This window comes from Carassius carassius, chromosome 9, assembly GCF_963082965.1.
Source record: "Carassius carassius chromosome 9, fCarCar2.1, whole genome shotgun sequence".
In the NCBI taxonomy this organism is placed as follows: domain Eukaryota; kingdom Metazoa; phylum Chordata; class Actinopteri; order Cypriniformes; family Cyprinidae; genus Carassius; species Carassius carassius.
This window is the reverse complement of record NC_081763.1, coordinates 13222730-13294818: the sequence shown is the minus strand read 5'-3', so window position 1 is coordinate 13294818 and position 72089 is coordinate 13222730. Positions and strand designations below refer to the sequence as shown.

The 72089-nt window shown below is 39.9% G+C and overlaps 1 protein-coding gene across 1 annotated transcript; it reads left to right on the top strand.

Moving 5' to 3' along the window:
* The first annotated feature begins 31619 nt into the window (after positions 1-31619).
* Positions 31620-69940, top strand: LOC132148565 (neurexophilin-1-like). The gene is made up of 3 exons (XM_059557256.1): positions 31620-32175; positions 65262-66291; positions 69721-69940. Exons 1-2 carry the CDS (start codon positions 32122-32124, stop codon positions 66057-66059), a joined length of 852 nt encoding a protein of 283 aa, XP_059413239.1. The 5' UTR covers positions 31620-32121; the 3' UTR covers positions 66060-66291; positions 69721-69940.
* The last annotated feature ends 2149 nt before the right edge of the window (positions 69941-72089 follow it).

The window sequence follows — 72089 nt, the reverse complement described above, 5'->3', positions numbered from 1 at the left end:
TTTATTGTGTTGCCAATTCCAACTCTCATGTAAATACTGTTTTCTTTCACTTTTTGGTTGCTATAATGAGCTGATCTTTGATAGTTATCAGTGTTTTGTTGAACATGTAAACACACTCAATGGAAAGTGCCCACCGTGATAGAAAAACAAACGTGTGTCTGGTAACCCACGCTCTGTGAAAAGTCCCCTGATTTTAGTTTGGCAAAAGAAAGGCTGGATCTGATGGTAGCTTTGCACAGATAGAGAAGTCACAATGTCAAATTTTGGGGTGGTCTCGTAGGAGACATCTGTGAATGCATGCACTACATGGTCAGTACTGCTGTAATCTGGACTAATCTAATTTGACCTAATCTACAATATAGTCCTCAGAAAATACAAACATAACAGGGCCACCACATCACTAAAACCACTGCCTATCATGCTACAAAATACATCTTACTGTCACACACAACAAATTACCAACATATGCTCTTACAAATTTCATGTGTGATATGAAAGAACAGAGCTAGAGGAAACAAGATGCATGTTGTTTTTCATATCAATGTAGTGTAATGTTAAGATCTGATACACCTCAGTTCTTAAATGATGGTTTTTGAAAGATGATAACTCTGTTCTTATAACTATGAGCTGTATCCCATTATTTATATATAGCTAGAGTATGCTTTTAATACTGGATAAAGTGGTTTGTAATCTTTTCTGAACCACAATTACACTAAAATGGTCAAATAAAAATAGAATAAATAAATAAATAAAAATAAATAAATAATGATAAAAATAAATAAATAAATAAAAGACATCTTCTAAAACTGTGAACAAGATGCAACCTTCTTATTCCAACTTAACACAATATTAATTGACATGCAAATCGTACTTGATTATGCCTGCAATACTAACCCAACACAGTACATGATCATGAAAAAGTCCTGAAATACATTTTAGGTAAAGTTCATAAGCAGTTTTAGCAAAACCTTATCAACAGTCTTGAATTTTTGCCCCTTAACCCTCGACTTCATTCTGAATGTAAAAATTGCCATTCTGCTTATTTATTCAATGTGCATATCAGTTTATGTTTGATGTTATGAATGAAGAAAAAATCCAGAGAATTTACAATTACATTTATGCAAGTTTTTCTTGCATTACCTGGTTTTTGTAATAAGCAGAATTTTTAGTGGCATATAGACACACTAGTTATCATCAAGCTGACGCCATAAACAGGACAAAATCAGCACAGCCACAAAATAAGCTTCAGTATAGAGGGTGACTAAGTTAAAGCTCATGTTCTTCATTATCCGGGGCCTGCCCAGACACCAATGGCAGGTTCTGATTGGCTTTGCCAGGTCTTGGAGCGGCAACACAGATCTGACTTTAAACTGAAGCAGAGACTGATAATAAAATTTCCCCCACACATGGACGAGATTAACTCATACAAGTCTGTCTGCATGGAGAAATGTTCTCTTCTTCTGTCCTCCTACACCTGGTCATTTAACATGAGCTGTTGACAGGAGGATTTTCACACTATTTTGAATGGTTTGAGTGCTCTACTCATATTTGTGTGTATGAGTTAATGTTTCACAAATGTGAAAAACAAGCATAGATGTTAATGTAGATGCATGCTGTTCCTTGTTGGTAAAATAAGTCTACACTTTGTCTGCATAACTAATGTTATGTTCAGTATGTGTGCACATGAAAGTTCAAACTATTACTAAACTACTATCTACAGTATCTAACTGACTACTATCTTAATGCCTAAAACTAAATACTATCTATGTCTTAAAAAAACAGTATGGCTTGTATTAAATGTCTGCTTTACACTGGCATTTCAGTCTCAAACCACCACAGTTTAATGCTGGGTACACACCACAAGATAATCGGGCTGATTCTGGGTCGATTTCTTCCCTTGGACAATCTTAGGTAATGTCTTGTTCTTAAGATTATCTTATCAGATTTTCCTGTGTTGTGAGGTGTTTTAAGAGTGACTGAATCTGTTCGAAAGAATTTTGGAGGTCCCCCGATCGGGAATCGTAAATATACAACATGAGAACAAATGTGCATATGATCTAACCAATATCCAATCAGAAAGTGAGCTGACAGAAGATGGAAGCATAAAAAACGCAGTCATGGTGCAGCACACATATTCCCCCCGTCTCCACAACTTCACCCTAACCCTTTTCTTTTTTCCCCCGTGAATTTTCTGTCAAAATCATTCCTAACACTATCATTGCAGTTCCTCTTAAGGAACTCGAGATGCGTCAAACAACGCTTTGGGGAACGCGTTTAGCGTGATCGACTCTGAATATCATATCTAATCTGTCTTATAGAAGAGCGTGACATCACGGGCGGGGTGACGTAAGTGACCAGGAAGCTATAAAGGCACGAGCCGCGCAGCTGGCTTCAGCTTCGCGTATTTCAGCAAGCGCTCTGTGTGTGCATGTCATTCTGTCTTGTCAGTCTTATTTATTGTTGTTTGTCACTATTAGGTCCTCAAAGAGTAAGCAATAGTCAAAGAGCAAAGCTAAGACGAGACATGTGAAAGGCGAATCCAGATCGCGTTTCAGATTGTGTGTTCATCACGAGTGGGAATACACGGTCTGTGCGCGGTCTACCTGGGATCGAGGCACACTGTTTCGGCTCTTGAGGGAGTCGACTGCCTGCACTGGTACAAGCCAGTGTGGACGATTCGATCCCGGAGGACTCTCTCGAGGGGGAGTCTTCGCCAGCGTTCCTCCCGGTGTCGGTACCGCTTTCGCCGAGGCGGAGCGGCGCCTGCACTCGCTGGGTTCGCAGATAAGATCAGCTGGATGGTATGGAGACGGGCGCGTCCCTATCTCCTACCTCACCCGCCAGATCTGCCCGATCTCCGGGTTCCGAAGCCCAAGTGTTGCGGTCCTTCCCCCCGAGTGACGGCCGTGACGCACCGCCTTTTTTTCTCAGAGGAGATTGAAACGGAGGGCGTCGATGAGCTTGCAGTTGCACAAACATAAGCTACATAAACATCAGTTGCACAAACAACAGTTACACAAGCATCAGTTTCACAAGCATATTATGCCTAATTGTATAACGAGCAGCATTAATGAGGAGCGCAGCTCACGCAGTCAGCTCTTGGGAAAAAATAAGGGGGCTGACTGTGCTTCTCACATATCTAAGGACTGGGCGAAGACGGCTCTGCCTATCTCCACCCGTATTCCCTAGATTTAGAGTTCATTCTCGAGATTTGGAAGCACGCGACAACTTAGCAACAACTTATCTCCGAGGAGATTAATATTGTTTGTGTGACTAAGCGGCTTACGTGTTGCCGAGGCAACGCGTGTATTACATCATTTTCAGTTTTGATGTGAATCTTACCAAAACCAGACCGTCTTTACTCGTCTCATTGGTCAACTGCATTAATTCTGAGGAATTAAATTCAGTATCTATCTGACTATGAGAAGTTAGATATGAATTATACCAACAAGGCAGACCGTGTTTACTCGTCTGATTGTTTGTTTGCATTAAATTCTGAGGAATATAATGACATTTATCTCACTCTGAGAAATTATATATACTGGAGGGGGCTTTGTACTCTCACCCCGCACGTTCACAAAATGTGTAGATGCGGCTCTGGTTCCCCTGCGCATGCAGGGCATCCGCATTCTCAACTATATCGACGATTGGTTGATCTTAGCTCAGTCGGAGCAGGTTGCGGCTCAGCAATCAAGTCGTTCCCGCACATATGGGGGAGCTGGGTTTGAGACTGAACGCCAAGAAGAGTGTACTTTCTCCGGGTTAAGAGAACCACCTATCTAGGCGTAGTATGGGATTCGCCCGCGATGCAGGCACAATTGTCCCCTGCTCGTATCGAGTCGCTCCTCATCTCAGTCGAGAGAGTCAGAGAAGGCCAGTCACTCACTGTCAAACAATTTCAAAGATTGTTGGGTCTAATGGCAGCTGCGTCCAACGTGATACCTCTTTGCCTGCTGTAAATGAGACCCCTACAGTGGTGGCTCAAGACCAAGGGATTTTCCCAGAGGGGCAATCCACTTCGCACTATCAAGGTCACGCGGTGCTGCCTCCGTGCCTTAGACATGTGGAAGAAACCTTGGTTCTTGAATCAGGGCCCGGTGCTGGGAGCTCCTTGTCGCTGTGTAATACTAGCGATGGATGCATCCCTCACTGGCTGGGGTGCAGTCATGAGTGGCCACCCTGCCCGTGGTCTGTGGAGCGGTCGCCATCTGACATGGCATATCAATTGTCTAGAAATGCTAGCAGTTTATCGTGCACTGAAGCACTTCCTCCCAGACCTAAGGGGTTACCATGTGTTGGTGCGCACCGACAACACATCGGTGGTCTCTTACATCAACCACCAGGGAGGTCTGCGTTCGCACCCCTTGTACAAGCTGGTGCACCAGATCCTTGTGTGGTCCCAGAGCAAACTCCTCTCATTAAGAGCAGTATATATTCCTGGGAAACTAAATATGGGAGCGGACATACTGTTGAGGCAGGGGCTGAGGCCCGGGGAATGGAGGCTTCACCCCGAGGTGGTGAAGCAGATGTGGAGAGTTTTTGGCAGGGCTCAATAAGACCTTTTTGCGACTCAAGAGACATCACAATTTCCCCTTTGGTTCTCTCTAGTTCATCCAGCTCCTCTGGGACTGGACGCTATGGTACAGACCTGGCCGAGGCTTCGTCTGTACGCCTTTCCCCCTATTTCTCTGCTCCCGGGAGTTCTGGCTAGAGTACGCCGGGACGGGGTCCATCTGTTATTAGTAGCCCCGTTCTGGTCGGGCAGAGTATGGTTCACAGACCTGGTCTCGCTCCTCGACAGCTCTCCATGGGAGATACCGATCAGGACAGACCTACTCTCACAGGTGCAGGGCACGATAAATCACCCTCGCCCGGAGTTGTGGAAGCTGTGGGTGTGGCCCCTGAGGGGGTACAACTATTAGCAGCTGGTCTGTCAACTGAGGTTGTTGAGACCCTCCTCCAATCCAGAGCTCCCTCAATGAGGAAACTGTATGCCCTGAGGTGGAAACTCTTCACCTCATGGTGCAGAGACCGCCAGCTAGACCCAGCAAACTGCCCAGTTGGTACAGTTCTGGAGTTTCTATAGGCCAGGCTCTCTGGAGGGTTGACCCACTCCACGCTGAAGGTTTACGTGGCGGCCATTGTGGCCTACCATGCCCTTCTCGATGGCCAGTCTTTGGGAAGACACCCCTTAGTTACACATTTCCTCCACGGTGTGCTGAGGCTGAGACCTCCAGTATGGTCCCGTATTCCCCTGTGGGACTTGGTTGTGGTGTTAGAGGCTCTTTGCTTCTAAGCAGACTATTAGTCGTTGGATAGTCGAGGCTATTAACGCCACCTATGAGTCCTCTGGTCGTCCCCCGCTGTCAGGAGCCAAGGCTCACTCTACTCGGGGTATGGCGGCCTCCAAGGCCTTCCTAGCAGGTGTATCCATGCTGGACATCTGCAATGCTGCGGGGTGGTCCACGCCTTCTACTTTTGTTAAATTCTATGGCCTAGACATGCCAGTCACTCCAGGCGCTTCTGTCCTCTCGTCCTAAGCTGTGCTCTTCGGATACACACTAGGCAGGGGTTAGTGGTAGTCTGGCGGGGTTTGTACTCATTCCCCAAAGCGTTATTGGACGCAGCTCGAGTTCCTGAAGAGGAACGTCTCTAGGTTACGTATGTAACCCTAGTTCTTCGAGGGAACGAGACGCTGCGTCTTGAGGCCATACCCCCGGCACCCCTGCCGGTGCTTGCTGGTACTTGAAGCTGAAGCCAGCTGCGCGGCTCGTGCCTTTATAGCTTCCTGGTCCTGGCGAGCTTCTAAAAGTGTCCACATACTCTGCACTGAACAAATTCTGTGAAATAGTCACTTAAACTTTAATAAAACCAAATTACAGTCTCAGACAAAAAGTTAATAAATGCACTTTTTGTGGTACAGTATACAGTGACCCTGAAATATAGTTTAACACTTGAAATGAATGTCTTTGCATTAGAAAACAAAATATGAAACCATGTGCAATTTATTTTAAAGAAATACACCAATAATTTGTGGTTTTCAATGGTATATTATTATAGATAGATAGATAGATAGATAGATAGATAGATAGATAGATAGATAGATAGATAGATAGATAGATAGATAGATAGATGTTTTATTTTAAGACAAAAAAGTGTATAGTTGTTGAACTACATTTTTTGACAAGAAAACCTTTGTGATCTTGACAAGGCAATGCTTTCTGTATCCACTTAAAATAGCCTTGAGACCTAATGGTTAAAATAATTTCAATAAATGAATAATACAAAGGCTCAAAAAATTATTATTTGTCTGCAAATGGTTTGAAATTTATACATTTTTAAGTGTGGCTTAAGTGTCCAAATATTTTTTGCCCACTAGATATATACTGTCCTTCCAAGCAAAGAAGTGAAACTGCTTATGAACTCAAGCTTGTGTGTGTGTCTCTGTGTGTGTGTGTGTGTGTGTGTGTGTGTGTGTGTGTGTGTGTGTGTGTGTGTGTGTGTGTGTGTGTGTGTGTGTGTGTGTGTGTGACCATCAAAATCGTCTCAGGTTACGAATGTAAACATGGATCCCTGAGTAGGGAACGAGACACTGCGTCCTCTAGGGATCGCTATGGGGAACACCTTGCATGACCCGTGTCTAAAGCATACATTAAAAAAACACCAAGGAGTTGGCCGGCGACAGCCCCTGACGTCACTACTGGCGCGACTATGGATAAATAGGCGCTGGGAGAATACGTCATTCACTTCTTCGTCTGAAGCTTTCATCCGAAGCATGGCAGGGAGCTAGAGTATGCAGAGTGTCTTGTTCCCTACTCAGGGAACCATGGTTACATTCATAACCTGAGACGTTGCCTTTCAAGGGAACTTCAAATTGCCTTCTATAGGGGTCGCTATGGGGAACAGTATACCCATGCCGCCATGCTGAGGGGAGTGCAGGCCAGAACCATGGTGAACACTAAGTACCAACTCTACCATTTCCATGGGAGTTGCCCCGGGGACGTTAGACGGCTGTCCGTGACATTACCCCTTACAGCCAAAGGCCTAGGCTACATACTCAACTTACTTGTTAGGGCCTCGAAAGATTTCTTTAAAGGGATATGGCAAAGAGCCTAGCATTTGATACTAAGTCTTGCCTGTCACACAGGGGCTACCTGCATAAACTTGCTTAAGGAGCTGTCTCAACAGATCCCTAGTAGCAACACCCTGTTTAGATAGGTATCCGAGGATACACAGGTGGAGTGGCGCCCAAGATGAATGGGGCTTTTACCAACTCAAGAAAGTTTACGAAGCAACCATGCAAAGCCCCACCATATAGGATTTTAGAAAGAATACAGAGCACTAGCATGCAAACTTACCACAGTGTGGATTTCAGAAAGTGTGCAAAGACTTCACGTGAACACTTACCATAACATGGATTTTAATTACTGTTCTAAGGAAGGGGCTCTTGTGATACTCTAATAGAGCAGCTCATAGATAGAATGGTGCATCCCAAAACAATATGTTTAAGAGTCATCAACTCGATCTGTGGTAATAATGCTGGAGCACTCTGGGGAAAAAACAGAGAACTCAATCTCATGTGAGAGGAGAACTCCGAATTCAGAAAGAGAGTAGTGCACTCATAGGTGACCCTTTTTGGTAAAGGGGAGTGCTGCTAAACTACCACAAGAACCACCCAAATAGCCCCTCATGTTGAGGGAAGCAATGCCTGAAGTGTATAAATAAAGATACACTGGATGAGTGGAGCCCAGGAACCAAGGTCTAACCATCTCAAAGAAAGGGAACGAAGCTGAGCGCGTAACCCTTACCGTACAGGATTTCAGAAAGTGCGCAGAGTCTTATGTGAACACTTACCGCTTATGTAGATTTTAGATCACCACCAACACTACTTAAAGCTTCCTAAGCATCGCAGAGGTGCCGAACCGCATGGGAGAGGCAAGCTCAAATTTATAAACCTCTGGCGTGGGGAGCAACACATAAGGCAGCAAATACAAGAAGATTTATGTAACTGCTACCTCCACTTCCCGCTTGATGTGTCAATAACAAGGGATATCAAAGCGACCAGGAAGCCCCTCAGGGTGACCTGGCTGGACATCCATGAAATTCCTTGCAGAGCCGTGCCAGGCCTGATGATCAAGAAGGCTCCCACAGAAACCTGTGATCTTGGCCGTCATATACCCGAAACATGACGTATTCTCCTGGCGCCTATTTATCCATAGTAGTGCTGGTAGTGACATCAGGGGCTGTCACCGGCCAACTAGTTGGTTTTTTTTTCAATGTATGCTTCAGACATGGGTCACGATGAGGTGTTCCCCATAGCGACCCCTATAAGACGCAGTTCGAAGTTCCCTTGAAAGGGAACTATGCTAATGTTTGTCCACTGCTACGGTCCATTATACTGTCAGGTACCTCAGACTGTTTTCTTCTCTATTCTAACCGAACCCTGAAAAACATGTTAGTGCAGATGTGATTTTTCCCTAAGAGCATGTGTCTGGAGATCATCAGGGGACAGCGCAACACCCACACCAACACCAGAAGCAAAGTCAGCACTGTAACTATACAAAATTAGTTCTTAGCACTTCAACAATGGCAGGAAAATACACCTCCTTACTTTCTCTACACATAAGTCACTTGAGGTCCCATTGCTCTGAAGCCTCCCAGGCCACCCAGCCTCAGCAGCACCATATTAATCTTCCACGTCCTGTTTCTCTATTGGATTGGATTTTTTACTCTTCCGTCTGAGCAGGCACCAACTTTGGAGTCAAGGTCTTTTTTTCCATTCATTTCATGTGCCATAAAAACAAACAGAACTCAAGATTGCGATAAAGTAGGAAAATAAACAAACGTGAGAGCATTACCTGCTGGCTCAAAGAATCTGCAAGTGGTTTAGATGTTTAATGTTCTGTGCAAGTTGCTTTATTTTACTTTAAAATGACGTGACCATGTATTTGAAGCCAGTAAAGGAAATAATGCAATCAGCTGTAGCCAGCAGCATGTGGCTGAGTGCTTGTGTTTATATCCAATTATGTGATGACTTTACAATGACTCCAATACAATCTAAAGTAACAAATTTCTTCATATTTAGTATTACGGTGCTTGAAAACAGCTGCTATAACAGATGCTGAGGACTAAAGTGCTTAATATAAAAAGCAACAAATTACAGGGAATACTTGACATATTTATAAATATTTAAATTTATGACCAGTTTTCATACACTGAGGTTCAGAGGATGCACTCTTAAACCTATGACATAATACTATTGTCACTTCTTCTTATATAACTAGATATACAGTTTGAGTATAAGCAATAATTATACTTTCAGCTTATTTGATTATGGATCATTTAATAGTGAGTACATTAACTGATGACCAATGTTAAGGGTCTTTAAATAAAGCAAACAAAACTGTTATTCACAGAAAAATTATTTAATTCATTGTTTGAATAATTTCTCACCTTTTTAAATAACAGCTATTCATTAAGTGAGAAATTTGTAACTGAAAAATGAGTAAGCCCAATCCAAAAAGAAAAATAAGATTTGACAGCTATTGAGACTGCATTAAAACTGTAAGTAATTTTCATTATAATTGCTTAAATAATAACAACAAACACAAATGTAACTGTTACATTAATGATTAAAATGATTTTGGTTATTGGACACATAACAAGGTACAGGTATCTTTCACAGACAAAATACTATTAGTCAATCTATACTTTCATTGATCTAGACCTTTAATCAAACTGTGAATACTGAAAAACACAGTGGGGATTTGTTATAAGTAATCAATCAGAGGTGGAAGGATGAAAAAAAAAAACTACATCCATTCTCACTGAAAGGCAAAGGCTGAGAAAGCCTGAACCTTCATTGCCACAGGGGTGGTGGATAAGTTCATATCCCAAGCGGATCAAGTAAAAGTGCAGGTGAGGGCACCCTCTTAGGTCAGTCCATCAGTCTCTCAGATAGATCACCAGAAGCTCTCAGGGGGAAACACTAGGAGAAGGTTGTGTAAATAACATTTTGTTATTCTCACATGTATACTGATTGGAACATATTGCTGTCATCACTCTTCAGATCTCACTCACTTGTTGTGCAGTGTGGAGGAATGGAAAGACTGGAGACTTTTTTTTTTTTAAATAACATTTGTTTATTTCAAAGTCTTTAGGGAAGAATATCTTATTATATCTAATATATCTAATCTATATCTAATCTTCTAATTACAATAAATGCTCCCAAACTGAAAAGTTGTCTCGCATTACTAGCCACAGGGAATGCAGGGTTTGATGGGATGCTTTTGTTTATGTACTCAAGGTGAACTTCAAATCCCATAATTCAACTAAGCCGGACATGCCTCGACTTCCTCACTGTCTGTCACCAATCTGTCACCCTGGTAATAAGTGTCAATCAGTATAATTCTGGTCAGCTAAAGTGTGACTGTGAGGGTGGCACAAGCCTGTTTTCAATCATGGGTAACACAACTGTGGCCTGCTTTCAATCAAAAAAAAAAAAAAAAAAGAAGAGAAAAAAAGTTGCTTCATTCTGTTTTTCTTCTCTTTTTTTCTGCCTCTCTCTATATTGGATATTTGATACAAAGAAAAAGAAAGGAAGGCAGCTAAATGAAGAAGAGCTGGATGAATTAAGAAAAATGTCAAGAATTAAAAAGTAAACTTTGACACTCTGAAAAGTCTGAACTGTCAAGGAAAATAGGGAAGGGCTACATAATAGACCAAAATGACAAAGCTGATCATTTTTCATTACAACAAAAATCACATTACATCCTCTAATGGTGGAATAAATTAGAGTAATCATGCTTGAATGGGCTGTTCATCATCTGCCTCCTGGGGGATACTCTGATTAATTGAGGACTGCCAGTCATCACTGACATTTTACATGCTTGTCACACCTTTTAAAGCTGATTCCTTAAGCTTCATTTACCAAGCCCACAACCAGCAGATGAAGACAAAACTGTCTGGACCAAAAAGTGCTCATCAGTCTTTGTCAGAACACAATGCGTGGAGAGTAGTGCAGATGTGAAAATGATGAAGACTGTATGTAAAATCGGTTAGACAATTTCAGTGATGCCAAAAGAATTGTCTAGGGGAACTATCATCCCAAAAAATCTGAAATACATTATGATATTGTAAAGGAATGAAATATGTCATAATTGCTTGGACAATTCCAATGACTTGCTTGCTTGGACAATTCCAAAGACTTCAGAGGCAATATATATATATATATATATATATATATATATATATATATATATATATATATATATATATATATATATATATATATATATATATATATATATATATATATATATATATATATATATACCGGTATATATTATAATAAAATAACTGCACAAAAACAATAATCTGTTGAAAAGACTGACATATACTGTATATCCAAAAAGTAACGTGTAGTCAGAAGAAGCATGTGTAACTCATGGCAAGAGATCTAAGAGAAAGTCAACAGAACAATTAATCTGTCTCGTATCCTGCATAGGATCAACTGTAGACATCTATCAATATTGCAGCTCTGGAAGCAATGGAGTCATTCTTTCTGAAACGTCTGCTAGAAGACCTTGCTTACAGTGGGCAAGGTCCACACTCCTTTAATACCTTGTACTTCTACCCACATTAATCACATGCTTCCTGACATGTAGAGTGCATGAGAGTTCAACTCCAAACATGCACAATGGTTGTGAATAACTGTTACATCTGAATTAATCTTTCAGTTTGAAAAAAAAAGAAAACCTCAAGTGTGTTTATGCTGACCTAAAGTGTGAGTAAAAATACACTGTATCTGACTGCATGGAAGACAGAGGCGTTCTAAACTCAACAAGCTCACTTAAATAGGTCTCAGTGGCACATGAAAAGATCACAATGTATTATTAGAGCTGTTATTAAGTGCAGCTGAAGGGTGTTTAGAGTAAGAAAAAGCATGAGATGAACGTGTCACATTGTCACAGATCATGTCTGCTCATAGATGACTGTAAAAGAGAAAACCAAAGACATGCTCAATTGCAAAGGTATATGCAGACTTTCAGTGCACATCCCATGCCCAACTCAGATCTCCAAATGCTCACTTTGTACAGATCAGCATGGCCACCCACGTTTCAGTGCTGAAAAACTGAAACCTTCAATATAGTAACAACGATAGAAGACTAATCAGTTACAGATCATAGAGACATTTGAATATACGTATCCACTTAATCACTTCTCCTAACTTTCTCTGTGTCACGATCATTAGATGGAGTGCCCATGAGCTTCAGTAGAGGGCACTCCAGTCAGGACCATTCCACCCATTCACCACCAGTTGTCACTTGGACACTAGCACCTCTCAAACTGTTGCACCACACCCGAACTATATTACCCATGAGTCACTGCATCACAATCACCCTGCCACACCTGCACCTCATTCATCAGCCAATTACCTTGCCACACCTGCACCTCATTTACACACACACATAAAAGCAGCACACTCACTCTCACTCACTGCGAAGTCTTGTTTAGCCAGTCTGACATTTCCGAGCGTTTTCCCTGTGGTTGTTATTCCTGTGTTTTGACCTTTGGACTGTTTATTCCGACTCTGATTCTCCGCTGCCTGTCCCGATCTCTGCTTGTTTCTGGTTACGATTCTGGTTATCCCTGACACACCTGACGCCATTCCTGATCTCTGCCTGTATGACCATTCTGTTTAATAAATGCTGCATATGGATCCGAACGCCTCCGACTCCTTGTTCCTTGTTGCACTCTGTCTATTGCTCTGTTCCAAAAACTAGTGAGATGCATATGAAGGCAGTATTTTAAGGCTTGCACGTGAAGGCTGTTCCTGGCTGATCTCATGCAATTTTTACATATTTTTAGAGGTGGCTAATTCGTATGAATTTGCGCAACTTCATTCATGCAAATTCATACGATTTGTGCTAAACTGTACATATTTTACGAGTTGCACAATTTGTATCAATTTGTACGAATGACCTACACCTAACCCGCCCCTAAACCTAGCCATCACTGGGGTCTATTCAAATGTACAAGCGAGGTCTACGAATTCGTATGAATCAGCCACTTCGTAAAATACGTATGAATTGGTCGTGAGATCGCGTTGGCTGTTCCAAAAGTGGGCAACTTAAAACACCTCCTAAGAATATTAATTTTATCCAAATTATAAGACAGCATCATATTGATCCCTCACAGAGAAGGCAATTCTAGAGTGAAAAAGAATCTGACGCTCGCTTTTCGCAGGTAACCACACTCTCTACTGTAATCCATTTTTTCCAGTCACACCTTAAATCTCTTGCTTTTCCCTCAGTCTCTCTTTAACTACCGTTTTAGTTGTCCTCAGTGACAATTTCCACAGAGTTCATACAGCTTGAACTGTCAAAATAATATCAGAATCTCATAAATAAACAGCTCTACTGGAAACAAAAGAAAGTAATTACACAGATCTTGAGAGCATGAACCCCTCTTCCTGAACATGAGGACCCCCTAAGGACCCCCTGTCATGGGACTTAGATATTCCACTCAGTGCCTGGAGAGAAAGACCAAAGTGCAAAGCTGGTTTAATTTTTGGTTTTACTTCTTCCTTTTCTCTTCACATCTACGTGAGGAAGGTTAACTGTTTCGAAACATAGAGTGCAGCCAGCCATCAGTCAAATCAGTTTTCATAAAAATTTGATCTGGCAGTGGATCACTCGACCCCTGAGTAGTTAGCAGACTGTCCTGAATGGGGTTTTTGTCCATGATTTAAGCTCTAACTGCCAAGGGGAGTCTTATGTTTCCCATGTCCCCCTAAACTCTACATCAGGGATAGCCAACTCTGGTCCTGGAGGGCCACTATCCTGCAGAGTTTAGCTCCAACCCTAATTAAACACACCTGAAAAAGGCAATCAGTGTTTTCGGGATTACTAGATACAGTAGACTCTGCAGGATAGTGGCCCTCCAGGACCGGAGTTGCCTATCCCTGCTCTACATCAACCCTTCTACTTTACAGCATGTGGTGCTGGTGCTGTTCCTTGCATGTTATGAACATGTACTGTGCCCCTTGGGAGAATGTTTGGGGTGCTGTTAGTGTTAGTAAAATACTGCAAAATATGGCCTAAAATGGCAGATTATTCCCCCATGTGTTATCTCTGACCTGGGTCATTGAATTAATCCTTGTTTTCATTTTTCAGTAGATGCATGCAACTATGTGCATGTGTTTGTTCATGTGTCACACTCATCTGGAAGAAATGAAAAGTCATTTTAAATATTTTGACAGCTTGAGTGAGTTAGAGTGTATGTTAATCCTTAACCCACAGGTAATATAGACTTGACAACATTTGAATAAACAAACATATGCATACATATACACATATGCACAACAGGCCATATAAAATCTCAAATTATGCATGATACTTTTAGCTACAGTAAGATAAGATTACAAATAATTATAAACTAGAACTGCATAGATATAAATTTTTATTTACACTACCACGTTTTAAGTTTTAAACATTTTCTATTTTAACATATTAAAAAATATATTCTATTTCTGTAATGTCAAAGCTGAATTTTCAGCATCATTACTCCAGTCTTCAGTGTCACGTGATCCTTCAGAAATCATTCTGATATGATGATTTGCTGATCAAGATAAATTCTTATTATTAATGAAAACAGTTTTGCAGGTTAAAGGGTTAGTTCATCTAAAAATAAAAATTATGTCATTAATAACTCACCCTCATGTCGTTCCAAACCTGTGAGACCTCTTAAGAAAAACACAGTTTAAGATATTTTAGATTTAGTCCGACAGCTCTCAGTCCCTCCATTGAAACTGTGTGTACAGTCTACTGTCCATGTCCAGAAAGGTAATAAAAACATCTTCAAAGTAGTCCATGAGACATCAAAGGGTCAGTTAGAATTTTTTGAAGCAGTGAAAATACATTTTGGTCCAAAAATAGCAAAAACTACGACTTTATTCAGCATTGTCTTCTCTTCCGTGTCTGTTGTGAGAGAGTTCAAAACACAGCAGTTTGTGATATCCGGTTTGCGAACGAATCATTCGATGTAATCGGATCTTTTTGAACCAGTTCACCAAATCGAACTGAATCATTTTAAACGGTTCGCGTCTCCAAAACGCATTAATCCACAAATGACTTAAGCTTTTAACTTTTTTAATGTGGCTGACACTCTCTCTGAGTTCAAACAAACCAATGTCCCAGAGTAATTCATTTACTCAAACAGTACACTGACTGAACTGCTTTGAAGAGAGAACTGAAGATGAACACCGAGCCGAGCCAGATAATGAACGAAAGATTGACTCATCGGTTTTCGGATCACCAGTAGTTCTTTCGGACTGTAAGATTCAATAAACAGGTTGAAGAAAACGGTTCACCGGTTCTTTTGCGCTCGACGTAATGGCGTCATTGGCGATGATTAATTCAAATTAATTCAAGGCCCTTAATTCAAGTCTTCGGTTTACCCACGCTCATAACATTAGCACAGAATCAGTTCAGAATCAATCACCAAAAGAACCAGTTCGGTTCAGACGCTCTGTGTGTCGGACTGCTTCACACTGAAGCACACATGCACAGTATCATCAGCTCCTCGGTTCTCGAATCGGACGCGTCTGACAGAAACGGTTCTTGACTCAGGAATGAGTAAATATTTAGTTCGTTATCTGGCTCGGCTTGGTGTTCATCTTCAGTTCTCTCTTCACAGCAGTTCAGTCAGTTTACTGTTTGAGTAAATGAATTACTCCGGGATATTGGTTTGTTTGAACTCAGAGGGAATGTCAGCCACATTAAAAAAGTTAACAGCTTAAGTCATTTGTGGATTAATGCGTATTGGAGACGTGAACCGTTTAAAATGATTCAGTTCGATTTGGTGAACTGATTCAAGAAGATCCGGTTACATCAAATGATTCGTTCGCGAATCGGATATCACAAACTGCTGTGTTTTGAACTCTCTCACAACAGACACAGAAGAGAAGACAATGATGAATAAAGTCGTAGATTTTGCTATTTTTGGACCAAAATGTATTTTCGATGCTTCAAAAAAGTCTAACTGACCCTCTGATGTCACATGGACTACTTTGAAGATGTTTTTATTACCTTTCTGGACATGGACAGTATACCGTACACACAGTTTCAATGGAGGGACTGAGAGCTCTCTGACTAAATCTAAAATGTCTTAAACTGTGTTCCGAAGATGAACGGAGGTCTTACGGGTTTGGAACAACATGAGGGTGAGTCATTAATGACATAATTTTCATTTTTGGGTGAACTATCCCTTTAATGTGTTTGTGAAAACCACGATGCGCTTATCATGATTCTTTGATGGACACAAAGTTCAAAAGACCATACTTAATATGAAATTGAATTCAGGGTGCACCAACATGTTCTTCCTGTGGCCATTGCTGCTTTATAGATTTATTCAATTTAAAGTGGTCACATTTTGCTGATTCAGCACATTTGTCTTTCATACTCTTGTGTTCCACTTTCTATTCATATTTCTAGAAGCTCAAAAAACGGTTGCTTGCAAAAACATAATTAATCCAAATTGAGCGCAATGCAGAATAAGTGCAAACAAATGTTGGAGGAAAGGATAGTGTAAAGCAGATATTCCAGCACAGAATGCTATGAAACTCCCACAACAGTCTACAGGTGAGAGCAGCCATTAAAGAGGCTTTTACTGAAATCTCTCTCTTTAGCAGAGGTCTGTCACACTTACTGTACCAATCAAGAAAAGAGGAGGGATGACAGATTGAAGGAATCTTTTTGACATTTCTCTCCGACATTCTCTTTGTCATGTAGCACCCTGTTTTGGCATGCAAATTCATGGAATAATGTTACGCTGTTTGTGTGTTTGTCCCTTCAGTGATTGTCATAGAAACCATGTTCAGGCACAGCTTCAGTGTAAAAAAATGTACATTGGATGAACACAAGCTCTTATATCTTTGCTTTCATGTTTTATTAGTCATTAAAAGACAGAAGAGCCCCCAGTAAAACACTAGGATACACAATCCCAGTGGTCAGCAACAGCAAAAGTCCCTTTAAGACAAGTCAGTTCACTCAGGAATTTATTGGAAACCATCCAGACATACTATATTTTATGTACAGTATAGGTAAGAGGCATACATGCATGTACAACCTTTGGTACAAAAAAGGAGTGCACATGCATCACATAAAAATATTAATCAAAATCACAGTTTTGAACTATAAACTGTGGATTACTATTCATTCATTTATTCATGCATTCATTGCAAACTCCAAGACACAAGCCTAGTCATTTGCAAAATATTGTTGACGTAATGTTTCAAGGATTTTTTTGTTTTGTTTTTTTTTTTAATTAAAGATTAACAATGTTTGCCTACCCTTTAACAAATCAATAATTGTGCCTTTGAGTACAACCTCCTCCTACATGAATGGGAAAAGACCAAAATCTCCAAAACGAATAGTCACAATTCTGTTTCAAAAGCATATTTCAAATCAGCAATAAAATCTGACAACAATGGCATCATACATTTTTGCTAATTATTAACAGCCCCCCAATGCTGCTGTATACCGACATCCTCCTGATTTTCATCTGATTTTGCAAATGAAGCTTATGGATGAAAAATGTCTGATAATCAAGCAGACGGACTTAGCTAAATCTCTGAACACACAGTTGCTGAAAACATGCACCCCCCACCCCCCATTAAAATTTCCTATTTGTTAGTGGCATAAAAAATTTGTAACAATTTCTTAGATGAACAGCTGTTATGTATATGTATAAAGCACGAAAAGCCACACCTTTATGTGGTACCTTTCACTGGAAAAGGCTAACGTGGCAATTTTACAGCAGTCCACCAGGCATCTAGTTACAAAATAACAACAGGCACAAGCACACACAACAGCATGCTAAATATTTACATTATCCAGAGCCTGTGTTTGCAGTGACAGAGTGGACATAACAAAAAGCTAGAGCAACTCTCTCTAAGAACTGCATTGTGCAAATGGAAATGATGTTCTTTACTCATTACAAACAGTTCATGGCCAACATTGAATGCTGAAATTACAGACTACAGTAATACACAAAATCGTCATTTTAGTTTTGTATGAACACATCGACAGGCAGCTCCTATGTGGAAGGTCAAATGAATGACTATATATACCACACCCCAAAATGCTCTGAACAACAGCCAAACATAAAAAATACACAAAATGAAAAAATGAGAGACAGGATTTTTTTTTAATGTATTTATATTGACAAGTGTAAAGTCCAGGACTACTAGGATGAATAAAAGTCAGTGCAATGTAAACAAAACCTTATGAAGTGTACCTTTAAGACAACTGTAATGTATCTTTTAGGGTTTTGTTTCATGTTCTTGTTTTCATGTCTTTTATTCTGTTATTGTTTGATGTCTTTATGCTATTGGTTCCTCTTGTTCATTGTGTCATGTTCTGATTGGTTTGTTCATGTCATGTGACCCCTCATTGTCTGTTATAAGTAGCCATGTCATTGCCTTGTTCCCTGTCATGTATTAATGTTGTAACCTGCTGTTGGTGAGTCAAGTCTGTTCTAGTCAAGTCTGTTCTAGTCAAGTCTGTTCTAGTCAAGTGTGTGTATCTTGTTTGGATTTCACTTCTGTAAATAAACTGCACTTGGGTTCTTGCTACGCTTGCCTTCAGTGGACTTTTGTTACAACAACATCATTTTGTAGCTAGCAAAACCAAAATTGCCTCTAATTTGGTTGCTCTATTTAAGTCCATAACAGACACGGACAAATCTGCAAACTTTTTTGCACACACACACACACACAATTGCATAATAAATGAAAAAAAAAATAGAATACAAAAATATTAGAAAGGTATAGATTTTTTTTTTAAAGAATAGAATTAGAATAGTGAGTGTTAAAGTTAGAGGGTCCAATAAAGATGGAAGAGATTGGTTTTAAGCTGATTCTTGAAGATGGCTAAGGACTCAGCTGCTCGGATTGAGTTGGGGAGGTCATTCCACCAGGAGGGAACATTTAATTTAAAAGTCTGTAAGTGACATTGTGCTTCTTTGGGATGGCACAATCAAGCGACGTTCACTTGCAGATCGCAAGCTTCTAGCATGCACATAAGTCTGAAGTAACAAATTGAGGTAAATGGGGGCAGAGCCAGTGGTAGTTTTGAAGGCAAACCTCAATGTTTTGAATTTTATGCAAGCAGCTATTGGTAGCCAGTGCAAATTGATAAACAGAGGTGTGACGTGTATTCTTTTTGGCTCATTAAAAGTTAATCTTGCTGCTGCGTTCTGGATTAATTGTAAAGGTTTGATAGAACTGGCTGCAAGACCTGCCAAGAGGGCATTGCAATAGTCCAGCCTGGACAGAACAAGAGCTTGAACAAGGAGTTGTGCAGCATGTTCCGAAAGAAAGGGTCTGATCTTCTTGATGTTGAATAAAGCAAATCAGCAGGATCGGACCGTTTTAGCAATGTGGTCTGAGAAAGTCAGCTGATCATCAATCATAACTCCAAGGCTTCTAGCTGTTTTTGAAGTAGTTATGGTTGATGTGCCTAACTTGATGGTGAAATTGTGATGAAACGATGGGTTTGCTGGAATCACAAGCAGTTCTGTCTTGGTAAGGTTGAACTGAAGGTGATGGTCCATCATCCAGCAAGAAATGTCTGTTAGACAAGCTGAGATGCGAATAACTACCGTCGGATCATCAGGATGGAATAAGAGGTAGAGTTGAGTGTCATCAGCATAGCAGTGGTATGAAAAGCCATGTTTCTGAATGACAGAACCTAATGATGCCATGTAGACAGAGAAGAGAAGTGGTCCAAGAACTGAGCCCTGAGGCACCCCAGTAGTTAGATGTTGTGACTTGGACACCTCACCTCTCCAAGATACTTTGAAGGACCTATCTTATAGGTAAGACTCAAACCATTGAAGTGTGGTTCCTGAGGTGCCCTTTGCCAGTAGGGTTGATAGGAGGATCTGGTGGTTAACCATGTCAAAAGCAGCAGACAGATCAAGCAGGATAAGTACTGAAGATTTGGATTCCGCTCTTGCCAGTCTTAGAGCTTCAACAACTGAGAGCAAGGCAGTCTCAGTTGAATGTCCACTTCTGAAGCCAGATTGGTTGCGGTCAAGGAGGTTGTTGTGTGTGAGAAATGTAGAGACTTGGTTGAACACAGCTCGTTCAAGTGTTTTTGCAATGAAAGGAAGAAGGGAAACTGGTCTGTAGTTCTCTAAAAGAGATGGGTTGAGGGTTGGTTTCTTAAGTAGTGGAGTTATACATATTGAGTTGTTTCATATCAGAAATAACAAATCACAAAGATTATTCCAATTTATTGGATGGGAGATGTTATGTTATGTTCGCTATTTGACAGACTAAATAATCGATTCTTGGGATTTATATGTTGATATAGTTCATAAGAATCAATTTAAATCAAGAAATCTTTTTTTTTTTTTTACCCAGCCCTATCAATTACTTAAAAACCTGAATACGTGAACAGACAAGAAGTTCTGCATGCAGATTCTGATTAGACCCGCATTTATTCAAGGATTGGATGCTTACATCCACTGTCTGGATGAGTGAGCAAGTGAGTGTGTGTGAAACCGCTTTGCCCTGATCATTCAACCTCGGAGGTCCTCCTTGCACTAAAAGCTTTTTTTAATTATGAATTCCATTAGTCTCTCTATCTCAGTCTTTCCCCACCCTCTACACCCATATCATATGCACCGTTAACCCAACTGTGCATACTGACCAATCCGAAACACACAACTACATACATATACTTAAAAAAGTTAAAGAAATATATTAAATACAAAAAAAAGCTTTTTAATAATAGAGCAACCATATGTGAAGTGAAGATGCTCCTGTCCAAAGCATCCATCTTTATATAAATAAACAAACTGTATCATTTAGAGATAACACCAGAGTAGTCACATCAGATGGAGATAAGTAGCTGGGATTATTGATTTTTATATGAAGTGTATTCACTCGCTTTTAACCAAAGTCTCTAAAAGCCATTTATCCTCATCGACAGACATTAAACATGAATCACTGCTGCATTAATGAGGACTACTGTGTCTGGTTCCACATCTTTGACAGCATAACTGAGTCGGAAAATGAACAACAGAGATGACCTTCATGTTTAAAGGATCTTCTTAAAATTTCCAGAGAAAATTAAATATGTAACCAAACCATCACAAGCACTGGGGTTTCTGCTTTCCCCTAGACATATGAAAACACTAATTCAATTGTTAGCATTTTAGGTTGCATCTAACCCTTTTTTAGAAGGTCATGGCTGCTTCCTGTCTCAACCTGATCATGGCAAAAGGGCAATGCGGGACCAGTACACGCATACATAGAGACCTCTCAAATTACACCTCCACTGAGGCCCACAGTCCGTGTGTGTATATCTGTGGCAGTGGTCAGAACTATTTCAACAGGCTCCGCATTCAACTTTATCAAAGGATTCTCATCTTCTTTCAACAGAATGAAGCATGTCTAATGGCTACTCATCATGTGTGCGTCTCTTGTCAGCATAGCAAAACACCTGTGGTCTGCCTCGCTCCTGTGAGATCCTATTACCTTTGTTAAGAAATGATAACAGAATAAAATGCTAGCAAAACAGTTTTAACTTGAAGGGATAGCACATATCAAAAAGATGAAAATCATTTACTGACCTTAATGTTGTTCCAAAGCGAATGGCTTACTTTCCTCCGCAGAACACAAAAGGAGAACACTAATATGAAATTACAATCAATGTGACCTTAAACATATATATATATATATATATATATATATATATATATATATATATATATATATATATGCCACAGAGACGGGCAGTTTTAACTATAAATATTTTTATGTATTGTGTGCGCATATGTAGGCTTATATTTAGCATTCTGACGCAGTCCATTAAAGGCTCTGATCAATAGAGGCCATAGAGGATAGACCTGCTTGCCCCTCTAGCCTCATCCCATCATCAAATCCACAGCTGGATTCAGACTCAACCAACAGACAGTAATTGGGATACGTGCTCGAGTCTAATGGCTCGTTGTCATATTTATTAATTTTTTTCGTGCTCTTTAAATGGCAGCCACCAGAGATACTAAAAGAAGGGAAGTTTTGAAGAAGAGACAACAAGAGAATGAGAGAAAGATAATTTGGTGGAAGTGTAAAGGTGAGGACACTGCTTAGTTGTGGGCTTGGCTTTGATGAAATCTGGAAACAATTCCTTCAAAATGAAAGCAATGGAGGAAGACAAAATACACACCCATTCTAGGCTGGTCCCCTGTGGCCTTCACTGATTAGTCTGGTCAGGCATCTGATATTTGGTATGTTAAAGAAAAACATGAATTGCTTGCAACAAAGGACGTGTTAATCATATATGTCCAAAACTAAGCAATTCTAAGCATCAAAAAGGATTTCAGACAGAATTGTGTGTTTGTAAAACTTTTGTTGTTTGGTTACACTATAGCATTGCACTAATTACACACCTCTGCTTTTATAAAAAAAAGAAAAAGACATCTAGTGGTGTTTATGTAAAACATGGGGGTTACTAATAAAAAGATATCTTTCAATACCAAACGCATCTTAATCGGGGACTAATGTATTCTACTGTGCCTTAAGGAAATGTGAACAGAAAATAGATATAAGTACTGTTCAAAAGTGTGTGTATAAGATTTTGTTTTTGAAAGAAGTATGTTATGCTGAACCACGCTGCATTTATTTGATCAAAAATACTGTGTAATGTTGTGAAATATGTTTTATATTTTTACATTATAAAATAACTGTTGTCTATTTTAATACATTTTTAAATTATAATTAATTTATAAATTATAATTAAATGATGCAAAGCTGAGTTTTCAGCAACATTACTCCAGTCTTCAGTATCACATGATCCTTCAGAAATCCTTTTAATACATTGATTTGCTGCTCAAGAAACATTTTGGTATCACTTTACAGTAAGGTTCTATTTGTTTAGTTTACAAAAATTAACAATTAAAAATATTTCTAAAACATTTATTAATCTTAGTTCAAGTTAATATCAACAAATACTACTATTATGTACTAATATGTACCAATAGATAATTAAAATCAGAAGAAATCAAAAGAATATTTTTATGGAAACTGTGATTTAATGCATTCTTGCAGAATTTTCTTTAAAATATATTAATGACCCCAAACGTTTCAACAGTAGTGTTTGTCAAAAGATCAGATTTCATTGATTAAATGTAGGTGTACTCAAACCAGGAAAAATCATTCCTTCAATCATTACCATCTGACAATCAGCTCTCACACATACACTGTAACGAGCCTGCCTATCCAAATGGATCAATCTCAAATAAACTATTTGTGAAAAAGAGAAAAACCGGATGCTTGCATTTCTTTTCATTCCGTGCCTTCGTTCAGAAAAGGGGCATCAGATGAAACTAAGAAAAGAAGCATGAATAAGGCACTGATGAATAGGCCTGATCCTCTAGAACATAAAGAGAAGTGAACTCAACCTTTGCAGGCCAGCTCTCTTCCCTGCTCTCCTCTTACTGACACTGCACTGCTTTCATCCTCTATCTTCAAATGGTATTTCTTTAATGAGGGTTTGATTTGTATGTTTTTCGTCCCATCTGTCCCCTTTCTTGATGTTATCTATTTTATCCTACATTTCTCTTAAGTCATAAGCTTAATTTTGACAATTTTTAAACAGTACTCAAGCTGAATAAATGCTGGTCATGTGGAGAATTGGAGGTTGGGGGATTGTGTTGTATATTTCTGCACAAATTGTAACAGCTCAAAACAAACACCAATCATATGCATTTTTTTTTCTTGCTGATTACGTTTACATTTGTGATCTACATTTTTCTTCTCCTCATCCTACATTGTTTACATTCATAATGAGTGTGAATCACTGTGGATTTAGGGATGATGTCCAATTGAACTTGCCTGAACATGATTATGTTTCTGGAACTGATGGCGGTTCGGCCACCCTCACTCTCCCAGACAGGTTGCCTTTCTCATTTATATCCTGTTTCTCTGTGCTTTGGCTCATCATTCTTTTGCATGGGGGATATGTAATTCACGGGGGACAAATCAGTGGGAATGAAATCATATCATTCATAATTCCTTGGTGAGGATCATTTGAGCTGGAATAACTGAGCAAATGTCACTTATAGTTTGATGTCAAACCACCTTTAAAAAAGCCCATGCTGTGTCAGCTCCTGAGAATGGAATTAAACTGAACTTTCAAGCTACTTTGTAGTGATATGGAGAATATGAATTACAAGCTGATGTATTTTCCTCAAAGCAATAGTGCCCTCTTCAGTTGCTATAGGTAAAACACCTTCTTTTAAAAAAAACGTGAGATAATGTCTCTGCTGAAATAAATCCAGGGTGCTATGAATGCACATATAAATATACTCATAACTATACTAAAATAAAAACTTCAACCAAACCAGAGAAAGAAAATGCTGGCTTCTCTGAAAGTATATGGAAGACAGACAGACAGGATGTTATGTGTACATTACATTCAGGTGTGCCTTATGTCTATTAAGATTAACATCTTCTGGATGCTGTTTGAAGGCAGCACAGACATACACTGCCTTATATTTCACAATTCTGAGTGAACTTTTTGGTGAAACTATAAAAATGGCATCCGGTAAAATGGTTTAAAGTGGTAAATTGATTAATAACTACTTTTTTCAAATGATCTTTTAATTTCTATAGCGATATAAACATAGTATTCATAAAATATTTACTAGTGTCATCTCTTAAGCTCACTGGCTCTTTAGAAGGCAGTCTCAACCATTAAAAATTCATCAAAATCAAATTCATCAAAATCAACTGCACAATTTTCTCCAGAATGGTTGTAGTAACAAAACTCAACACAAGATGGAGATAATGACCTTTCTACAGTAACCAGTTCATTACTGGCATGCAGTGTCTCCTCATTGAATTATCCGTTGTCTCCTACACAGCTCACTCAAATGACATTAGCAATGTGAAACAAGATAAAGCCACTAACGCCCTCAGTCCTGATCCCTACACTAATGCAGGCTCACAGACAAACACAAACAGAGACACTATCTCTTTCAATCACTGATACACATATACACAAACTCGGCATGACTTGTAACATCATCCTTATGCATAATTACTATCATTATATTTCTAAATACTGCAGAGGAGGTTTATTTGGTGACACAATATTTTTGTTCTTTTTATTTCTTTCTTTTAGTTATTCCCATTTTCAATAGCCTGAATGTGAAAGTGTTTTTAAATCAGCATATATTAAAGGCAAATTTGAGGGCGAAACATAACCTGGACAGGTTTTTTGACCATCACACAAAAAATCTCACTGCAAATAGCAATAAATAGTGTATGTTTTATATATTAAACATTATGTTTGTGGAAATGGCTTATTTGGGGAAAAAATGGCTTAATAAATTTGTAGCTTTAAACTTCTGTGTGTGGGCATGCTTAGAAAAAGCAGGAAAGTGACCTTTGACCCTCTAAGGTCACTTCACATCCCCTGTCAGATATTAATATTGGGCATTAAAGCAGTGTGTGCGTGAATGATTAAAAGGGATAGTTCACTCTCAAATTAAATTTTGGTATGTTTTAGCTTACCTCAAGGACATCCAAGATGTAGGTTTCTTTGTTTCTGCAGTATTTCCCATTTTGATATTTTTTAGGTCAAACCGTTCTTGTCTGTGACTCATATAATGGTGGTCTATGGTCACCACCTCAAAGAGCAGACACAGAGGAGTCCAAATTAAACAATTCCCCATCATAAGTACACACTGATGACCTAAGACACGAAACGAGCAGTTTGTGAAAGAAAACGAACAGTATTTATATCATTTTTACCTCTTGTACACAACCACATCCAACTGATCTGAGTGCGCGAGTGCTTCCTGATGCGACGTGCGCGCGCTCTGGCTTAGTCTGCGCAAGCGCGGAGAGCGCCGGAAGTGATCTCTCGCGCATGAACCTCACTCATTGTTTACTGTTTACCACACGATACGCCACCAATCTGCACTGTCTGAAATATAATGCAGTAATTGTAATTAATTAATTTGTTTATAATGCACCCTATAATCGTTGCGATTATAATAAAAATACAACACATTACTCACTCTGTTGACAGCGTGCCATTGGGTCCCTCTTGCATTGGACGTCGCTTCCAGTTTATACATGGCAAACTAAACACAACGTGCAAAACGCTGCGTCTCAACAGCGGAGAAAACTCAGGAACTTCAGTCAGGCAGGTGTGTGATGTGATACTGTCAATGTCCTCGTTGTCGTCTTGTAGTTGTTCCATTCATGACAACATATGCTCTCCACTTCTGTTGGCATCTCACAACACTTGCTACTAAAACACCACCAATTTTAAAGAGATCTCCTTCTCTCTGAGGCTTGAAGACATGTTGCTGCAGCAAATCGCTCCTGAGTACTTGATCTGTGTATTCTGGTTCAAATAAATATGGTTGTGAAAAAAAAAAAGTTATCTATGGATATATTGAAATCGTCATCCATTGCAATTTCCTGTATGTCTAAATATGTTTAGATCTTCACAGTGAAAGGTAACACTTCCGAAATCTCTGTGTAAACCATAGACAGTAAGGGTAAACAATGAGTGACGTTCATGCACGAGAGATCACTACCGGCACTTTTCGCGCTTGCGGAGACTAAGCCAGAGCGCGCGCACGTCACATCAGGAAGCACACGCGCACTCAGATCAGTTGGATGTGGTTGTGTACAAGAGGTAAAAACTATATAAATGCTCTTCGTTTTCTAACACGAACCGCTCGTTTCGTGTCTTAGGTCATCAGTGTGTACTTATGATGGGGAATTGTTTAATTTGGACTCCTCTGTGTCTGCTCTTTGAGGTGGTGACCATAGACCTCCATTATATGAGTCACAGACAAGAACGGTTTGACCTAAAAATATCAAAATGGGAAATACTGCGTAAACAAAGAAACCTACATCTTGGATGTCCTTGAGGTAAGCTAAAACATACCAAAATTTAATTTGAGAGTGAACTATCCCTTTAAGTAGAAGTATGTATTCTTGTTGATGGAGCGGCAAGTGTCAAATTCTCTGATTAAAACCCTGGAGATTGGGTAACAAAATTTGAGGATTAAAAAGCCAAAAAAAAAAAACAGATTTATAGAAATAGGAAAAAAGACAAAAGAGAGGGAGACTTGATGTTTAATAGGGAAATTACCACCCCTGAGTACACCCCCCCCCCACCCCCCGCCAAAAAAAAAAAAACACGACAAGAAATTAAATTATGGCTCCTAACAAACATGTGACAATCGAGCAAGTGCTCTCAGTTGGCTCTAGTGCAGGTGATCTGATTTCATATTACACTCAAAGAGTAAAGCAGAGGATACCAGGCTGTTTCAATTCAATAAAGCTAAACAAATCACATTGCAATACGCACAGTAGGTCTCTCCTGGGGCCAATTACCAGTTAGGTGGAGGGGAGAGTATCTTTGGTGATGAAAAAGAAAAAGGAGAGAGACAATTAACCCAAAACAGATAACAGAGGTGCATCGATGCAGACAAACCAATAAGAATAACCTGTACCTTGTGGAAAGGTGCCGCTGGCATCAGGTTTAATAACCGGTGATGTTCCTGCTGTCAGCACAGTGTGAGAAGGACATGTTCCTGGAACAGCATGCATATCAGTCACTTAATAAACCAATCAGAAATGTACAGATATAAGTTATCCAAAAACATTCAAAATAACAATTTACTCACAGTTTACTCAGTTGACTCTCAGTGCAGGGGGAAAAAAGAGGCAATGACAGCAAATGGAGGTAGAGGGTGAAGGAAAGCAGGTTTGAAATTATATGAGGACATCAAAAACAGAATTATAGCTTTTGGGTGAACCATCCTTTTAACCATAACCCTAAAATTAATGGCCACTGATTGGTCAACAGGAATGTTGTTACAAAAAATACTGATCTTGATGATCTTTATTATCAAGCAATGCATCACTGTGTATTTTTTATTTATTTTTTATTTTTTGAGAGAGAGAGATAGAGACTTTTAGAGACTCTATAACAATTTATTATAAAAAAAAAAGTCTTAAAAATTTTCACAGGATTAATAAACATTACATCTCAACTTATAAGCAAAATAAATAAATAATACAATAAAAATTAATTAATTAAAAAAGTAATAAGTCAAAGTCAAACCCCCAAAAACCCACATACAATTGCAAAGATCCATCAATATCAATTTCACACAAACACTGGTTCACTCCTCAAAAATAATAAAAAGTTTCAAGGTCTTAAACCATTTGATAGTAAGCATATTCCACCATTACTCTTGACTTGACCAACCCATTAAAATTAACATTGCATCAATTGACCCCACACCATTAAATCTACCTTTACATGATAATCATATCGCCATCTTTTCTTGGCCAAATAAAACATTTAGCAAAACATGAATATCTTTTTTGCTTTTATTATACTTGGGACCATAGATAATAAGCATGGGTGAGAATAAGACTATGCACCATTTTTTTACTTGAGCCAATACAGCCACAAGTCTTTCACAATAAAAACAATTATTGAAAAACATTTTCTGCGATACCACAAAAAGGACACCCCTCCCGACCTGTGGATCAAGGTGTGCTCTGTATCTGTTTGTAGCTATTAAACTATGCACAAAAAGACTTGTGGCTTTATTGAAGGTCTCCAGACCTTTTCTCAATTGGAGGTTTGTACAAGGTCCTCAAGCACCCCTTAGGGAAGGTTTCTTAACCGAGATTCTCCTGCCATTTGGATTAGAAGTCCTTCTAAAAAAAACTTTGACACATGTTATGTAAATTGCCCTTTTGCCCATTTCACTACAAATTTTAAATTCTGGTGTCCTGAAGGTAAGTAAGGCCCTCTTCTTCTCTTAAAAAAACCCACACCAGGTAAAATCCAGGTCCTCATGAGCTGTTTCCAAAGCATGTTTAAAATTCTTGTGTAAACATTAAAATATTGTGTAACAGTCTCTGTGTCAGGCGAACTGACCTAACGCCAAGTTCAGCGGACAGCATTTCAGCAGACATTCCTCCTTCCGTTGTTATTAAATGACCACATTTTGTAACTTCTGCATTCTTTAAAGAATTTCTCAGAGATAATGACTTTAAAATTTCTGAAACAACAGGATTATGCAGTAGGGGTTCCTCTCTAAGCCAAAGGTCTCGCCCGTCCCTAAGATTCCTTGGAATATTTAAAATTCTCCAGGCTTTAAACATCGAAAGATAAAATGAAGTAAGTCCAAACAAGTCAACGTTTTGAATGTCCACAAGTAAAAAGATATCAATCTAGCCCCATCCCTCCTGCTCTAGCCACGCCAGAGCAACATACATCATCTCCATAAAGAAGCCTTTTCACTGTCTGAAATATAAAAGTCATTAATCTGCTTTTAAAATCCACCAATAATTGACCACCTTCTTATCTGGGTAAAAATAATGCAGATGCTTTTAGCCAGTGTTGACCAGACCAAAAGGTCTACCAAACATTTTTTTATTTTTTTCCACCAGTTCATTAGGAGGTTCCAGGAAAATCATTTTGTGCCACAAAGAAGAGCCTACAAGGTTGTTGCAAACTGAAACTCTTCCCCTGTATGAAAGCTGGGGTAGCTGGCTTTGCCTTCGAGACAACCGAGCACACACTTTCTCCTTCAGGCCTTCCCATTTCTTTCTCCTATATTCCTCTCTTCATAAAAAATAAAAACAAAATACTTTAAACCAGCTCTTCCCCACAGTAAATTACCTGGAAGTACTGGACTTTTGTTATCGACACAACACCACACAGCATCACTTTTTGCCCAAATTACTTTGGCAGTTGAGGCTTTCCCATAACTCTCCAAAATATTTTCCAAGGCTTTAACATTGTTTTCATTTCATCAGCATATGCTGGAATTTTCACACATTCATCTGAAGAGATATTATTAACCTGTAGAACCATTCATTTTTCACTTAACTTACAGAAGAGAGGTTCAATGACCAAACTATAAAGCTGACCTGAAAAGGGCACCCTTGTCTTATTCCACTCTTTATCTTGACAGGGACACTAAGACCACCTGCCATCTTTATCATTCATGTGGCATTATTATATAGCAATTTTATCATTGATTAAATTGTCCCCAAAACCAAAAGTCTTTAAAACTTTAAAAAGACATTGATCAACTCGATCGAAAGCTTTTTATTGATCAAGTGATAACAATCCTAGATTGATGTTATTTTTCATAGCATAATCAATGACATATTAAATGCAGATTATCAGTAATGCATCTTTTTTATACAATAGGATTGATCATTATGTATTATTTTACACAACATTTTGTTTAAAATGATGGCTAGACAGAGTGCAAAGAATTGCCACTGGTCTCCAGTAAGTGAGGTCAAATCACTTTTCTTTGGGAGTAGTGTTAAAATTGCCCATTGGCAACTCTTAGACAGGGAACCTGTCCGAATGCATTCCTATAGCACTTCATATAGAGCAATTCCAATTATAGACCAAACATCAATGCGTTTTTTGTAAGAAAATTATCCATATTCAAAACGCAGTAAAATCTTTATATAGTTTCCCCCCAGAACTGTTTTGTTTACAACTTTAAGCGCAAGTTATATTTAAATGATTATTATGTTTTGAACATTGATATTTTTCTAACAAAAACACATCAATTCTCTACAGGAGGCCTTTTGTTCACCCCCAGAGCCTGGTGAGACACTTTTTTTTTCAATGGATGCGCTTTTTATTAAAGGTCCCATGACATGGATTTTTTCCTTTTTTTTATGCTTTTTTAATGTTTCCTTAGGTGTATTTATATTGTTAGTATGATTTTTACATTTAAAATTTAGAAAAAAAAAAATATATATATATATATATATATATATATATATATATTTTTTTTTTTTTACTATTACAGATGTCGAGATTAACGAATCGTGGAAGTGTTGATTATATAATTATTTTTTCGATCTTTTCCCATCACATGAAAGGCTGCAGTGATGAGCATTGAGTAGACAGAGTCTGTTTATCGCATGAATCACTTCTCTCAAGAACCCTTAAACAGCTTGAAAGATCAAAGACATTTTTTTTTTTTTTAATAACTCCAACTGGATTCTTCTGAAAGAAGAAAGTCATATACACCTAGGATGACTCATTTATGCCTATAATTTTTTATTTATGGGTGAACTAACCCTTTAGGTGATGTGTAAGCCAAAATTATCATTCTGAACAGACTTTTAATTTTACCATATCGAGTTAACTCTTTAACAATAGCGTCATATGAGACAAAAGTTGGCACATTTGATATATTTTAGTTGCTGGTGCCACTAACCTGCACTCATTACGCAGCGTTAGTTGCGTCAAATTAGTCGCCATACCGGCGCGCAACAAAACGACTCAAACGGCTTAAGGGAAACAAAACAAGCAACAAAGCTTCTTGATATTATAGTTAAGACAAAGCAACCAGAGGGGAAAACAAAAAAAAAGGACTGAAAGAAACTCAGTTTGCACACCTGCTCTCCAACTACCACGCTCGCGCATGCGCCTACACACACACACACACACACACACACACACAGAGAGAGAGAGAGAGAGAGAGAGAGAGAGAGAGAGAGATAGAGAGAAAGAGAGAGAAAGAGTATATGGGAAAGTGAGGGAAAGAGTGCAAAAGGAAGATTGGGGGCTCTGACGAGGGAGAGAGAAAGAGAGAGGGGGGTTTAAAACGTCAGCGCGTGTAGGAGCCCTGCTGCCAGTCTGCATGTACTGATATGTGCGACCCTCGAGGAGTTTGCGCTCCAGTCAGGCTCGCGCACTGGGATCCTAACTGTCGCCAGCACATAAAAGCGCGGATAACGGTGATGATTCCCCTCACACAGCAACACGAATCGGAGCTAAGTGTACGCAGATGGCAGCGAAGAAGTATCCTGTCAGTTTCCAGACACCTTTGGATGTGACGCTCTCCAAGTAGCAGAGTTTACCGTGACAGATATCGCAGGTGGGATTCCACTCTGAGGAGAGCTCGTGCTTGACTTTATGTTGGACATGGGACCGGGTCTCGACTGTTTTGGATACGGTACCAGAGGAACCGCGTCTTCTTGAACGGAGAGCTGTCGACAGACAGGACATCGACGAGATGCGCTCCGACCACGGCTTGATCCTGCTGCTCCTCAACGGGACAGCTTGCTTGGTGAGCGGCTAGGGGGGTGATTTGAGGTCTAAGGGGTGATAATAAGTTTAAGCATTGCATTTACTGAACCGAACGGAGTCTCTGTCAACGGTTGAGTGGTGCGCTTCAAGTGGCCTTCACTTGCGCGTCAAGGGGTGACCGTTAACGTCTTCCCGCCGTGCGCTCGCGCTTCACACTTGAGGGCGGGAGTTTAGGGCGCGAGCTCTGGTCTCTTGAACGCTACGGTTCGCTTCGCGCGCAAGGGGTCCCATGCCTATTCTATTTATTTGTGTGAGTGTGTGAAGGAAAGAGAGGGGAAAAGGATCGATACAGTGAAAAAAAAAAATCAGGAGTCACGATCCAAATTTTTCAAGGGGGCACCAGTGACAGCTCACCTGGTGCCCTAGGTAGATGGACCAGGACAAACTGACAGAGAAAGAGAGACTCTAATCCAAACACATAATGTAACAATGTTAAAACTTGTAGAAAACATTTTAACAGTATCACATGAGCTAGAGTGCTGATAGTTATTTTTACAGCACAGCTCTGAGTAGCCTATTATGTTGCTGTTATACACTAGCTTTAATACAAGTAATTCATATCATGAAACTTGAGTTTCAGACCAAAAGACCATAAGAAGTTAAGCTTCTATCACTAAGCAAATCACACATTGAAAGCTGGCGTGGAAGAGTGTGTGTGAGTGGAACAGAGCACCTGAGAGCTTGTAGACACTCCACTGGTTTTCCATTCTGTGGCTTCAAACGATGATGGAGCGAGGAGGAAAAAAAACACTCTGGAAAATTGCTCTTATGAGAACTTAAATCCGCACCACTCACATATTCTAGTCCGCAAAGACACAACCACAGACAAGTGGTGTGACAAACTGATATAAGCCTGAAGTTAAAAAGAGTAAAATAATTATATAATTGTTCACAGTGCAAGGAGACAAAATTTAATATGCTCAACCTATCACTTACATTTTTAAATAAGTCAAAGCAAAAGAGAAAACGTTTACATTTCTAGAAATAAGATTTTACAGCCGTATTATAAATTAACAGAATTTATTTTTGAGGGAGATGTGACTTGATTTAACAATAGGAAAAACGATTTAATAACAACAATAACTATTATGAATATGTCCTCTGTGTTTAGAGTCAGTTTTTATCTTGGCACACTGTACAAAGCCTTACACAGCCCTTGGTGTACTGATTTTAATGGGTAAAATATGCCAGGGTATCCTTAGTTTACCTTTACAGCAAAGGTTTGTTTATGGCTGTCTGTTTTTTATGCACCTGCTGAGGGTGTTATAGCAGTTTACATTTAATCCCCCTCTAGCAGTCTCCGTGTTACAATTATCTGCTGTGTAGCTGGAATAATTCATGACTTCTTCTTTGACAAGCTTTAATCCTCTTTTATTCTACAGGGATACAAAATGCTGTCATTAATGTGGCAAACAAAGAGAAGCATATCGGAATTTGAAACCTAAACAACAAGCATTGCTTTATTTGCTGTTTAATTATGCCACATACTGGAACTTTCAGTAGGATGTGGCATTAGTACAAACCCAGCTTCCTGCTGTAAAGCCTCCCATTTGGCTACTATCATTTGTCCATTCGAAAGGGGGCGGACATCTAATAACCATGAGAAATCTTTCCTAGATTAATTACAAAACACCTACTTGTAATTTACTGAGAAGGGGCTGCCAGTCAGAGGAAATTTAATAAGGTCACATTCCCTTCAGTCTGTAAATCTTAAGTTTGGATTTGATGGGGGGTCAGTCCTGAGAGAAATACATAGCATACATACCAAGGCATCACCAATCTTCTGGGCTTGACAAATTTTAATAAAGAATAAACACAATCTTAAAGAAATGTATCCGAATGAAAGTGATATATATATATATATATATATATATATATATATATATATATATATATATATATATATATATATATATATATATATATTTCTAAGTGATATGAAGAAAAACAGCCAAGAAAAGAAACAGGCTGAAAAAAGCAGACTCATAAAATTACAGGTGAAGGTTATAAGAAATTTTATTAAAATACCATACACAGTCTGCTTTGTGAGGCTTTTTAGAATGCTGTCTCTGCATACTTTCAGATATATAACCATTCTTTGAATCAGGAAGTCACTAATAATGTAATTATCCAATTTAGCTTATGGCATTAGGTCCTTAGGGAGAGTCAGACGCAAGAAAATGGCTTACGCATTCACACACCTTAATTGGGCATCGTGGGCAATTCATTTGCCGTGTGACAGTGATAAATTATAGAGCAATCCATGAATTATCCCTTATTAAACACTATTATGCCACTATTATTAATAGACATGTACAACCCGAATTCCGGAAAAGTTGGGACGTTTTTTAAATTTTAATAAAATGCAAACTAAAGGAATTTCAAATCACATGAGCCAATATTTTATTCACAATAGAACATAGATAACGTAGCAAATGTTTAAACTGAGAAATTTTACACTTTTATCCACTTAATTAGCTCATTTAAAATTTAATGCCTGCTACAGGTCTCAAAAAAGTTGGCACGGGGGCAACAAATGGCTAAAAAAGCAAGCAGGCTTTATTTAAGGCTCTTAGTTTCAACAAAGCTGATGAAAATTAAGGTTGATTATTAATCTGCTCTACAACCCGAATTCCGGAAAAGTTGGGACGTTTTTTAAATTTTAATAAAATGAAAACTAAAAGACTTTCAAATCACATGAGACAATATTTTATTCACAATAGAACATAGATAACATAGCAAATGTTTAAACTGAGAAAGTTTACAATTTTATGCACAAAATGAGCTCATTTCAATTTTGATTTCTGCTACAGGTCTCAAAATAGTTGGGACGGGGCATGTTGACCATGGTGTAGCATCTCCTTTTCTTTTCTAAACAGTTTGAAGACATCTGGGCATTGAGGCTATGAGTTGCTGGAGTTTTGCTGTTGGAATTTGGTCCCATTCTTGCCTTATATAGATTTCCAAATGCTGAAGAGTTCGTGGTCGTCTTTGACGTATTTTTCGTTTAATGATGCGCCAAATGTTCTCTATAGGTGAAAGATCTGGACTGCAGGCAGGCCAGGTTAGCACCCGGACTCTTCTACGACGAAGCCATGCTGTTGTTATAGCTGCAGTATGTGGTTTTGCATTGTCCTGCTGAAATAAACAAGGCCTTCCCTGAAATAGATGTTGTTTGGAGGGAAGCATATGTTGCTATAAAACCTTTATATACCTTTCAGCATTCACAGAGCCTTCCAAAACATGCAAGCTGCCCATACCGTATGCACTTATGCACCCCCATACCATCAGAGAGGCTGGCTTTTGAACTGAACGCTGATAACATGCTGGAAGGTCTCCCTCCTCTTTAGCCCGGAGGACACGGCGTCCGTGATTTCCAACAAGAAAGTCAAATTTGGACTCGTCTGACCATAAAACACTATTCCACTTTGAAATAGTCCATTTTAAATGAGCCTTGGCCCACAGGACACGACGGCGCTTCTGGACCATGTTCACATATGGCTTCCTTTTTGCATGATAGAGCTTTAGTTGGCATCTGCTGATGGCACGGCGGATTGTGTTTACCGACAGTGGTTTCTGAAAGTATTCCTGGGCCCATTTAGTAATGTCATTGACACAATCATGCCGATGAGTGATGCAGTGTCGTCTGAGAGCCCGAAGACCACGGGCATCCAATAAAGGTCTCCGGCCTTGTCCCTTACGCACAGAGATTTCTCCAGTTTCTCTGAATCTTTTGATGATGTTATGCACTGTAGATGATGAGATTTGCAAAGCCTTTGCAATTTGACGTTGAGGAACATTGTTTTTAAAGTTTTCCACATTTTTTTTACGCAGTCTTTCACAGATTGGAGAGCCTCTGCCCATCTTTACTTCTGAGAGACTCTGCTTCTCTAAGACAAAGCTTTTATAGCTTATCATGTTACAGACCTGATATCAATTAACTTAATTAATCACTAGATGTTCTCCCAGCTGAATCTTTTCAAAACTGCTTGCTTTTTTAGCCATTTGTTGCCCCCGTGTCAACTTTTTTGAGACCTGTAGCAGGCATTAAATTTTAAATGAGCTAATTAAGTGGATAAAAGTGTAAAATTTCTCAGTTTAAACATTTGCTACGTTATCTATGTTCTATTGTGAATAAAATATTGGATCATGTGATTTGAAATTCCTTTAGTTTTCATTTTATTAACATTTAAAAAACGTCCCAACTTTTTTCCGGAATTCGGGTTGTATATAAACTATACAATAATTTAATATAAAATAAAAAAGTACATATGCGATGGTCATCTTTTTCACCCTCTTTCTCTTCTGATTGTGATGATTTAAGTAATTTATCCACAGAACAATGTAATTGCAGTTAAGAGCTTATTGCAGGCATTTACCACGTTAAAAGTGTTTATGCTGGTGATATTGGCTCAGCATCATTCTCATTAAATTAATACAGTTACAAGATGTAATTTTTCAGAGCAGGCTGTCCACTCTCTACCCAATCATGACGGAAAATACACTACACGCCGATAAAATCAGACAACTCCAGTCCATCTGTCCGGGCGTGTGCAGTAAACTTTGGTTCTGGCATCAACAGAAATGATACAATAATAATAATAATAATAAAACAGACTATTTAGTGAAAAAAAACATACCTTTCTTTAACTGCATGTGATCAATATTGATGAAAATTGTTTGTGCTTTCAGACGCACTGAGTTTAGAGAGACGTTTCTGATTGGACAGTCATTCTTCTTAAACTAAATCACAAAGAAGCCAGAATAAAATAGACCCGAAGCCATTCGAGATTCGAATATGACTGTGTCACTTTAACATTGTTGCTTGATTTTAAGCTCTTAAAAAAATCTTGTTTTCGTGCCATAAATGGATAAATATTCTATGACTCACCTGTTCAACCACTCCCCTCGTCTGTCCCTCATGGTTTGCTGCCTTGTCTGGTCAGATTTAAAGTACAAGTAAACTCTGAAACTCTCCCCTAGAATGACCCACAGTTCATCTTGAGACAGTAAAAGGGCATGTTACAATAATGTTTAATTTATATAGTGCTTTTCAGGAGCTCAAAGCGCTTTACAAATCAAAACATAAACACAACAAGGAGTGCAAACTCCAGGACCCTGAGAGGCAAACGGAAACACCCGATGACTTGGCGTCCTCCACATAGCCTGAATGAGTGTAGAGCAGACCCCAAACGGCAAGTGGGAAAACCCGACAACGCAGCTCACCATGCCACAAAACACTCCCGTCAGGAACGCAGGCACTCCGGTTGCAGCACCTACACCACAAACACCGCCAGGTAGGCAGGCCTGCGGGTTCAGGGAGGCCAGATGAAATACTGTAACAAAGCGTCATAGAGGGGCACACCGCCTCTGCGCACCAACGAGAATCAGACAAATTAATTGTTTGCTGGCCTAAAAAAGAAACATCTACTTGAAATAGCTAGCATTGTAAAATCACTGACATCACAATCATTTACAGTTCACAATTTCTATCTGATGTGTTTCCTCATAGATAAACATAACCAGACAGAAATATCACGTGTACAGTATGACAGGTAGAGTAAGACAACAAAAGTGTCAGCACACATACAAATATTCATAAATTCAATAACACTACATAATGTTCTTTACATAAACATTGGTTTGTGAATTATGAATTTTACTTATTAAATTAGTTAAATTATATATTTAAATTATATGTTAATTTATACCATTTTGTTCAGTGTTAATATTAGTTAAAAATGTGGTAACTAGTATTAATGTCAACTTTTAATATTAAAAATATATTTTACATGCACAAAATGACCATTAACTAAGATTAATAAATGCTGTAAAAGCATTGTGTGTTCAACTACATGAACTTGACACAGGTTATAAAATAGGTCTTTATAAAACACCTTCAAATTATGCTTCAAGGTTTACCTACATTGTGGATTTTAAGTAATACACAGGACAATCAGTTTTCATCTAAAAGAAATGAGCTGACTTGGAAAGCAGGACAGATTTGTTTGTGTCGGAGGAGGTTTTACACTTCGAATAGTTTCCCCAATCAGAAACAAACCTGAAGAGAGGGGCAAAGATGAGTTTCTTCATGGACGCAGTGCTACATCCAGTTTATTTGAAGCATGGAAATCTGTCACCATCTGTGAGAGTAGACAGTACTAGCAGAGCATTGCAGTGACCTCATCAGGGTGTGACAAAGGCATCTGCTGACATCATTAGGGTGTGACATAGGCATCTGCTGGTGAAGCCTGCAAGGCTGGATGAAAACGGTTATTGTTTTCCTATTGTACCTCCATGGTATCCACTTCAGTTTAATTCTTGAAATCTAAAATCCTTAATTACTAAGTGAGCTGTCAGTTCAAGAATTAGCTCAGAGGCTGCTAAGAAAGACTTTTTGAAAATATCAAGATTAGTATGGAGCTTTTCATTAGCTGATGTCTTGACAGCAATGTACACTGTATACTGATGGCTGAATTAATTGCAAGAAAAGATGTACACAAAATTACTCAGTTTAAACTTTTATTTATTTATTTATTTCCCAACAGTTGTGCGCGGGTCAATGTATTAAAAAACCCGCACCCGACCGATGTTTTCAACTAACCCGCCCACAACTCGGACCACAAAAAAAAAAAAAAACAATATTGTACCCGACCCGCTTCCTGACCCGCATTTTTTAAAAGTAGCAAATGCTCATCATAGCGTCATTGGGGCATGACAAAGCCAGCACTTTGGTCATCATCTTTCATTATTTTGGCAAATGCCTCCCACACTTTGCTATATCTCTCTGTGTATTTGCGGAGCTTCCACTCCCCAGTCTTTAGCCGCCTCCATCTCTACCTGCAGACTAACCTGTTTCATACATACTCTGTCTGCAGTCCATGTGCGTTGTGTATTTTTTTACGCATCCGTGTTAATGGATGGGTGTTTTCACACTGCATGCGGTTGCAGTCCGTCAATGCATTTCAGGAGCGGTGCGTCTGCAGCAGTGCAGCGATCGTGTACGTACCGAGACTATTTTTGCTGTGACATTGTTTGTGGTGAAAATAAACATGGATTGACATGGAAATTACTACTACTGTGTACTACTGTGTTTCACACGCAACACATGGGTTTTTGGTTAAGTTTAAAACAAGAAAAAGAGCACCTTTAGATAAACAAGGCAACATAATATATGCACTTTTATGGAAGCAGAAAAACAAAGTTCATTAAGAACCGTGGATGCTTGTAATAAAGATTTAAATGCAAAAGGAACGAGAGTCGACTGTTTCTATCTGTGGTGTTTTAATTTTATATATTTACGATATTCTAACAAGAAAAGTAGGCTAATTGTTGTGTGTAAAGGTTTTGCTGCTTGCTTGAGCAGCTTACAAACCTTAAAGTCAAATGCATGAATAATATGTTGTTGTTTTATTGAGTTTAAAATAATGTCTATGATTATGAAAGATTGTTACTGTTCTGTGATAAAAGAGTCACAATGCTGAAAATGAATATATATATATTTTTTTATATGATTTGAAATCTAAATAATGAACAAATGTTGTGTTTGTGGACTAAACATCCGCGGATCAGTAGCGGAGTTCAAACGCGTCCTGTGTGAAAGCACAATGAGTCCGTGCTGCTTCTGCACCACACACGTAACTCACACGGACTGCATACGCACTGCAGACGGAGTATGTGTGAAACAGGCTTTGAGAGCTTGTGCGTCATCTTCGAGCCAGTTATTCAGCCAATAAAGCATAGGCCTATGTATTACAAAACTGTGTCTAGTACTATATAAACTACAAAGGTTTAATTTGCAATCCTTATTTCAAACGACCCGACCGACCGTGACCCGAATATCATAAAAAATATTTTTGGATGACTCGTAACCGCGGGTGACCGCAGGCACCCGCTCATTTTGGATCAACCCGCGCATCACTGTTTTCCAATCAGAAATAGCTTAAAACGCTTTCAGTAGGATTTTGAACAAACGTACTGTAGTGGGGGGAAAAACTTTCAATTCAGCCTTGATTTTTGCTATTAGATGTGGAGAACATGAAAGTGGTTGGTGTTCCTGAGGATTTCCTTAATGATGTAAAACATTGGTGTAACAGCACTAAAATGATCACGTTCACTATACTTTTCCTTTGAAATGGAATCACTCCAAGAGTCATCCCTTAATACCATACATGACGTTTTCTATTAGAGAATTTATCAGAGGAGTCAGTTCAGCAATTTCATTCCACACCCTGCTTTTTCTCCTGCTCTCTGTGTCTCTCTCTCCCTTTCTGATTCTCATCACGTTCCATGAATGATCCTAACAAGTGCAAATGGGGTCATATACATGAGATCTAAATGGCCTGTTAGAGCCTGTCCTATAGTGCTATGGAGAATCCCATTACTTTGGGCATAAGCTGTGCTCTCAGCCGTGCAGGAAGGGAAAGAGAACAGATGTAGTTTAGGATGGTATTTGTGTCTATGACATACGGTAGAATCAAACCTCTCCCATTAGACTGTCCTGCACCGCTGCCACACATAGCCTTGTTGGATCTTACAGTGTCCCTCTTTATCACCCAGCCTTCACCTCTCTTAACTCACAGGGCCATCGCTAAAAAAATTCAAAGGGCCCGGGACAAAATGTTTGTAGGTACAATGAACAGTGCCTCTCAACTGGCTTTGCTTCAGGAACCAGACAGAACAGACCCAACAATGTGCAAAATTAACATAACAGACTAAATATGACAATTTATACATCATTTTTACAGTTTTGATTGTTTTCGTGCTCTCAGCAGATGATAACGAATAGCTCAAAATGTATCCTTCAGAAATCATTCTAATCTACTTATTTGTTGTTCAAGAAACAGTTCTTATTATTATCACAGTTAAAATCAGTTATATTTGTTTATATATTATAAACATGACACATTTAATCAGGATTTTTTAAACTTGTACAGTACTGTAGGTTCCGTTTTGTATTTGTTTTGCTAAGTTCATGGTTACAAAACGACAGAATGTTGTTTTGCTGTTCACATCCCAATCAAAAAGAGTCACAATCCACCAACGGCCCCATAATCAAAGAACTTTTATGAACAATTATGGCTGTGCTAACACCCACCTCACTCCTCCCGAGCTCATATATACCTGCCTCACCTATCACAGACCAGATTGTGCTGATTTGCACCCATATGCAATTCTCTCTCTGTCAATACGGCATAATGCACAAATTTGATAGCCAATTCAGGTGCCGCCATTTCACTGTGAATACCGAATTAGCCCTTGCTCAACAAGCATCACTGAACTGAACCCATCCAAATCATTTCAGATGGTCAATTCAAGTGGGATGGCCCACTTGAGGAGAAGGGAGGAAGAGACTGATATTTGTCCAGTAGCCGGGGCTGAGGTCATGTGTGGGTGTAAGGTTCTGCTTATTGGGCTTTTGTGACCCTATTGAAGCCGGCATAAATTATTCAATAATAGTCAAACGGCTTGTTTCTTGTGAAATTACCTTTCTCTCCCCTTTGTGTTCTCTTTCTCCCTTGCGCCTCTTGTCTTGGTGTGGAATAATTAGTTCTAAGGGCAGAGCCGTCTGCAGATTTTAATCATGTAACAGAAGGAGAAATCTCCCAGCATGAGCAGATGAGGTCTGATGCAGAGAGTTAGAGAAATAAATGTGTCGGTGAACACTCAGGAATCTGAGTGGGATCTGGGGCCTTTAATTAAAAATTGATGTCATATTAGAGATGGAGATTTCAATCCAACAGCCTGAGGAAACACAGGAGCGCATGGCACTTATTGAGAGACAGCGAGAGAGACGGAGAGTGAGAGTGAGAGAGAGAGAGAGAGAGAGAGAGAGAGACGGAGAGTGAGAGAGAGAGAGAGAGCGAGAGAGATGGAGAGAGTGTGTTTGAGAGAGAGAGAGAGAGAGAGCTAGTTTTCATTGCACCTCTCTGCTTTCCATCCTCTCCCTCAATTATATGGAGTGATTTAGAAAATGAAAATCTCATCTCATACATATTGTTTTCTGCATAATATTCAAACTTAATTTGACACTCAGGTTAACAGTGCAGTGTTTCCGCTGGGACATAACACTGTGTGTGTGTGTCCGTGTGCAGTACCTTGACACTCAGAGGATCAGAGGAGTTTTTTCATAAAAAACATTCATAATTTTTCATAATTTTTTTTAAATTAAAGACATATTGTCAGACTTATTGACATATACTACTCAGTAACCTTGATTTATGTTCTACCTTCCTCTTTGGAGATTAGTAAAGAGCATGAGCCTTACTTGTCAATATCTTTCTTTCTAAGATTCATATGCAGTGGCTGGTGTTACTTACTTTATCTGGTTGACAGAAATGCACTGGAATAGGGACCTGTATTAAAAAAACAAACAAAAAACAAAAAAACCAACAACAACACAGTTAATAGTTATATTAAATAGAGGAAATCTGGGAAAACACAACTTTCAGAAACTCTCGCAGTTTGGCAAAATAGTATGACTTTACAATAATATTAATATTTGTTACTTAATTTATCAATGCTAATTTTTATATACAATAACACATTTTGCTTTACTAAAATGAATGTTTAACAAACTTGAATAAGTGTTGTAATTTTAAATACACTACCTTTCAAAAGTTTGCAGAGGTATTAAAATGTAGGACCACTAGGGGGCCGGGGTTAGAAGATGACTGACTTTATAAAATGGAATTGCAACAAATTGAATTTCCATAATGTGATGCATTATTTAATTAAACAGAATTTGTTAGGCTTCATTTCCACTTTGGAACAAACTGCCATATTCCTTGTTTCAGAACAAAATTTCAGTCAGTGGACACACGCTCTTCCCTTCCGGAAGGTTTACATTAATTGCAGTGCCTGTTTCTTTAAAAGACTAGGCAAAAACATGCACCTCTTTCTCCAGTGCTATCAGTCGTGTATCTGTCTGTTCTGCTGCGAGGGGAGATGTGATTCAAAGGGCCAGAGCTGGCTACACACTCTCACACATGGAATATATTCCAGCCCTCTGAGGCCATAAGGTTGCTGTTTTAAAAGGTTACCTCTGATAGTGGCTTATTTAAATCCAAATTGAAAAATTCATTTCAAAGATGACAATTTATTATATGCTCTGGGTTTTTTCCTCTCAAACAATCATTTCTCATAACAATATGAAAATAAGCATACACATTTAATGAAAAACCGTTTGAAACTGTTTAACCAAAAACCAAAATGTAGTTATGTTATTTTCTGCATTTTATACACAATTTTATTTTTTCATGGCAGATCTGACTTTTATTTTTTATGACACCCTAGTCTGTGACATACATTCAATAAGAGAGCTACAATAAACCCCATTACTCAATTGTAAAGTTATTAGGAAGAGCTGTTATTCAACCTTTTCAGACAAGAGCCCATGGAATACAGATCCTCATGGCACTGAGAACAGAAACAGATTCTCCTAAAGGATAAATCAGCAGAATCAGTGATATATTCCCAGATGCAGTCACTTGAGTAAAATGGTGCTGTCGTCTCTTTAATTGGCCTCAGTAGAGCACTGTAGCTGTCCCTTTAAGACACTCAGGTAGAATGTTGTGCCAGTCTGTTTTTAATTGGCTGGGTAGAAACTGTGTACCTGTCTCTTTAAATGCCTGTTTATTGCCTCTGGAACTGTCAGGCCCACACCGCTCATCTCCCTACTCTTCTGTAAACTGCCCGCATTCTTCTCTTTCTCCCAGCTCCCTCTCTCTCTTCTACACTTGTCTGTCTCATTCTGGCTTTGAATGTCGTCTGCCTGCTCTCCGGATGCCTTCTTCATTATCGGAGATGGTGTACCTCCAGCTCATCCCACCTTCTCTCCACTTTTTATTTTCGCTCCCTCTGGCTATGTTCGGAAAGCCACTTTATACTGTCTTTGCAGTATGTGCACAGTATACACATTTTCTGATGTGCAAACGGTGCAGTATAAATGTAGAGTACACTATTTGCAATTGCATCACTTTTTCTTCACTATATTATTTTTGGTTGACCTTTTTTCAATTTGCATTTATTGTACATTTATTCGTTTAAAAGTTGCTTTTATCCAGAGTGACTTACAAATTGGTAATACAACAGAGAATCATCCACTTTTTTATCAGAAGGACATAGGAAATGAAAGCTAGAGGGGTAGGGGACCAAATAATGACTTGAGCAAGGATATGTTCAATTTATTATAAGTGACAGTGAACATTTTTCCATTGTTACAAATGATTTCCATTTCAAAAAATGTATCATGGTTTTCACAAAAGCACAGCTGTATTCAACATTGATAATGAAGAGAAATGAGCACCAAAATATCACCAAATATCTATTAAGCTTTGCCATCAGGAATAAATTACATAAAAAAAAAAACACTACAATAGATTGCCTCTGGAGCTGTAAATACATAATAGCTGTTTAAAATTGTAATGATATTTTAGAATATTACTATTTTTGCTGTTTTTAACCAATCATGCAATTACAGTATTTTATCAAATAAATGCAGCCTTGGTGAGCATAAGAGATTTATTTCAAAACAGTAAAAAAAACTTATCAGGCACAATTTTTTAACTCTAGTGTACATACTGTAATGTGCAATACTTTTGTATACCAATCTCTTTATCATCTTTTTGGTTCTTCACTTCCTTCAACAACTCCTTCATCCCTGCTTCCAAAGTATGAAACCATAAAAACCATCTTCTCTTTTTGTCGCCTGGAGAAGCACCTAAGGCTTGTTGTCAATAACTCTAAATGAGTCACAATTACCACAATAACCCCCACCCCCATTGCATCCATCCTGACTGACACGATACACACCAGACGGCAAAAATACAACCCGATTTCAGCCAACTGGCTCAGTTTTTGATTATTCGTATAGCGTGTAGCATTAAAGGCACCATAAAATTGCTTGACAATTGCATTTTTCTTTCTAGATGTGTTTTCTATTGAAACAGAAATTTGGGGTGGGACAAATAAAAATGGTCATTCTATTACAGTAATTTATGGCTAGTTATTTTTCGCTGTAGCCTACCACATACCTTACTGTTAATAGACATAGACTAATAGCCACAAAACATAAATTATGATATAGCATTCCTGTAGCTCAAACAGCAGAGCATGAGGCTAAAAAAAATCATACTTTAAATGCAAGTTATTATTTTTATATAAAAGTGTCTGCCAAGTGCATATATGAAAATGTAAATAATTTGTGAAGTCTAATCTGTTCCTCTATTTTGATGTTACACATCACATCCTGCACTCTGTGCTTGGATTTGTTCTGTGTAATAAGATTCTGTGGTGTTACCTGTTCTGATCTGGCTCTACACTTGTCAATATTATAGCAGATCTTTTCAAACTTCAAAGCCCACGTGGGTTCACCTCCAAAGAAGCTCTTGTATTCACTCTCTACTTCTCTTCCCTCCCCTCCATGTTTCCTTATGCAACCTTTAGCACTATGACTCAGTTGCTAAGTTCCTTCTTTCATTTTTTTTCCCTTCTTCTGCTCAGCTATTCATATCTGCTGTCTAAAGCGGTGCTATTGTCCTTTTTTGTTTTATCACCCTGCTAATCATCCATTAGGTCTCCTTAAACACACAGACTGGCGAGACTCTTATATTGCTAAAAGCACAAAAGAAACACTATGGTGTAGTTACAGAATGTACCAGCAGAGGCTAATTGAACCATGCTGACCATCCAAACCCTGAGCCCTTAATAAACACAGTTTCATTCACTCGCTTTAAGTGAGTTTCATTTATTTATTATAATCTTTTATCTTTTGCACGATCACTGCCTCTTCAGTACTTTTGCAATCTATACTATATTGAAAAAAATAATTGGGACACCTCTTAATAGATTTGCATAAAGAACATGCTGACACTGGACTCTGGAGAAGTGGAAACCTGTTCTGTGGAGTGACAAATTATGCTTTTCTGTTTAGCAGTATAATTGAGTCTGGGTTTGGCAGATACCTGGAGAATGTTACCTGTCTGAAAAAAAAGACAAATCGTGTCAAAAAAAAAAAAAGACTTATTGTGTTTAAATGTATGTGTCATTAGTTCTTGTTTATAAGTTCTTAGAAAACAAGTTCTGCAGCTCAAACCAACTATCATAGCCATATACTCATTAAAGTCCAAATTTACTTGGGATCCCATAAACAAGTCACTGGTGCATAAAGAACTCATACAAATTAATACTCTATGAATAAATGGGATTTACTGCGCTCAGCACAGTGTGCTTTTACTACACATTGTTGTTATATTAAAGTAGGGGTGGGCGATATAGCCTCAAAATTACATCGCAATATTTCAAGAATATTTGCGATAACTATATCTATGATGAAATATATAAAAAAATAATAATAATAACAAAAACATGGAACAATGTTTTATTGGTGATTGCAGCTGGCAGGCAGCAGCATGTATTAATGCAAACAAAATGAAGGGTATTTTCAATCCTTTTCCAATGAGCTACTGTCATCGATGACAGACTACCTTATTTGAAGTATAAATCTATTGTCATAAGGTGGCAGCAGCAGCTGTGTGTTAGACTTGAAGCAGACTGATCGGTGTATAAGGCCGTAGCTGGGGATTGTGGGGCTCTGGTACAGGTTTTACCGGTGGTCCTGTTTGAAATTGTGTAACTAGCACAAATAAACAAATATAAAATTTAAACAACATTTATGTTTTTTCAAGTTTATAGGTGTCCAGGTACAGAAACTGAATAATCAAATGTAAATAGCATTGCATAGTCTTTACTGTATAAATTAAATATAGATTAATTCTTGTTAAAACTACAAGGTAATTCAGTAAAGAGCATTTTATTTCTTGAATTAACATAAAGGACACTGACAGCAGCTAGTAAATGAGCCGCGGTCACTTTAAGAGAAAATAGGCCTACATCTAATATATACACATTCCATTTCTTTCGCAACTGTTTACTTTCACTTAAGACATAACTGACCATTTTTTCGAAGTTACTTTCGAGGTGTCAATTTTGTATGTATTTGTAGTGTCAAGAGCAAGAAGAGACATTTTGGTGTTTAATGGCTGTAGCCGCAGCTCTCTGCATGCACACTGTACGCACCGAAGAGCGCGCGGGTGCTGAATTAAGTTTTTCATGTCTTGTTGTGCTTGTATGTTTAAACTGGCGAAGTATATTAGTTTATTCAGGCATGGGAGGAAGCGAAGAAGAGCTCAGTTTGGTGTTTGCGCGGCTCTCCGTATGCACAACGAACTGGAAGTTTTTCCACGTCTGCTGTTTGAATTCTTAAACTGTTTTGAACATTTAAATTGGCAAAGCTTAAAACATGTGCAATTGATAAGCTTTTGTGATGGCGCCAGGCCGTCTTTTTACGCTGGCCTGAGGCAATCGGCTGAAGTCATTGGCCAACTCCCCTCTCTCCACACTGCTTTACTAAAGATATGCTCCTCGCCTATTTGTGAAAGTAAAAGTGTGCTCAAATATGCTCTAGAACCCCTCTCGCGATACTTTGTTGTCATGCACAACAAAGTGATGCTTCAAGTCGAGCACACTATTGAGTTCGTGGTGTTTTTGTTGTGCACGCTAGGGAACATACTGTATATCCACCATACGTCATTACATCGCTATAACATTGATATCATGATATTAATCTTTTTTTATCATTTAAAAATGTATAACCGTATTATCATGAACGGTATGATATGGCACACCCCTATATAAAGATAATCTAATTTAAAGATGTCTTGTCTTTCCCTGCCTTTGTTTATCGCATCTAGTATTTTTTCCTTTCTCGACCCACCATAATCCACATGAAAGTCGAGTGTAGGATTAGAGAGCTGGACAGTCTAGACAGCCGTTACACTTTCAGTCCTGTGTATGCTACCAACGCCTCCAGCTACGGTCTTCCCCTCTCATGAGTGTTTCATTTGGCAAAATACATACTGTGTTATTCCATCTGCAGTGTTTAGAATGTCTCAGCTGCCATGCACCATTTACTTTAAATGGTACAAGGAAGGGAATGAAGTTAAAACCACATCAAGTCTGCAGGGAGAGGATATGGTTGATGTAGTTACAGATCTTATTAATGAAAGACAGAGGAACATCCCTGTCAAGAGGTGCAGAAGACTGGATTAATCATGTCATTAATTTCACATTGAGGTCAAAGAAGTTATAAAATCCAATTCATCTCATTCAGAGATGCTTTCCTTCGTTTACGGTATAGTGTGGATAATAATATCCTGTCAATTCCCTTCAGTCCCCTCCTTGTTATTAATTTACAAAATTTATTTGGAAATTTGTCAACAGAACCCTAGAAATAAAGTTTCCTTGACCAAAAATGAAAAAGGAAGTCTCTGTTTAAGGCCCAGGAAGCACTTTTTATACCTGTCTCTTCACTAAACAGTTGCACCACTTTTTTGTGCAGTATTAACCACTCTCAAAAAAGAAGAATTCTCTCTTTCTTATCTTGGTTTGGTTTTATTGCATTTATTTTTTTCTGCTCAAGCACGTGTACTAATCTAATCTTCTAAACTTGGCATTGTGTATTGCAAATACGGTAAGGTTAGCAAAGTTACAGCTTTTAAAACAAGGAAAGTGTATGACGTGATAAGTAATTAATTGTTCCTTTTAACTTTAACAAACATTTTGTGACATTTCTAAAATCTTAATTTTTCTGTCATGTTCAGCTTTTCACCTGCTCTTGATGAGGTCAAGGCTTGTAAGCCTGTTGGAGAAAACTGGCCACAGATCAATATGTGAAGTCAACTATTTCCCAACATATGGGGAGTAAATGACATACACATAGAAAGAGAGAGAGAGAGAGAGAGACAGGTGAAGATTGAAATTGAGATCAGGTTATAGGAACAGGGGGTAATGGTACGGTCGGTCCTCCTCACCCTTCCTCTCTTGAACCCGCCTCACATTCATCCTCTCTTCTGTGAGGAAAAAAGATAGAGAAAGAAAATGAGAGTGAAGTCTGAATAGATTAAAATCAATATGTCTACCTGCTTTTGATTTTTGTTCTTTATTAATCTGGGGCCGAGATGCTTCTCCAGGGAGATATGGGAGAAATGGGATTCACATGCTGGGCCTACTGTGTGCCGTTTTTTAAGGGTGGTTTTAGAAGAACAAGTGAAAAAAAGAAGAAGAAAAAAAAACAGAAAAAGAAAAAGATGCATAGAGATGAAGAACTGGGACTGACTGATTAATTGCTCTTACTGGACATTATGGAATTACTTCTGCCTTCTGGAAGAAAGTGACAACACTTGACTGATCAGAATAGTGTATCCAGACTAGAGTGTTTACTCCTCAGAGAATGATGGGATGAAGAACAAAGCTTTTAGTTGGTGAAAACAACATTGCATCATTCAGCACAGGGACACAGCAAAGAGCATGTGTGACTGTGTGTGTCTGAGAGCCATTTATAAGCAGTAGTTGTTTTTAACCCAATATTAGATATAAAAAGAAATGAGTTTTTTAAAGAAATTCTTACACACAGATCTGAAATTAACTGAAGGCTGCCAAATAGACTGTAACATAGACTCATCACACTGCATTCACACATATGGCAGTGCTATCCACAATCAATACCATAAACCCTTATTAATTCAGACTGACAGTAACTGTACAGTTATTCATTAAAATAAATTAAAATTAAAACAAAATAAACACTGACAGTGTAATTGGGAAGTGCTAAAATAAAATTAAAATAAATAAGATAAGACTCTTTCATAAAGTTTTGGTAGAATTTGACATAAAACTTTTAGCCCATACTGTATGTGCACTAAATAGATAAGCTTGTTGAGACAGGTATTTCTAAGCAGAATAATGCAATTTAATATTTATACTCCCAATTAGCCAGCATGACATTCATGCAGGACCTGCTCTGCATAGCTGCTGAGCAGATTAGCAGATCTGCAACGGAGCTAATGTAGAATTATTCAGTCTGAAAAGGCGTTGTATGCTCGTCAAGGACAGTTATTAATCCACGCATTCTTTTATAGAGGCACAAAGAAGTCCACACAAGATCCAAGCAAAGTGACTGAGAGCCCGGAGAAAAACGAGCACGGCTACGGAAGACAGTTGCCAGAGCATGTTGCGCTAATCCGTACTGTATAAAATCTGCCTTATCAAGATTGGAGATAGGCACTTAGAGTAAAGTAAAATGAGTATCAGGCATGAGTAAGCCTGATTAAGCCTGCATAAGACGAGATGAGATGGCCGTGAAGCATCAGAGGGGGCTAAAGGATCAGGGTTTAGACAGGGCAGCATGCATTATGGAGGAGAGAGATTCTTAAGCTCAGTGGATCAGGCCTGTCCTGACAGTGAGAACAGACTCATACACACACACACACACACAAACACACGCACACACACACACAACACACTTACACACTGTCTGAATATACATTGTTATATAGTCTGGTAGGGATCTCTCTCTCTCACACATACACATACACACACACAAAGATAGGCAGAATCCTCAAAAACTGACTATGACTGCATACATTTACTTTGAGGGTGGACTGGCATATATTCTGATTGGAATATACTAAGTCCAACATGCTGAGAGATAAAGGCAGGTTTCAAATAAGGTCTCTTAACACACTACCTTATTCTCTTCTTTTTTTCCTTCTATGATTTTCCTTTTCACACTCTACATTTAAAAACCAACATACCTTCACATATAAAAGGAAAATCACACATCTCTTTAATGTCTCTTTAATATCTCAATTGGGTTTAGTAGACAATAAGAACAACTGGGGGGCATAATAGTAATAACATATTAGTCCTGAGAAAAACACACCAGTAATTTCTCTAGGGATCAACAATGTCTCAAACTGTGCTCAGTTTTGTTAAAAGAATGCAATTGAAATCCACAAATTTTGACATGAACATTTCACATCAAAGTTTTCCTAAACCAGATATGCTGCCCACAACAGTTTAACAGCTCTACACTCTTACTATATATCAATATTCTCATTCATGCCTATGTCTTGTGAGCAATGAAGGATCAATGTGGATTATTATTATTATAATTTTTTTTTTTTTTTTTTTTTTTGTAGTTGCATTATGGTTGGTTAATACAGTTGGTCTAATACAAAGAAATGTTCTAGAAATGATCAATTAGCAAGTAAATTCTTCTTGAGTTCTTTTTTAATAACTCAAATGAGATGAATCAATTTGCTAAATTTTTGCATTAAAGAAAAATATATATACTGTATATATATATATGTGTGTGTGTGTGTGTGTGCGTGCGTGCGTGCGTGCGTGCGTGCGTGTGTGTGTGTGTGTGTGTGCGTGTGTGTGTGTGCGTGTGTGTGTGTGTGTGTAAAACATATACATATATAAAAGGTACTGGTAATTTTCTGCCAGGAAAAGTTTGCAGACATTTTTGTAACTCTAACCCTAACTAAAACGCAACACAAAGCAATGTGTAATTAAAAATAGAAGTAAACACATGTTAATTTTTAATGGATTTTTGCAGTATGACCTGATGGAACCGTAAACAACACTTCACACAAATTATGTAACTTATTTAAAAACATAAATGCTCATTTATATGTCTTTTGGCACTTAACTTTTTTCAATACAAAAAAAAGCATGTAAAGCAAGTAATGACAGTTATTTTAAAAAAATTTCAGCAACTGAAACTCATCATCTAAACAAATTGCTTTGCCAAAATGAATCAAACTTGTCAACATCATGAAACAAATTCACCTTAGATAATCCAAAAGAAATAAAACAAAAATGGCTTACTAAATCTGTGTCCTCTCTTTGAACCTACCTCAGGTTCAGAGACACTTCACACTCCAGAGGCAAGTCTCAGTTATATTTTTATTTCCTGGAAAAGATGGAGGTGAAGACGAGAGGTCACATGACTATTGCCGGCAGCCATATCACCCTGGAGCCCAAGACCGGTTTCCCACTGAAGCTAAGCAGGGCTGAGCCTGGTCAGTACCTGGATGGGAGACCTCCTGAGAAAACTAGGTTGCTGCTGGAAGAGGTGCTAGTGAGGCCAGCAGGGGGTGCTCACCCTGTGGTCTGTGTGGGTCCTAGCGCCCCAGTGTAGTGATGGGGAGACTATACTGTCAACAAGCACCGTCCTTCGGATGAGACGTTAAACCGAGGTCCTGACTCTCTGTGGTCATTAAAAATCCCAGGATGTCTTTCGAAAAGAGTAGAGGTGTGACCTCGGCATCCTGGCTAAATTCGCCCATTGGCCTCTGACCATCATGGCCTCCTAACAATCCCCATATCTGCTGATTGGCTTCATCACTCTGTCTCCTCTCCACCAGTAAGCTGGTGTGTGGTGGGCGTTCTGGCACACTATGGCTGCCGTCGCATCATCCAGGTGGATGCTGCACACTGGTGGTGGATGAGGAGATCAGACTATGTAAAGCGCTTTGAGTGCCTAGAAAAGCGCTATATAAATGTAATGAATTATTAATATTATTATAGGTTGTGTGAGATGGCATCAGTTGACTTGGATACCATTGAAAGTGGGAATTCATTTTCTTGGTTGTGGTCCATGTCACCACAACACGCAAGGTCTCTGCAATCCATAAACCAGGAAGTGAGTTCTGTCTCTGGCGAAGTCAGAGAGCTTCTGTACCGCATTAGACTGTTTCCTAGAATTGAATGTGTCTTTTGGGGGAGTTTCAGCTTTGAACCTGACAGTGCGGATACAATGCAGCTCAGGCCCATGGCTCAGAGAAACAGACCAAACAGAATTTAGAGCTCATTAGATAATAAACAATACATCAAAGCATTGTTCTCTGACACTCTGCAACACACACACACACACACACACATACCAAACCTGTGAAGAGTCACATCCAACAGTTTGATCCTAGGTATAAGAGCTCTTGTTGGATCATCTGTATATTAGGTGTTTCAAATAGATCATTACCATTTAGTAATTACCAGTTACACCTACTCTGGGGCTCTTCGCCCATCCATGAGCCCACGTAAGCCCCTTTCACACTGCACGACAGACCCGGCATATTGCCGGAACATTGCGTGAAAGCAAACATGTCCCGGGATTGATTCCGGCATTGAACCCGGGTTGGGGACCTAGTAATTGCCGGGTTCGACCCGGGAAGAGCGCTGTGTGAACAAAAGCCAGATCTAATGTCATGTCTAAGTGAGCCGCGCGTTATCGCGCGTCTCTTTTACCGGCTGTTTTGAAGAAAGATCAATGTTCACGACAAAAAAATATGTGCAAACTGTAATGAAGCAGAGATCAGTTAGTTCCTCACTTTCCGCGCTGACGCCGAGATCGTTTGCTTGCTTCAGTGAAAGTATAACATGCCTAACGTTTTGGACTCGTACATTACACGTCACACCCTGATGTCACGTGTCGTTACGGGATCTTTACTGGTTGTGTGTGAAAGCAAGCACATATCCCGGGTAATCACTGGCAGTGTGAAAGTGCAAAATCTAGCGACCCAGGAACAATTGCCGGAACACTTTACCCATGTATTTGCCGGAATGGCAGTGTGAAAGGGCTGTAGAGAGGCATCTCATCCACCTCCACAGCTCTCTATATACAAACAATGAGACAAACACACACCATTTCATCTAACAACATCCTACATGCTTTCTGCACTACCTCCATTCAACTCCAGAGCTCTTCCTCTCTCTATTGTATGTTTTCTATGTCTATTCATGTCTAACAAGTCCTTAATAAAGAACTGTTAAAATACATTAAAATTCATTAATTAATGCTAATTTGAATACAAGATTTATGTGTTTCTTGATAATGAAGGAGTTCAAATCTCACAATCTCTCTCACTCTCACTTAGTCAGATTAGCTCTGGGAGTCCTAGAGATCTCCTGTAAAAGATAGATAAGCCATAAAGGGATCAAATAATTTCCATGCAATATCTAAAGCAATATCGTAAACCAATGAATGTAGAGTACAGGTCAGACCACAGAGATTAATTCCTGTTGACGGCAGTCTAATGTGGCCTGGACAATTTAGTGAGGTGTCAATGATGCTTCTCCATGGATGAATGTTGATTCAAGTGCTGAGGATGTATCGCTTTTAGCTGTTCTCTTTTCTCTTTTCAGTTAGTCCTTCAAATTATGCTGTATTGCAAGGCGAGCACTGAATTAACATTCGTCTTCTTTTAATTCTAGTGTTTACAAGGCAGACCTGTACTGATATTCCTCAAACACATTTTTCTAAATTTTCTCTACAATTGTATTCAATTCAATTCAATTCAAGTTTATTTGTATAGTGCTTTTTACAATACAAATCGTTACAAAGCAACTTTACAGAAAATTATGTTTCTACAATATTTAGTAGTAGCTAGTAGTTTGTGCACGTTTGACAGGATTTTAGAAAAATAAAAATAATAATAATAATACAAGACGTAGTCAGCTAGATGATGAACTATCAATATTATTAATTAATAGTAATTATATGATGCAGTCACACATGTAGCAATAATTGTTAGTTCTGTTTGTTGATTCAAGGTTAGGATCATCTGGGGTCCTCTGAGGGTCAGCATCATCTCTTCTCAGGTGTTCTGGATCCAGACTGGAGCTTGTGTAAATCCTAGTTACCACGGGATGTAAATCCCGTAGCAAAACATAGAAACAAAATAGAGACATCATTAGCATAGCTGCTGATCCAACAAAGTAAAATTAGTTTAACCCAAGCTAAAGAATATAAATGCAGATGCAACTACACTCACAATTTAAGAGATACATTATTCGAATGCTTGGTGAAAGAGATGCGTTTTTAATCTAGATTTAAACAGAGAGAGTGTGTCTGAACCCCGAACATTATCAGGAAGGCTATTCCAGAGTTTGGGAGCCAAATGTGAAAAAGCTCTACCTCCTTTAGTGGACTTTGCTATCCTAGGAACTACCAAAATTCCAGCGTTTTGTGACCTTAGGGAGCGTGATGGATTGTAGCGTGGTAGAAGGCTAGTTAGGTACACAGGAGCTTAACCATTTAGGGCCTTATAGGTAAGTAATGATAATTTGTAACTGATACGGAACTTAATAGGTAGCCAGTGCAGAGACTGTAAAATTGGGGTAATATGATCATATTTTCTTGACCTGGTAAGGACTCTAGCTGCTGCATTTTGGACTACGTGTAGCTTGTTTATTGACGAAGCAGGACAACCACCTAGAAGTGCATTACAATAGTCCAGTCTAGAGGTCATGAATGCATGAACTAGCTTTTCTGCATCAGAAACAGGTAACATGTTTCGTAGCTTGGCAATGTTTCTAAGATGGAAGAATGCAGTTTTTGTAACATTGGAAATATGATTTTCAAAAGACAAATTGCTGTCTAATATAACACCCAGATTTCTGACTGTAGAGGAAGTAACAGTACATCCGTCTAGTTGCAGATTGTAATCTACAAGATTCTGTGTGGTGTTTTTTTGGTTTAATTAATATCTCTGTCTTATCCGAATTTAATTGGAGAACATTATTTGTCATCCAATCTTTTACATTTTTAACACACTCTGTTAGCTTAGATAATTGGGAAGTTTCATCTGGTCTTGTTGAGATATATAGCTGAGTATCATCAGCATAACAGTGGAAGCTAATTCCGTATTTTCTAATAATATTACCAAGGGGCAACATCTATATTGAAAATAGAAGGGGACCTAGGACGGATCCTTGTGGCACTCCATATTTTACTGATGATAAATGAGATGACACCCCATTTAAGTAAACAAAATGGTAGCGATCGGACAGGTAGGATCTAAACCATCTTAGAGCCTGCCCTTGAATACCTGTATAGTTTTGTAATCGATCTATGAGTATGTCATGATCTATGGTGTTGAACGCAGCACTAAGATCAAGTAAGACTAGAAATGAGATGCAGCCTTGATCTGACGCAAGAAGCAGGTCATTTGTAATTTTAACAAGTGCAGTTTCTGTGCTATGGTGGGGCCTGAAACCTGACTGAAATTCTTCATACAGATCATTTTTATGCAGGAAGGTGCTCAATTGAGCAGACACAACTTTTTCTAAAATTTTAGAAATAAATGGAAGATTTGAAATAGGCCTATAATTTGCCAGTACACTAGGATCTAGTTTTGGTTTCTTAATAAGAGGCTTGATAACCGCCAGCTTGAATGGTTTTGGGACTTGACCTAAAGATAACGACGAGTTAATGATATTGAGAAGCGGTTCTTCGGCTACAGGTAACAGCTCTTTTAGTAATTTAGTGGGTACAGGATCTAATAAACATGTTGTTGGTTTAGATACAGTGATAAGTTTATTTAGCTCTTCCTGTCCTATATTTGTAAAGCACTGCAGTTTATCTTTGGGTGCGATGGATGAAACTGAAGTGTTAGACGCTGTAGAATCTACATTCGCTATTGTATTTCTAATGTTATCTATTTTATCAGTGAAGAAATTCATAAAGTCATTACTATTTAACGTTGGTGGAATATTTGAATCAGGTGGCGTCTGGTAATTTGTTAATTTAGCCACTGTGCTAAATAAAAACCTTGGATTGTTTTGGTTATTTTCAATGAGTTTGTGGATATGCTCTGTCCCAGCAGTTTTTAGAGCCTGTCTATAGCTGGACATACTGTTTTTCCATGTGTAGCAGGGTGGTTGAATCCACTGTAGGGAATGTCATCCACCTGTGCTTAGTTTAGTAACCCCTCCTCCTTATTTGGTTTGAGATATATAAAGGACATGTTATGGCCACTTGGCATGCGTCCTTGTATTTCCCTCGTGACGTCATCCGTGGTCGCCACAGGTATGTGAGTTGTTTGGGGTGAACTCGTGCGTCTCGTTCTGTGCAGGTGGTTGATGAGAATTTTTCTTGTTGTCAGGCTTGGATTGTAAGCTGCTCTTTTTTTTTTTTTCCTTCCCGCTGCTTTGTGCTGGCTGCCCACTCTTCACCGGTATGTATAGTTTTGTTTATAACAAGTAATTGACTGCGACTCGGCTATTTATGATTGGTTTTGTCCTCAGTGGCATTGATAGCACGTCACTCATATGGTCTGACTGAGCCGCTATATTGAATATGGTGTGCAACTACGAAGCGGTTTGCGTGCAGGATCATCCCGTGGTATGTAGGATTATAGTTTGCGTATTTGTAATGTGGCGGTACAAAAGCAAAGGAGGTCGTAAGGGTGTTTTCCCACACCCTTAACACAAAATATGTATATGTATGACAATGTATGGTCGACTACGCCACCCCGTTGGTCTGGGGTGGCGTAGTCGACCATACATTGTCATACATATGCATATTTTGTGTTAAGGGTGTGGGAAAACACCCTTACGACCTCCTTTGCTTTTGTACCGCCACGTTACAAATTGGCGTAGTCGGCAGGATTACTTTTTTTTTTTTGGGTGTGTTGGGTGAGGACGTGACTATGTATATTTAAAAAAAAAAAAAAAAGAAAGAAATATATATACTTTTGCATACTTGTGGGTTTGTATCTTGTGTTTTTTTTGTTTGTTTGTTTTTGAGGCAAAACAGCGGCGTAGTTGGTGTGAACTGGACCTCCCCTGTCAGTTGGCTTCCCTCTACGATTGGTGAGTGCATTATTATGGAGGAAGAGTTGCAACAGTTAAGAGAGTTGGTGGCGCAGCTAAAAACTGATAATGAAAAGCTCCATCAAGAACGTACTGTTGAATTTCCGGGTCCCAGTGCAGCATTTAGTGCTCCAGTAATGCCTGTGGGGGCACCCGTACCCTTGGGTACGGGTGCCACCCAGCCGGAAAGATTTGTTTTTGTGCCTCGAGATCGAAGGTGCCCAAAGTTTAATGGCCATACGGGCATCAGCATTGAGGAGTGGATTGAGGAAGTACAAGCGTGCATGCAGTTGCGTCACCTCTCTGTGACTGATAGGGCATTTTTTTTGTTTGACCATTTGGAGGGGGAGGCACGGGAGGAGATCCGGCACCGTTCCGCGGTTGAAAAAGGGGACCCAGACAAAATTCTCTCCGCATTGCGAGAGGTATTTGGTTGCTCTCAATCATATGTGGCATTACAGGAGGCCTTTTTCTCACGAAAGCAGCGGGAAGGGGAGACTTTGTTGGAGTTTTCCCTCGCTCTAATGAGCCTCCTTGAGGGCGTTAAGCAACAGTCCCCATACGTAATGTCAAATTCTGAGAATCTGTTACGCGACCAATTTGTGGAACATGTAGTGGATAGTTCTCTGCGTCGTGAACTTAAACAGCTAGTACGCCGCCAACCTACTTCTAGTTTGCTGGAGGTTCGTAGAGAAGCAATAAGATGGGAGCGGGAGGGGATGCCGGGTGGTGCACGTGGGCGAAGTCAGTCCGTTCCACTAGTCCCTTTGATTCAATATGGGGTACAGGGGGGATCATCGTCGACTACTACCAGTTTGATGCCAAACTCTGAATTAAGTGAGTTGAGGGAAATGTTAAAATCCCAACAGGTACAGCTGGATCAGCTCACTAAGGGTTTGGCATTATTACAGGGTCCTGCCCCTGCTGCTCGGAGTCAATCTCCGCACCCGGTGGGTTATTCCTCGTATCCACGGAATAAATTTTCTAATACTAATCCGGTAATCTGTAGAAGATGTCAGCAGCCGGGTCATTTTGCTAGGGAGTGTGATGGGGAACGTATCCCTTCTCGTTCTAAGTCTCCCTTTACGGCTCCTCGTGCAGGGGGGAGTGGGCAGCCTCATCTTCAGCGGCCGTCGGAAAACTAATTCCCACCGGGCTGCAGAGCCTCAGCTCGGTTGGGGAAAAGAATGGCTTAGACGTTTGTCAGAATAATAGTCCGGTGCCTCATTTGATGTCGTCATGCCCGCATTTGGTTGTTCTTATTGGGGGGGTTCAGGTGCCTTGTCTGTTAGACACTGGCTCTATGGTGTCCACCATTACTGAGAGTTGCTTCGTACAACATTTCGAGCCATAGGGTCAAGATCGCCTTCGTTCGTGCCAATGGTTGCAGTTGCGGGCGGCCAACGGTTTGGACATCCCTTATATTGGGTACGTAGAATTGGATGTAGAACTCTGTGGCAGGTTAGTGTCAAATTGTGGGGTGCTTGTGGTCAGGGATCCCCCTGGCGGCTTGTGTTCTAAAGTACCAGGTATTGTGGGAATGAATATTCTCAGTCGTTGTTACCAGGAGCTTTTTGGGCAACATGGTCCTGCTCTATTTGAATTACCATCCTTACTGCAGGCCCCAAATTTTGTAACACAGGCATTTCAACACTGTCATGAGGTGGGTGCCCGTTTGGATGTCGATCGGGTAGGTCAGGTCAGAATGCAAGGCCGTCGAGCATGGCGTATTCCAGGTGGTACGTTAAAACTAGTACTGGCAACTTGTTCTGAGAAATTCACGAAGGAGACTGTGTTATTTGAGCCTGCAGAGTCGGGCCTACCAGCTGGATTGTTAGCATCAACATCGTTGGTGCGGGTGAGTCGCGGAACTGTCTCCGTACCAGTTGTAAACGTGGGGACTACGGACGTAGTGTTATATCCTCGAACCCTCTTGGGCTCTCTCACAAGGGTTTATGTGGTGAGTTTGCCCAAGGGGGTTACTGAGGTTAGCTCTGTCATTGCTGCTGTTGGCTCCCATAGTGCTCAGGTTGCTTCCACTATGGAAGAACAGATTAGGTCTATTGACCTATCTGTTTTGTCATTGCAAGATCAGGACCAGGTTAGGGCCTTATTACTGGAGTATCAGGGTGTGTTCTCTGCTCATGAGGGAGATTTGGGGTGTACCAGTTTACTGTCACACGACATCCCTTTGCTGGATGACATCCCTGTTCGGCAGCGTTATCGCCGGATACCACCCTCAGAGTATGAGGTAGTGAAGGCCCACATTGATACACTGTTGGAGTCACGGGTTATAAGGGAAAGTTGCAGTCCGTATGCTTCCCCGATAGTCTTGGTTAAAAAGAAGGACGGTAGTCTGCGCATGTGTGTGGACTACCGCCAACTGAACTCCAAGACTAGGAAGGATGCTTTCCCCCTTCCGAGAATCGAGGAGTCCTTGGATGCTCTAACAGGTGCCCGCTGGTTTTCCACTATGGATTTAGCCAGCGGGTACAATCAGGTTCCTGTTAGTGAAAGGGATAAATCTAAGACTGCGTTTTGTACACCATTCGGGCTGTTTGAGTGGAACCGGATGCCGTTTGGGCTGTGCAATGCCCCCGGTACATTCCAACGCCTCATGCAACGGTTGTTCGGTGACCAACAGTGCCAGTCACTATTATTGTACCTAGATGACATCGTAATATTTTCATCTTCTGTGGCACAGCACCTGGAGCGCCTGGAGGTCGTCCTGAGTAGGCTGAAGCGTGAGGGCCTTAAAGCAAGGTTAGAGAAGTGTTCATTCTTTCGTCCAGAGGTAGTCTATCTTGGTCACGTAATATCAGCGGACGGCGTTTCAACTGACCCAAGAAAGGTTGAGGCGGTGGCTCGGTGGCCGAGGCCAAACAGTGTTTCCGAGCTCCGCTCCTTCTTGGGATTCGCTAGTTATTACCGTCGCTTTGTGGAGGGGTTTGCCAAGTTGGCGGCCCCTCTGCATAGGGTGGTGGCGGAGTGTGGAAGTGCTAGGCCCAAGAAGCAAGCGGAGCAGAGTTTTGCTGACGCTTGGACAGCTCAGTGTCAAAATAGCTTTGATGAGCTCAAGGCAATGTTTGTTAAGGCCCCGGTGCTTGCCTACGCAGATTTCTCCCGACCGTTTATTTTAGACGTAGACGCCAGTCTGAGTGGGTTGGGGGCAGTCCTTTCACAGGAACAAGATGGGAAGGTGAGACCTGTTGCGTACGCAAGTCGCGGTCTTAGGCCCCCCGAGCGTAATATGCTGAATTATAGTTCAATGAAACTTGAATTTTTAGCGCTCAAATGGGCCATGACCGAAAAATTCAGAGAGTATTTATTGGGCAATAAATGTGTAGTGTTCACCGACAATAACCCTCTCAGCCATCTTATGACGGCGAAGCTTGGTGCCACCGAGCAACGGTGGGCGGCACAACTGACATGCTTTGATTTCGAGGTCAAGTATCGACCAGGCAGGGTCAATAAAAATGCTGACGGCCTATCAAGATGCCAGCCCCCAAGTAGAGGGGTGTTGGACAGCATGCTGCCAGGAGCGGCGGTTCCTGCCTCCATACGGCATGCTGAGAAACCAAGGTCTGTCCCTTTCGTCAGCCAAGCCTCTGTGGTGGCCTTGCCTGGGCATTCCCCCACCGACTTGAGCTCACTACAAGAGGGAGACCCAGTGATTAGGGAGGTCTTATTTTTTTTTAGGAGGGGTAAGTTCCCTGGGCCTGATGAGCGTCGGCAGCTCCCTAGGGATGCTTTGACTTTACTTCGTCAGTGGGATCGTTTGATGGAGTTAGAGGGAGTATTATATCGTCGCATTTTCCGCTCTGATGGTGGCGAGGAGCTCTTTCAATTAGTGCTGCCTTCTGCCTTGCAGGTGGAGGTCTTAACAGGGTTACACCAGCAGCACGGGCACCAGGGTATCGAACGCACTACAGAACTGGTGCGCCAGCGCTGTTATTGGCCAGGCATGTCGGCCATGGTGGCGAAATGGTGTCAAGAGTGCGAGAGGTGCCAGGCTGCCAAAGATCTGCAGCCGGGTGCCCGTAGTTTTATGGGTCATTTGCTGGCTTCCCGACCAAATGAAATTGTGGCCATCGATTTCACCCAGCTTGAAGTATCCTGTTCGGGATTGGAGAATGTTCTAGTAATGACGGATGTCTTTACAAAGTATACTATTGCGGTTCCTACCCGGGATCAACGGGCGGAGACAGTAGCTCAGGTACTGGTTACTGAGTGGTTCTACAGGTTGGGGGTGCCTGGGAGAATTCATTCTGACCAGGGCCGTAGCTTTGAGTCATTCTTGATCCAGCAACTTTGTAAATTGTACGGCGTTGAGAAATCTCGTACTACCCCTTACCACCCTTCTGGTAATGGGCAGTGCGAGCGGTTCAATAGAACATTGCACAACCTATTGCGCACCTTACCGGTTTCACGTAAGAGGGACTGGGCGTCCAGTCTCCCTCAGGTGCTCTTCTCCTATAACACCACCCCGCACCAAGCCACTGGTGAGTCCCCCTACTTTTTAATGTTTGGCCAGGAGCCACGACTTCCCATTGATTTTTTGCTCGGTAGAGTTCCAGAGCCGGTGGCTGGCGACGTGCACGAATGGGTAGTGGAACATCAGACAAGGTTGAAAGTGGCGTTTGAGGGAGCACGAGAACGGCTGAGACTGACTGCTGACCGGCGTAAAACGCATTTTGATCGACATGTTCGAGATACGCCCCTGGAAGAGGGCCAGTTGGTTTACCTCCGCGATTATGGCATTAGAGGGCGCCATAAAATCCAGGATCTGTGGAGTCCAGTGGTGTATAAGGTGGTAGAGGCTCCTAGATCTGGGGGTGCAGTGTATAGCATTGCACCTATACATGAGGAGGGTAAGGTGAAAAGAGTTCATCGGTCGTTACTAAAGGCTAGGATTCAAAGGAATCCTACCCCGGTTGTACTTGGTGGGCCAGTAGGGGAGCTCGAACAGGAGCCGGCGGAGGAGATGGAGGAGGCAGATTTCTGGCTAGTAAGACCCGAAGGCCCCCAACTCGTGTTGGATTCGGTCGACTCTGCCCCTTCAGTACCCGAGCTTGGAGTCCCAGGTGAGCAACACCAACCCTGTGGCATGGGGGTTGGTCCAGTGTTATCACCTGGTACCTCAGCTATGGAGCAGGCTCCTGTTGAGGTTTGCCCGGTGTTATCTCCAGGTTCCTCAGCCATGGAACAGCTTTTTGCTGTTGAGGTGGTCCCAGGGAGACCGAAGCGGGCCACAGCTGGCCAGCATTCTAATATTCATCGCTTGCCCAGGGCTGTGGTTGAAACGGCAATGGTGGCTGTACCCCCGGGCCTGATGTCTAATACAATACTTGCTTTCTTTAGACCTTGGGACTAATTGGGGAAAGTAAGCGAGTTCATCGTCGGGGCGACGATGTGTAACTGGGGGGTAGACTGTAGCAGGGTGGTTGAATCCACTGTAGGGAATGTCATCCACCTGTGCTTAGTTTAGTAACCCCTCCTCCTTATTTGGTTTGAGATATATAAAGGACATGTTATGGCCACTTGGCATGCGTCCTTGTATTTCCCTCGTGACGTCATCCGTGGTCGCCACAGGTATGTGAGTTGTTTGGGGTGAACTCGTGCGTCTCGTTCTGTGCAGGTGGTTGATGAGAATTTTTCTTGTTGTCAGGCTTGGATTGTAAGCTGCTCTTTTTTTTTTTTTTCCTTCCCGCTGCTTTGTGCTGGCTGCCCACTCTTCACCGGTATGTATAGTTTTGTTTATAACAAGTAATTGACTGCGACTCGGCTATTTATGATTGGTTTTGTCCTCAGTGGCATTGATAGCACGTCACTCATATGGTCTGACTGAGCCGCTATATTGAATATGGTGTGCAACTACGAAGCGGTTTGCGTGCAGGATCATCCCGTGGTATGTAGGATTATAGTTTGCGTATTTGTAATGTTTTCTTTTCCTGTTTTAATATAGTTTCCTTATGCTCTGCAGGGCTCTCCTGCATAACTGAGTCTTTTTGGGCTAATTAGTGGGAAGTGAGCATCAACACTGAACCGTGATCGCGACTGCGTCGCTGTTTTGCCTCGACCTTTATCACGATAGCAACCCAGCGGTTGATTCACGTTGCTATCGGGGTGTAGTGCATGGTTTCGAGGGCAGGCTGAACGTCTCCCCGGGCCGCCGCATATGGAATTCCCTTGGTCTAACTTGGAATCAGCATCTCGTGTCTACCGTGTGGTTGTTTGAGTATTTGGTTTTCCTTGGTTTACGTTCAGTCCGTGCCTCATCTCTGAGCACTGTAAACCGGAGTGAACTTGGTTTATTTCAAACTGTTAACCTGTTTTTGTTACATTGTGCTATTTTGTTTGTGCTAAGTGGTTTAATTTCTTGAATTATTTGATTTATTTTGTGACATTGTTTTTTTTGTTTTACTTATTTGGGGGTATTGTACTTTATAAACGTTTGTTATTTTTGTTTTATTTATTTCTTTGAGTTTCTGTCAGATTGTAGTTATCAGTTTGTGTTTTCTTCTTTTTTTTTCTGTTATAGGAGCTGGGTCTCTGGGGGGTGAAGGCGAGGCTGCCATTTGTGTGGTGTGTTCACGTTATAGTGCTGTGTGCCTGCTGCCATCTAACTTTCACGTGTGCATTTGGGTATTTGTAGTGGACTATTGTGGGGGGGGGTTCGTTCTACAATTTGGCAGCCGACCCGGACCCCCAGCTACCGCTCCTGTTGGCCATTTGGTTTTCTTTAATGGGAATTGATTTATTGTGTGTGTGTGTAGATGCAGATTGCTGGTGTGCCTTCCTGTTTATTATATGGCCAATGTAGAGTTTTCACTTGGAAGTTTTTAGCTTTTTATTGGTCAATATTGACAAACATAATAAACTTTTCTATATTATTCATGTCTCCTCACCCACTCATTCAAGACGAACCTGTGTGCCCTTAGGGCTGTTATTTCCCCAGTGGTCTGGGGTGGCGTAGTCGACCATACATTGTCATACATATGCATATTTTGTGTTAAGGGTGTGGGAAAACACCCTTACGACCTCCTTTGCTTTTGTACCGCCACGTTACACATGCAATTTTAAAAACTTCCAAGTTAGTTTTTCTCCATTTGCGTTCAAGACTACGAGTGTGAGTATTGAGAGAGTGAGTATTACTGATATACCATGGCACAGTACGTTTTTCTCTAACCTTTTTCAATTTGATGGGGGCAACAGCTTCTAATGTATTAGAGAAAATAGTGCCCATGTTGTCAGTAATTTCGTCTAATTTCGTATTCAATCAATTCAGCTTGAACCAGTCAACAGAAAAAAAGGCAGATGCTGAACATCATGACAACATCAAAGTTGTGCAGAAACGAAGTCTAAAACCTAAGCCTATATGTAAATTGAAACACTCTTATTTTGCTGCCATGCAAACACCAGTATTTCCTTTAGGAAATGCAAATCTAGATCCTATTCAAATTCATGTCTGTGTAACCTCCTCTCTCTTTAAATGTCACATTTTTCATCTTCTCTATTATACTTTCACTCACCGGCTCACTCTTGCTCCTGTTTTCTATCCTCCAGTTGGCTCTAGGACAGGAAGATACCCACTCGTTATCTTCTTCATTCTCCACGTCTACGTCTAAGTCCTCCTCCTCAGCAGACTCCTCCAAAACTCTGGGGGTTCTGGGAACTCAGGGCTCGATTTCACCCCTGAATCGCTGGGTGATGCATAGCCGCAGCCGTGCCGCCAACACTTCCACAATGGAGCTGCCCTATCGATCGCCGGAGCCCTTTTCCAAACAGGAATTTTGGGAAATGCTAGGCAGCGATCTCCTGAAATCTGACACGGATGCATCAGGGAACTCGCGTGTCAAGCGGCACCCACCAATCGTCAAAACTGGCAAATTTAAGAAAATGTTTGGCTGGGGTGACTTCTACTCCAACATCAAAACGGTGCGCCTCAACCTCCTTATCACTGGTAAGATAGTGGATCACGGGAATGGCACCTTCAGTGTCTACTTCCGTCACAATTCCACCGGTCAGGGGAACATCTCAGTGAGCCTGGTACCTCCAGTGAAGGCAGTGGAGTTTGACTTGGAGCGCCAGAGCGTGGTCTATCCTAAAGACTCAAAGATCTTCAACTGCCGCGTTGACTACGAGAAGGTGGACCGTAGCAAACGCACCTCACTCTGCAACTATGACCCCTCCAAGACCTGCTTCCAGGAGCAGACACAAAGCCACGTGTCCTGGATCTGCTCCAAACCCTTTAAGGTCATTTGTATCTACATTTCCTTCTACAGCACAGACTACCGTCTGGTGCAGAAGGTCTGTCCAGACTATAATTACCACAATGAGTTGCCCTACCTGCCCTCAGGCTAGAGCTTTGTGGAGCAATGGACTGGGGCAAGGAGGATTGGTTGGGGGGGGGGGGGGATTGCTATACAAAGGAACAGTTATTTGATGGATGTGAAGATGAATGCGCAATGCTGATTTGGGAGGTTTTTTTAAAGGATGAAGAAGTCCTTAACTAAAGACTCTTCAGAAACTTATAATTGAGCTGATATGGAACACCCCCCTCATGACCTGAACATGAAAGGTGGTTCTCTAAAAGGTGAATGTACAGTATTTTATGTGCTGCAGTTGATGTCTGGAAGAACCTCTTAAGCAACCTGGCAAATGTGATCTGCAAAAACATAATCATGCAAAACCAAATGGTCAGGCCCAGGTGCTCAGGGTGGGAGTGTCAGCTATATCAGTACCTGATTGGCTGTGCTTTTCAGTGGCCAGTGTTATGGTCTTCTAATTAACACATTTGATCAAGAAAATATGGTGGTCACCACAGGCTGTTATGCAGAGGTGGAAGAGGTTGCTGATTTGGTGTACTGTACACTCTTAAAAAATAATGGTTATTTTTTTTAAGCACCTGTGGTTCCATGGCATCAGTGGTTCTTTAATATCCAAGGAACGTTTCCATTGCACTGGTTCTTTAGAGTGGAAAAGGGTTCTTTAAATTATTAAAGAAAAAAGAACAAATCACTTGAAGGTTCTTTGATAAACCAAAAACTGTTGATCTATGGCATTGCTACAAATCCCCTTTTGAACCTTTATTTTTAAGAGTGTAGCTTGTTTTTCCAAAAACAAATAGCTAGCACACTAAATTAAAACAGCATGCCTCACTGACACTTTTTGTCACCTTTGTATATTACGCACAAAAACAGAAAAAGGATGACACAAAAAAGCCAGTGCTTTAAATGCAGAATGCAAAAGTCTAAGAGCAAAATTACCAGATTTCACAAAAAGATAAAAGCCTTCCCTCCCTAATATAAATGAGAAAGAATGTAAACAGGACAGAAAGCACTTTAATTAAAAATATAGCTCAGAAAAAGAGATGTTGAGTCTGCATTGAGCCCAATCTCTCTATTGTTCTGACTGTTAGGGAAGAGCAGAAAAGATGTTTTGTTTGGTCAGGGTTCCTGACTTTGTGCTGTGATAACTGTTCTGCTGAATGCACAATTGCTTCATCCTTGTTTGAACATTCCCTAACAGTCAGCCGGTTTATCGTTGAGAAAAAAGAAAAATATAATTATAATAATTTTACATAATTTAGTCATACTACACTGGGAAAGCTTGCATTACATTCTGAGATTTACCTGGCTAATAACTTCTCTAGATGTAAAATTACCACATTAGATGAACAGCATTCAAGCTGACCTTCAATGAAGACACTGTTTATTGATAATTATTGTGAAGGAAAATCAGTAATATAAAATTCAAGTGGATTTAGATAAAACATGGGCAGACCTTTTATGTTACCAGCCAAATCAAGGCCGAGTGAAAACAGGCCAGGTGAACTTAAGTCGTCAGAGGAGAAATGACGGAAGAGCAAAGACAGAGAGGAAGGATGGAATGTAAACGACAGCAGTGGGAGTAATGACATCTGCAGTGATGAGCAGGTGAACAAGACAGAGTGAAGAGAAGAATGAATGAGGATATGGGGGGGGGGGTGATGCACAGCATGAGAAAAAGAACACGAGATGGCCCGGGAACAAACAGATGAGAAAGGGAAGAATGAGTACAGGGGAGAGGAAGAGGAGAGAATCACAGAAGACTGAAAAACAAACTCAGGATGCTAAATAGAGTAACATAAAAGCACAATAGGGAACATCAAAGTGTCGACTCACTGTGAGAGTTCGGTGCAGGGGGGGGGGGGTGCTTTTTGTGAACCCACAAAGGTAAGGAAAAAAAAAAAAACTCTTTGCCTGAAGTTAAATTCAGTATAGTGAATGTCCCTGTGGGTTTCCACGTAAATTAGAGAGTTATGAAGACAGAAATATCATGCTGGATAGATCAGTTTATCTATGTTTTTATCTCCCTCTAACCTGAAATATATTGTTATATATATTGTTTTGAAATATATATTGAATACCTTGACAATAGCCTGTGTACCACTGTCATTGTGTGTAGGGTCCTTACTCTAATAACAAGGGCAAAATTACCCGACAGTATCACCAGCAGGTCATCTGGAAATTTGGAGCATCATATATAAGCTGGTTTCCATCTCTTGGTAAAACAGCAATAAATAAAAATAAAACAGTTAAATGTATGATGATGGAAAGTCATTATCACCATTCATCTTAGTAGAAGATTTGATTTTGCATCACTTATATCTGACTATCATTATTACAGTCTGACTCAGTGTTTGTATCCTGTAATTGCTAAAGAAGGTAGAAGAAGAGTCACCTGTGACTGCCCTAACAGGTCTGTGTCTGATCTGTGTAACTGAACGTTTGATCCACACTTTGATGCTCTGATCTCTCTCTGTTGCTTCCTAAACCATTTAGAAATGTTTGGCCAGACTGGTCATATCAAATTTGCCTCAGTCTAATTCTCAGCCAGACACATGAAAATAAAACAGCTCTGTCAGTGCTCCAGGCTTTGCTCAGTTCAGCATGTCCCGTCTGCCCTGCTGGTGAACTGAGTACTGGGGCTCACAGCTCTCTGCTCTCTTCTCCCTCAGGTGCTGGTCTGGACTGAGCTTCCTAATCTCCTGCAGCTTAACTACACTACAGCCTGCACACACACACACACGCATAATGGTGTAATTGCTCAACTTGCAGGCTAATCTTTCATTATTTTTTATTGGTTCCATTTTGTTCGTATTCTTTCAGTCGTTCAACTGTGTTACTCATTTTCCTTCATTCTTTCCTTTGATCATTCTCTTTTTTACATTTTTGTTTGTCTGTTCAGTTTCCTTTAATTCATTGTTTCTCATTCATTAGTTCATTATTTCAGTCATTTTACTTGTTGGCTTTTTAACATTTATTCTTCCTCGCTCTTTTGTTTGTTCATTCACTTTCTTTTGCATTCATTCTTTATCTTTTCTTTGTTCACTTAAATTAGTTTTTTTCCCTTCAGTTAATTCGTCTATCATTTGATCTTCCTTCATTTTTCTCTTTCCTTCTTTCACTTTCTTCAGTTCAACCTTCCTTCCTTCTCTCCCTCTTTCTATATAAAATCTATTCTATTTTCCTTCCGTTTTGCAATTTCTTTCACTCTTGCTTCCTTCTCTTTTTACCACTCACATTGTCTCTCTTTCTCTTTCTCTCTCTCTCTCTCTCTTTCTGTCTGATCCGCAAGAAACATCTTCAGCAAACCCCTAGTGGTTCCCTTCACTCTTCTCATGGTCGCAGGATGTTTTGGAGCCCTCCTCTATACTGCTCTCACACTTAGGTAACAACATAACATGAGTGAAAGAAATTGCAAAATGGAAGGAAAATAGAATAGATTTTAAATAGAAAGAGGGAAAGAAGGAAGGAAGGTTGAACTGAAGAAAGTGAAAGAAGGAAAGAGAAAAATGAAGGAAGATCAAATGATAGACGAATAAATGTAAATGTAAATGTAACATTAAGTGTTCCCGTGGTGATTTCATACAAGAGTTAGCTGACTATTGTGCGTCTATAATAAACCGCTGAACATGAGGGCTGCACTAAACTTTAAAGTTTAGAAATCAATTCTAATTTGCTTCTATAATTGCTTTCAGGTATAATTGGTAGCACTTTGAATGCTACTTACCCACAAAGCTGGCTCCAAATCTGTTAATACCCACACACAACGCAGTCCCCTACAGGAACACATACCATTATATCCTGGGAAAATGTCTCCAAAACAACTAAGAATCTCCCTCTGACTGCAGAAGAGGGATAAGGAGACTACACTGTCATGCACTGCTGGGCGTTGCCAAGGCAAGGATAAAAGTTGAAGTGGAAGAACTCTTCAGTTGTCATAGCGACAGCATCTTTGGCTGGCCTGTCGGGCTTGGATGGAGCATCGGACACCTGGTCAATCCGGAGAACCAAAACTGAGCTAGCAGCCTCTGTAAGCAACAAATTGTACAATGAAATGTGGTACAACATACTGAACAGACATATACTGCACATAAATATATAAATAAATGAATATTTATAAATATACATATGAAATATATATATGAATACAGATGTATACAATAATCCAACTCCCTGGAACTGGATGAAGCTGTATTACATGTCAGACATACAGTGGACTTTTCTCTGGTTCATTAGGTTTACAGTTTATTTCTATATTTTTACATTGTTTATTTTACGTGTGTGTCATATTGATATAGTGTATGGATGACAATGGTGGCATTTATTGTGGTTTTCTGACATCTGACAAAAAAAAAGAAAAGAAAAGAAAGAAAAAAAATAAATTAGAAGGAAAGCACTGAGTTTGGCTCCCGAGCTCAGAGTGCTAAAGTGACTGTCGTCTCAGGTCTCGTCTTGTTTTGACTGCTGATTGACAAAGGGGATGTCATGTGCATGACTTGTATTCAGTGCCTATGGCAAGAAGCGGGGAAAACAGTAGGCAACAGTCCACAGGGACATAGAGAAAGAGATGGAATGAGAGAAAAAGAGATGACAGAATTACTGAAACAGTGAAACTATACAATAAATTGCACTTAGTGTCACCATGAACCCAAAACATCTACTGCTACAAAGTTTCTCTTACTTTCTTTTAGTTCTTGGACGTAATTGGCTTCAAATATGTCCAGGATCACAATTAAACTTGACATTCCATAGCATGAAAATGACCTTAAATAATGTTGTCGTAAAGCAGATCGATTACAACGTTGTATCTGACAGCAGCTTCAGCTTCCCCCTCTGTTCATTTTGTCTTTATACTGTATATGTTGTTTTATGTCCCTAAACGTCCTCCGCTCTCTCGTCTTTCTCAATCTTTCCGCTCATCTCCCAATCCGGTCTCTTGCACAGCCTGCCTAAGGATAACCTTGGAGAGAGTGATGAAACCGCTCTAATTTGGGCTGTGTGCTCCCGCTCAACCCAACGTTAATAACATAATTCAAAACAAACCAGCAGTGGCGCCCCACAGCACATCACAAAGCAAGCAAGAACAAAACAGATAGAAAAAAAGCATGAAGAAAGACTGACAAAAGAGTACAAGATAAGAGGGAGATAAACAAGTTTAAAAGGGGAAGGAGTACAACAAATACAGGAGGTGAACAAAGACAGACAGTGGGCTATTGAACATAGTTAAAATATTTCTGAAAGATCTACACAATCAATAAATAACAGAATATCAGACTGCCACTTTGGGTTATTGCCTTTGCATAATCCAGCAGTTTTACGACAAGGCCTACGATCATTAAATTAATCTGGAAGCAATCTGATGATAAGAGAGCCACTGTACGAATGAGCAGCCTTCAGAAACTGAATTTGATGTAATACAATTTTGTTTCTGGTCACTTCCAATTCGGGACAGACATCATTCATATACATTTATTGAAGAAACATGATCAATAAGCTGTTATGTTATTAGAATACAATCATTCATCATCAACCATTCAAGTTTAAAAGCAGCCATACAGAATTCCTAATGCAGAGATGTTTCTTATTATTTATTACGGTTTTATTATTTGTTTTCTAGTGATTCAAAAACAAGTAAGATAAGATACTTTTTTCCAGATCTAAGCAAAATTGGATTCAGCCCTAAAGGGATAGTTCAACCAAAAACGTAATTCCAAACCTTTTAAGACCTTTTAACACAAATTAAGATATTTTTGATTAAATATAAGAGCTTCATGTAGGATCAGAAAGCTCTTGGATTTCATAAAAAAAAAATCTTAATTTGTCTTCATAAGATGAACAAGATGAAGGTCTTTGATTTTTGAGTGAAATATGCCTTTATATAAGTTTTATTCCTTACTAATTTGTTTTCTGTTGTTCTGGAGGTCACAAAAGCCATTACTAAGTGCAATATAAAATCTGCCTCATGTCTGTCAGTGATAAACCACTTCAAATTTAACGTTACCATTGTAGACACTAGGGCCCTGAACAAGTGGTGAGTATTACTGCTAGTCAACTCAAGAGACTG

Bases quoted from the DNA above. Each gene is read 5' to 3' on its own strand.
- LOC132148565 (XM_059557256.1), top strand. From the start codon at position 32,122: ATGCGCTCCGACCACGGCTTGATCCTGCTGCTCCTCAACGGGACAGCT. The intron at 32,176-65,261 runs GTGAGCGGCTAG...TCTATCCTCCAG, and splicing joins TCAACGGGACAGCTTGCTTG to TTGGCTCTAGGACAGGAAGA.